Source organism: Balaenoptera borealis (genome assembly GCF_965194805.1).
Source record: "Balaenoptera borealis genome assembly, chromosome: 4".
Lineage (NCBI taxonomy): Eukaryota > Metazoa > Chordata > Mammalia > Artiodactyla > Balaenopteridae > Balaenoptera > Balaenoptera borealis.
In genome coordinates, this window is record NC_138861.1 from 133,874,536 (window position 1) to 133,946,624 (window position 72,089).

The 72,089-nt window shown below is 35.3% G+C and overlaps 1 long non-coding RNA gene across 1 annotated transcript; it reads right to left on the minus strand.

Moving 5' to 3' along the window:
* Window positions 1-43,233: 43,233 nt before the first annotated feature.
* LOC309628395 lies at window positions 43,234-53,782 on the minus strand. Its single transcript, XR_014244473.1, has 2 exons — window positions 45,071-53,782; window positions 43,234-44,844 (listed from the first exon to the last, which is right to left on the minus strand). It is a non-coding gene; the product is annotated as an uncharacterized lncRNA (long non-coding RNA).
* Between the last annotated feature and the right edge of the window lie 18,307 nt (window positions 53,783-72,089).

Sequence of the window (72,089 nt, forward strand, 5' to 3'; positions counted from 1 at the left end):
TTTATCTTCCTGTAAACTCCCAAATTAAGTATCGATATAATTATTTTAAATGAATCTTTAAGAGATTCAATACATACCTCATCTCATAGATTTACTTTGAGAAAGCTAACACCAACTCTTACCAAGTTGATTTGCTTGCATTTTATTTTCCACTCTACCTACAACTAGTGTTCCTTTTTACTTTAGTTGCTAAAGCAGGAAGTTATACTTTGATCTTTGGTCAATCATTTCAAACCCGCAATTAATACTTCCATTATATTTGTTTAATCAAAATGTTTTTTTTAACACACTCCTAGTTTGGAATAAAATAATCTAATTTTATAGTTCAAACTCTGCTTTGAAAAAGATATTCTAAAATTGTATGTGGGAGTAATATGTAAAAATGTATTGCCATTCTACCTGAGACACTAACCAGTCAATCTTAAGTAATCCAGTGTTTTCAGTAGAACATATTAGCAACTTACATGCTATGATCACAGTAAGAAACATGGTAAGAAATACAATGAATAAGCACAGGTCATTTCCTGTAATTGGAGTTATTAAGTACACCTATAATACTGTATCATTTAGTATTCTATAAATTAAAAGTGCACACAACAAAACCCATATTCTTGTATTACTAATTGTTTAAGTAAAAGTAGCAGTAAATAAATGAATAAATGAAATTGCATCAATGAATAAACAAAATAGAATAATAATTTCAAACTCTTTCTTATAAAAACAGAGTTTCCAGAGCTCAAAAACAAGAGACAAGTAACAGAAATAAAGTTTCTTTACCCGTTTGTCTGTCACTTCCAGGATATAGCATCAGGGATATTCTTCCTTAAGGGATAAAGTCATTTAAGGATTTTCCTCCCAAGAATGACTTGAAATAAATCTTCCAAGTCATGTCTAAAAATCCTGAAATAAGAGCTGTGTGGAAATGCTGATTCTGGGGATTGTGAGTTGTGAAGGATTCATTGCAATGATGTCCTAACTGATCTCTAACATGCTTGATGTGAAGTATATGATAATCAAAAGCAAATGTCAAATTTACTATGTTCTTTTTCTAAGCAAAGAGAGAATAAATATTTTAAATGGAACAGAATTCTTTCCATGTAGTTGCATGTAGCACTAGTTTATTTTTTACAGTACAGTATTCTATTGCACAAATATGCAGTTTATTTCTCCTTAGTATTATTGATAGACATTTAGATTTTTCTGGTGTTTGAATACTACAAATAATGTGGCTACAAACATTCCTGTACATATCTATTGGTGCATGTACAGACACATTTCTTTTGGGAAAATATCTGAGGGGTAGAAGTGTTGGTATGCATACGCTAAGTTTTGTAGATGATGTCAAATAGAGTCCAAGTTGTTGTATCAAATTACATCCCCACTAGCACTTTAAGATTTGCTTTGCAATTCACCTATAAAACCTATTTTTTTCGTTTTAATTTTAGCCATTCTGGAGACTGTGTAGTGATATATCATCATTTTATTTTGCATTTCCTGAGGAATGATGAAAATGATCACTTTGTAATTTGCTTCATGGTCACTATCCTGTCCCTTCTCCCTTCCCTCTACCCACTGGTAACAGCTTATTTGTTCTCTATACCTGTGAGTCTGCTTATGGTTTTGTTATTTTCACTAGTTTGTTTTATTTTTTAGATTGCACATATAAGTGATTATAACATAGAGTTTTTGTCTTTCTCTGACTTATTTCACTAAGCATAATACCCTCCAGGTCCATCCATGTTGTTGCAAATGGTAAAATTTCATTCTTTTTAAATGGCTGAGTAGTATTCCATTGTGTGTGTGTGTGTGTGTGTGTGTGTGTGTGTGTGTGTGTGTGTGTGTGTATGCCAGGTCTTTTTATCCATTCATCTGTTGATGGACACTTGGGTTGCTTCCATATCTTGGCTATTGTAAATAATGCTGCAATGAACATTGGGGTGCATGTATCTTTTCAAATTAGTGTTTTCATTTTCTTCAGATATATATCCAGGAGTGGAATTATTGGGTCATATGGTAGTTCTAATTTTAGTTTTTTGAGAAAGCTCCAGTATACCCATATTGATTTGCAACAGTATAATAAAGATAACATCTCCTTTCAGGGAAAAGTTTCAACAAGTTTGCTTTCAGCATATTATAAAATATTGGTTCTCTAAACTTGTAATTCTTTGGTTAGGTTGCTTTCTGGGGATCCAATCACATTTCTTAGACTTTTTACATTGTGACTCATGGATCTCTTACCTTATTTTCTTATTTTGCTTCTTAATATATCTTTTAGTCTGTATGTATTCTGATCCAACATGAAACTCACTTATACTCTTACTCGTTGAGTCTAATCTGCTTTAATCTATTTGTTGCATTCTTCATTCGTTGTTGAATCTGCTCTATTTCTGTGCATTTCTGTTTTAGATTTCATTTTGTCATATATTTTCTTGAATATATTATTCCCAGCTATTTCAATGTCTGGAAATTTTAATATCCAGATAACCTGTGGGTCTTTTAAAAAGATCTGGTTTTTCTCTTGGCTATTCTTTTTTATGGAATAGAATTTTTACTGAATGCTGAAAATTATGTATGAAATAATTTGTCCCCAACCTTCTATTCTATAATATCTTGTTTTCTGATTAAGGCTTTGAAGTTCCATTTCAATAATTAAATCACAACTGCCTAATATTACACAATTATGACTCCATCTTCCTTTAAGGATTCTTCATGTCAAATAATATATGTTTCAAGTGCTAGCATAGAATTAGAATTCTATATTCAGAGAAATTATCCTTCAAGGGTAAAGGTGAAATTAAGGCATTTTCATGAAGAAAAACTGAGATAATTTCTTGGTATTTGATTTTCTCTAAAAGAACTACTAAAGGAAGTTTTTCAGACAGAGGGAAATGATAGCAGAAGCAAATTTGGAGTATCAGGAATGATAATACCAAGTGATGGTTAGGATTTGTAGCAGCAGCTAGAACTCTTGGACATTGCTGGTGGGAGTGCAAAATCGTCCAGGTATTCTGGAAAAAAGGTTGGCAATTTCTTACACCGTTAAACATATACTTTCCATATGGCCCAGCAATCCCAAAAAGACCTGTCCATGAATATTTATTGTAGATCTATTTATAACTTCCAAGAACTGGAAACAACCCAAATATCTTTTGTTGGGTGAATGGATCAACAAACTCTGGTATATCTATATCTGCACAAGGGAATATCAATTAGAAATACAAAGGAGCGAACTTTTTCTTTTGACCTTGATCGTGGTAGATATTAAACACATTTATAGACATATTAAGATATTAAAACAGTTTTAAACTCATATTCTTTGTGAGTGACTGTAGAGGAAACTCAGGGAAATATTGTGGAGATGTTGAAGCTCTATAATGAAAATCTATCAAGATCAAATAGCATGGCTTCTGCTATTTGAACCTCATTTGTTGATGTCTAATTAAAAGAATCATTTGCATTTGCTAATGAATGTGTTTAGCTTCTAGTCAAATAATTATTGAACAGGCATGTGATTTAATTTTAATCTCAACTTTCCAGTGGTTCACTTTTCATGCTTATTTAAGTATTACCCTTCAAAATGAGTGTTATTAATGTGTATGGCACTTGTGCCTTGTCTTTTCATCATTATTTTATTGGCTTTTTCTCCCCTTTCTCTTTTACCCTGTTTCCAGCATTTATTTAGCACACTAACTCTGGATGAGCTTATACCCTGGAAAGGAATGCATCAAATTCCACAGAATCAAGCCTTATTTTTCCAAAAATTGGGTGAGCTCCCAGAAGACATTTAATGCTTCATAGTTTTATAGTTTAAGCAATAAAAGAGAGGAAACTAATTCTCCATTCTCATACCCTCACTCAAAATATAATTGAAAGAGAGCCTTCTGTACTCTTGATGATTTGTTTTGACATCCATGAACAATCTTGCTGGGATGCATTTTTTATTCTTTCCTCTGCTATATACATTATAGATTTTAATTAATCTGCCATTCCATATTATATAGCATAAATAGGAAGTTATGCAATCATCAGGCCAAATCAACAAATATTCAAATGAGAAGCAAGGTAATTTATAACCAAGAGTGTAAAGTATTCCTGTGAATAAGAAGCTTTTATAAGAATACAGTGCTTCTTATTTTTAAATTATTTTATCTTCCTGTGGATGTGGACATTTTGTCTGAACAAGATGTAAGGCTGTAATTTTCCATACCAGAAAAATCCACTTTACTGACCAAAAATAACCAGAAACATAGCAATATATTTTACCTAGATTATTTCTGAAATCTCCGTTTCTCAAATTGCTGTTAAGCATGGAAAATGACTCACTTTTTTGATATTTATGGCCTTTAGGGACTCAGTTTGTGTTTCTATGAAATTAATGGTTCATTATATAGAACAATCTTAATAATATTACACATTTGGATAAGGAATATGGCATGTGTCAATAATGAGAACACCAATAATGATTTTTACAGACTTTAGCTTGGGCTCTGCTATTACAACTTTTTCCCATTAATTTTATTTCTCTTCATGAAAGTTGGAAAATATGCCGTGTAAAGCAAAATGCACAATTCCCAGATCCAAGAAAAGAAGAAAAGAAAAAGTGTTTTAATTTCATTTTAATAATACTTTTGTATTATTAGCACTACTTTATTTTTCCTGTAAAATCAATTTGTGATTATTTGAAGCAAACAAATGGAAATGCTCAAATGATTTGTTTTTTTCCCTTAATTCATAAGAACAAGAATTAAGAGAGAAATCACAGCAACCACATTTATAATAGGAACTTTTAAAAGACAAATTCAGATTATATGATTTTTGCAGATTAATTTTGCCTTTTTCACCTTCTAGATTTACCACCTCGCATAGAGTTTGACCATAGTATCTGGAAAATGTCTTAGAAGTCATCAAGTACATCAAATTGCTATTTTCTTTTGTTGAGACACTACAAAGTACTGACAAAGCAAGAGAAATTAAATTAAATTTAGTATACAGGATTTTAAGGTAGGAGAATAAATTATGGCATTTTAAAGGTTTTAAATTACTCACTTTTTATAGTTTATATAAACATGACACATCATTATAGGGGAAATCTTGAAGATTCAGGAGAGGATAAAGGGAAATTATTTATTCTTTCACTATCCACACATGGTTCTGAAAATATACTGTTGTTCAATACTTCTGCTTTTTATATATTCATTTAATCAGCAGCTATTTACTGAGCACCTGATGTGTGCAAAAACTCTTCTAGACAGTCAAGCCTCCGCTTTTGAAGCCTACATTGTGGTAGGAAGGAAACTAAAAATAAAATAAGAACAACAAGAAGTCTGATAATTATAATGTACTGGCAAGAAAAAACACAATAGGGTAACATGAAGTGTGGCAGGGGAAGGCTGATGGATGTGTAATTCAGTTGAATGGTCAGGAGAGGAGGATCTGATTGAAATAGAGACTGATTAATGAGATGGAGCCATCCATGGGAGAAAGTTTCTAGGCAGCATTAAAAAAATGCAAACCACCTAATGGGGGGAATAATCTTCAATATAATGGAAAAGAAAAAGAAAAGACATGTCAGAAGTTGTGGGAAATATTGAGCAAAGGGGAGTTTGATAATGAGGTGAAAACGGAAAAGCAGTTGTGCTAGATTGTGTAAGTCATGGTTAGAAGCTTGGATTTCATTTTATTAATTTTTTTAATTGTGGAAAGAGTGCTTAACATGGGCCCTATCCACTTAAAATTTCAAGTGTACAATACAGTACAATGTTGTACAGTAGATCTCTAGAACGTATTCATTTTGCATCACTAAAACTTTATACCCATTGAACAGCCAGCAATTCTCCATTTCCTTCTGTGCCTAACACCTGGCAAGCACCATTCTATTCTGTTTCTATGAATTTGACTATTTTAGATACATTATATAAGTGGAATCATGCAGTACTTGTTTTCTGTGTCTGGCTTATTTCACTCAGCATAATGTCCGCCAGGTTTACCCATGTCGGTGTATGTGGCAGGATTTCCTTCTTTTTATGGATAAATAATATTCCATTGTATGTATATACCAAATTTTATTTAGCCATTCTTCTGTTGATGGACATTTAGGTTGTTTTCATATCTTGGCTACTGTGATAGTGCTACAATGAACATGGGAGTTCTCTTGGAGAACTGGAGATCCTGATTTCAATTGTTTTGGATATATACCCAGAAGTGGGATTGCTGGATCATATGGTTTACTTTTCATTCAAGTTAAAATAAAATCCAACCTCAACAATTTTTTAACTTAAATAAAAGCTAATTAAATAACTATTAAGCAGAAGAGTGCTATGTATGATTTTCTTTGAAAACAAGTAACTTCTGGGTGGAGAATGGAATGTGGTGGGCTGGGAGAGGAGCAGAGGCTGAGTTGAAGTGTGGGCTACTCTTTAGTCCAGATGAAAGAAGGTGGCTTGGACTGGGAGAATATTGGTTAAAATGAAGAAAAGGAGGTAAAAATATATTTTTAGAGATAGGATGGATGACGTGAGGAGGTTAAGAAAAGAGTACGGAATCTAGAACACCACCAAGGGTAAGTAGATGGTGGTGCTATTTTCAGATAAAGGGTAAAATGAAGAAAATGTTAGGAGGGGAAGAACTCTGTCCAAAAGTTTCTTTGTTTAAAGCACCACATTCAAAAGGTGTTTGTTAGATATTCAAATGGAGATATCAAGTAGATCTATAAGTTTGGGGAGAGGTACATATATATGTATGTATATACACATATACACACCATATATGTATATATCATGTTTTATAACATTTTTGTATTTAATCATTATTATTTATATAAGTTAATACTTTTTCAAAATATCACTTTAATGACTACAGAGATGTACATTATGTAAAAGTAACATAATTTATATGTAAGCATTTGTGAAATGCTGGACACGTAATTGTTTCTATGTTCCTGGATTTTGTTTTTATTATTTATACTCTATGTGGTCATTATTCAAGGTAAATAATTATGCACGTCTATTTTATTCCCCTGAATAAAATTTTTTTTAATGGAATTGCCAGATCAAAGAATTTCCACACTTTTAAAGATTTTGACACAATTCCAACACTGTTCCATCACAATTTCCATCAATGGTTCACAAAAGTGCCATTTCTCAGAATGACCAGCTAATCTAATTATTTTTTTTTGTTAACCTGTGCCATTTGCCAGAGGAAAAATATCATATCTTATTTGTAGTCTTTAAAAAATATTTCTTTGATGCTTTGAAGATGTTTATTTTTCATAAGTGTTTAGCCATTTGCCTTTCTTCTTCTGTAAATTAGCTGTATATGGTCTTTGACTATTTTTCCTTAGTAATTTTCATCTTTATCATATTCATTTTTCAGAAGTTTTGTAGTTATTAACATTTCTATAAACAATGAAAATATGCCTATACTTTAATACCATTCATTTTAATTATGGAGGGTTTTGATGGTTGTTGAATATTATAAAATTACGTATCAATGATTTCCTCCCTGTGACATCTATGTTTGAATGAACACTTAATGTAATAAAAATTCTCCACTTTTTGGTGTTTGACTTCTGACAACTTTCAAGTTTCAGATCTCACTTCTCTCCATCTGCTCCACATCTAAGCAAGCTGATAAGAAAGCCTGGGTTCTCCCTCTTTTGGTGTCAGGCAGGGGAGACTCAAACCAAGCAAACTCCTCCTTGCACATGGGAAACCTCAACTAAAGGCCACTCCTAACCACAATCAAAACCCCAAGTCAGTCTCCTTTCCTTACTCTCTTGAGTAATTTTCAGACCAGCTTGGGAAGCTTGCCCCACCCTTCCCCAAAGCCTCATTATGTAAGTAATAAGCATTTTCATATCCTCTTGGTATGTGTGTGGCATCATCTGTCCTGACATCTGAACTAAATCATGGTGGAGGGTCCATTCTATTTCTGCAGAGTAGCCACAGCGCTAAGAAAGGACTGTCGCAACCATAAGTCATATAATTATTTGCCAATATTTTCTTCTATTTCTTAAATATGTTAAAAAATTAATTCCTTTGAGGATTAAATTATTTTAGATTTTGATGTGAAGTAGGGATGTTTATTTTTTTCAAACATTAATCCTGTTGTTTCAACACTTTTTGGAAGCTCTTAGGAGAAGGACAAGAGAAGTAGAAGGAAAAATAATACTTCTTTTAATATCCTTTTAGATTTCCTTTTAGACATGACCATTATTTTATTTTTAGAACTTTATGAAATTCTAGAAAAATCCTAGATACAATTCTGATGGTCACTTCAATGTTGAAAACTTAGTTTAATAGAAATTCAATTTGATCAGTTATTATTTTGCCATTATATGTAGTTAAAAGGACAATTATTTGGATTAAAAGGAATCTTCTGTTACTGAAATATAATTGGCAACATTAAATGTGGTGAACGCACTCCTAACTTATAGCACTGCCAATACACTGAAGCTGAAAAGAATTTCCAAGATTAAAAACGTGAAAAACAAACGACAGTTTTCAAAGGCAGTCGAGAAGGCATTCATCTACTTTGCCACTTCCGAGCTAATGTAATTGGGTAGAAGTCTTTGATTATTTGCTATTGGCCTGAAACCACACTACATACTTTCATTCAATTATCTCATTTAATACCTAGATCTTCATGGAAAATAATATATGTAATGTATGTATGTATGAAAAAGAGTATATTCTCCCTCTTTACAGATGAGGAAACCAAAGCTTAGAAAGGTTACAAAAATTGTAAGTCATAGGATGTAGCTTAGAATTCAGTTTATTTAAGTGGAGACATTCCAAAAATATATTTCCTTGAAGTTATTTCCATGCATTCTCTCTGAAAAACCTATTATTTACTTAAGGCAGTTAAAGGAAATGCCAATTAATGTTGTTATCATTGCAGGTTATATTATTTCAATCTCCAAATTTGAAGTAATTTTAACCAATAAGTAAGTTTTTATAGAAATCAAGATTATATAACACTACCTTTCCTTTCTATCCTCAGGAGTCTTTATTTGGTAGAAACTTGTTAAAGGTATTTTTCTACAGGCACATATTGACTTCTCTTACTGACATAAAGAAGGAACAAATTCAAGGAAAAATGAAAGGCATTATCAAATATCAGCTGTGCATCTGTTAATTGAGGAACAGAAGCAAGCGTTGGCAGACCTGAAATGGCAAGACTCTATGAAGCTCAAAATAAACACGGAACAGGTCAGTCAAAAATAGAGATAAACCCACATTTTAAGTGCCACATTTGTCATTGAATGTAATTACGCTTATTGTCACATATCACAGTGGTTACTTTAGACTAGTTTCCAAGCTTTGATTTTCTACTTCATGTTTTAATGAATGAATAAATTTCCTAGACATCAATGTGATCCTTTAAGTAGTATCCAGTGATAAGTATATCATCCACAAATGCAATATATAGCATTTTATTGCTTGAAAAATGTCTCATATATATATTTAATCAACTTCAAATAGGAATCACAATGATTTCTTTATTGTCTTATCAGAGAAAAGTACTTACTAGAAGGAAATCTGTATGCATTTAAAACCTTATTTCAAGTACACTATAGATAAGAATTATTTTTTCAGATAAGTGTTCACAGTAATACATTTTCTGAACTGGAAAAGAGAAATGTATATCACCCTATTAAGAGGTTCTATTTATTTTTGTTCTTTTGTAGCATTGTATTCTTTCCTGAGATCTTTCTTCTTCTATCAGTATACTCCCTGTTTTAATCTAAAATAAATAACTGAATATTTAGGGTTTTATTACTTTTACCTGGAAATTTTTGATCGTGCCATCATTATGTTGTCAAGGTAGCTAATGGCATATCTTTTTCCTTTAAGGAAAATATATGTCCATTTTATGGAATAGTATATACATTATCAAGATATGAGCTAGGGAGTTGAATAAAAATGTGTTGATTGACCTGTTTAAAATAATAATGAGTCATAAAATGACATTTATACATATATACATACATTCATGCATAGACACATACATATATATGTATATACACACATGCACACACGTATATTTCCATTTAGGGATACAAATGAGATGTGGAATAAATAAGATACTTTCTGTGATAAAAACTTTCCACTATAATTGCTACATTATAACTATATATAAATATATATGTGTATATAAGTATAAATATATATTAATATAAACTAGATCTATATAAAATATCTATATATTTATATTATATAATAGCTATAACTTTATCCCTTTCCTGAAATGCAATTTTTCTCTCTGATTCTCTCTAGTAGAAGAATGTCATGACTACCTCTTTTTTTTTCTTTTGGTTCTACAAATCATATATAACTCAGGTTAAGAAATCAGCATTGCATGACTTAGAACCACTCAACATGGCCTGTTCTACAGCATTTTCCTACCTACTGCCACTATTGTGACTTTTTAGATGAATATTCTTATTCTTTTTGCTTATAGTTTTTAAACCTATGTATGAATCCATCAAGTACATTAAATTTTCATACTTTAAAATTTTATTTAAATTGACACACACTTTTAAAATTCTTCTGTGACTGCTTTTGCACTCAACATTTTCTTTGTGAAATTTAACTGTGATGACTCATATTTCTGTAGATTGGTCATTTTCACTGTTGTATAGTATTCTGATAAATAGATAAACTACAAGGTATTAATCTAATATATTATCAACAGGTCTTTTGTTGGATTCCAGTGTTTGTTATTATGAACAACGCTACTATGAACATTCTTCTATATGTTTCCTTCTGTATTTATACAAGAGTTTCTCTAGGGCATATACTTAGAAATGAAATTGATTAAATATTAGGTCTATGGATTTTCAACTTTATTAGGTAATAAAAGATAATTCTTTATCAAAGTTGTTGTAATTTACATATTCACCAATAGTAAAGAAAGTTCTAATTGCTTGGAACTTTCTTGCTAATACACAATAGTGTCAGACTTTTAAATTTTTGCCAACCTGGTAGATGCATAACGGTATCTCTTTGTAATTTTAATTTGCATTCCCCTGATTGCTAATAATATTACACATCCTTTTTGGTTTACTGGCCATTAGACTGACTTCTTTTGGGTTGTTATACTTTTTTCTTTGTAATAGATATATAAAACTTCTCCAAAATCTCTGATTACTAATTTTGTCAGTTATATGTGTTATCAGTAATTCTTGCCACGATAATGCTGCATAAAAAACAAAAATCATTCCTTAGTGGCATACAAAATAAACATGTATTTACCCCCTCAGTTTAAGAGTTGTCAACCTAGGCTAGGCTTGCTGGCAGACTTTCCTGGTCTCAGCGGGTCTCATCCAAACATTCAGCAGTCTGATGGGATTGGCTAATCTATTAGTTACAAAATAGTCCATGTACAATTGTATTATCTAATTAACCCCTCCTCTTTATTGAATACCTAGTTTCTAATTGTTTGCTATTATTAGCAGAGCTGTAATGAATATTCTTATAGAGAAATTTCTTTGCATGTGTCTGAATCATAAAATCTTTAGGACAGATTCTTAACATGGAGTCATTGTGGCAACATGAAGACAGATTTTCACAATTTATATGTTCTGCCAAATTGCCCTCAAAAGGGGTTATAACAATCATTCTTCCACAAATATTAAATGAAAAAAATCGACTTTTCCCATTGTTAAGACTCAGTATTGTCAATTTTGCATATTTTGGCCTAACTAATTAGTTCAAAATTGATCCCAGTTTTGTTTTATCATTTTTTATTGCCAACATATTTAAGAATCTTTTTTCTATTTTCAGCGTCCTTTGTAATTACTTTTTCATTCCTTTGCAAATTTATCTCTTAAGTCGTTTGTCTTTTTCAAATTGATTTGTGGGAGTTTCAAATGTTCTTTCATTCTATGGCTTTATTTGGACATTGATTATGATGAATTTTGACATGCACAAGACTGTTTTTATTCAGCTAAGTTTTTCTTAAGAGGTCTTTTTTCCCCTTTATGGAAGGCCCTCCACATACAAAGTATATTTTTTAAAGACACAGATTTATTTTTTCTTTTGAAAAATTTTTACCAAAGTATGAAGTCATCTTTTTTATTGTATTGCTATTTATGTCATTAGGATATTTTTCATTGAAATCTTAGATTTACCCAGAATTTGTTGTTATGCATGGGTATGAATTAGAAATGTACATTAATTTTGTTCCAAGTACCAAAACAAATTTTATGGCAAGTTTTCATTTATACATAAGAACGGCTCTGAACTTTCTAGTCCACATAATTCCATATAATTAAAAATGATACTCTCAATCCAATCTTGCAAGTATCTTAGTTCCATTAGAATTGATTGTCAATCTAACCTACTCTCATTATTATTTACATTCTCAGAAATTCTTCTTCTTTTTCATCAGCTAATGGCTTCCTTCTAATTTTCCAATATTGGTAAAGATTTATTTAATTCTTATGTTTCTTCTCTCATGCAGTATGATTTTGAAAAAAGGAGATTAAAAAAACCTTGCATTTGTTTACTCATTGTGAAACAAAAATGGATATTTAATTTATATTTTACATTTGGACTTTATGAATATATTAAGTGTTATATGAAAAATTTTAAATTATTTTGAAAAGCAAATAATCATGCCATAATCTACTTTTATAAAAGGAGTTGTACACTCATTAAATATCTATTAAGTAGCTGGAATTATTAAATACACATCTAATAATCAAAATGATCTTACAAGGTATTTATTAGACTTACAGAAAATTATCTGAGTTTATGTGTGTGTTCTTGTTGTTATTCATCCAATAGCCATCTCCAAATACTACTTCCTTACAAATAGAATTGTAATTTCCTTTGCCCTACTCTAAGTGAACATGAGTGGTTTAAAATCTTCCCAGATTCAGGGCATAAATCTTTATATATTTGAGCCTTGCATTCCCTTTGCCTCAAATTATGAGGCTCTGAGATTTTACCCTACTCCTTAGCTAACAAGTTAGCCAGCCACAGCTTCATAGTTTCTGGAAGAAGCAACATTCTTCAGATGTGTCAGATGAAGCGCAGTTTAATATTCACTACAGATAAAATTACTATTAAAGATAAGAAATCTAGAATTTATATATAATATTTGTATTGATTATATTTAATTATGTTTATATTTTTATTATTGATAAATAATAAAATATGTGATTTTCTGCAATTTAACAAAGTTTACACTTTCGTATGTCTGCATTCTGCGATGATCCTTGAGATTTTAGGGGTTGTATTCTCCCACGAGTTCATTAAGTAGTTTCATATATTGGTTTAAAACCTTTCTGTGACCCTTCATTTCCTGTGTCACAAGTGCAAATGCCCAGGGCTCTAAACAATCACCTGCCAAACTTTTGGTGAACATTTCACCAAATGTGCTTAGCTTTTCTCATGCTCCTGCCTTTATTCATGCCAATTCTCAGACATAGAATGTCTCGAATTTCATGTGTCAAAACCCATGCTATCATTCTGGAAGCTATATTTTTGCATTACATGTTGTATGTATTCAATGTTAAACTCTTTGTACTTTGATAATGTTTACATTTGAATAAAATGTCTTTAGAAATATTTAATTGCCTTCCTATGAAAAGTAACATCCAAGGAGCCCAGTACCCCACAATTGTTAATAATAGTAGCAATGTATTTTTCTGCACTTAAAATATTCCATACACAGTTTATAGTAGATGCTGTCTATGCCCTACTCATTACCCCTCTTTCAAATGCATTAAGTGCCAACATGTTTATCTTTGTGCCTGAGAGGTTTGTTTTGTTTTGTTTTATTTTTTGTTTTCCCTTGAAACTGCTGAAAGATGTAATACCATGCTTGGGACCCACCATCATCACCATTACTAGCAGCTCTCAATGAGTGACTCTCAGGAATTGGTACATGAACTGTCTAATTCCTTTATTCCTTGGGTAGGACAATTTTTAGATATATGGTCTTCATCTTTCTGCAGGATTGTATGATGCTCTAGACCAACACTTAAGAGCTCTGATGCACATTTGATACTTCACCACTATTGACAAGTTTCCCTTTCTTGTATTAAGTCCCCCACTTCCAAGTATTAAGTTCTCTGCACTTCCAAGTAATTATTTGACCTCAAATTATTGTCTTTGAATCTGCCATTGAAAGAACCCATACTAGGACAGTTTATCGGAAGTGGTTCCCAAATGCAGTTCCTGAATCACTGTAGTCAAATGACAAGAAGCCCACTCCAGGGAATATAACCCCTGGAATGCTATAGTATCACGATTTTTAAGCCTCATCTGTAGTGAACTGGGATAAGATAGAGATAAAGGAGGATGCATAGATTATGTAATTTTTCAAGACTTTTGACCATATGCTAATAATGAGAATTTCCAGCATTATGGAGTCAGTTGGCTCTCACTAAGTGCCAATGATACAGTAAAGAAAGGAAAGGATGGATTTAGTTTAGCCAACCACCAATTCAGGTCACAATTTAAGAGCCAGAAGTTCTTTATGTCAGAGCCAAAGACCCTCATTATCTGTAGCTGGTGGGCTACAGGGCTGAAAACAAGGCCCAGGATCAGATTGTGAGTGATGCAAAATTGCAGTGTTTGTTTTGCTTTTTTTTTTCTTTCCTAGTCCCAGGAGCCTTTGTTGCTAAAGTAAGGACTATGACACAGAAGTCCTGGGACCTTGCAATATAGACAAGGACATCTGTGTGAATGTGCTTAACAACCTTGAACCTCCAGACTCCATGAATGTCCTGAGATGGTAGAAGTGTCTCACTGTCCCACAAGGATGGAAAATTAGCCTTGTCTGGAGACCATGCAGAGACCTCACAGGAGGCAGATGCTTCAAACAACTATAACTGACTTCTTTGAGATTTGACCCCATCTCCCCTTGTATATTCTAGGCAAATAACTAGGATCATGTTTCAGCATGGCCCAGGGGAAGTATTTTTTCTCCTTCAGGAGGAAAACAGGGCAATGGCTAACTTCTTTCCACCACAGGGAAACATTAGAAGCTTCCTGGGAATGGATCATAAGAGTGCTTGACTAGGATGCCTTGATAGAGTACTGAGGAGGGCACAAAAGGGGAAGAGTGAAAGGGTTTATTCCCAAAGACCCTATGACATACCAGCTAACTCTATTCCCTAATAGTGACCAGAAACACCTACTTTACTATAACAATAACAATGGTGAGGAGGATGATAGCATTATTAAAAAGCTCACAGTTGGCTATTTTTTTTGTAAGTCAGGAATGACAGTAGGGTAAACCTCTATGGTATTGGACTCTCTAGGGTCAATGGAGATAATACAATTCTGGAATCGTATGGGTCATGTAGCAGCATTTAACTGTCAGAAGCAAAGTGGATGTCATCTGAGGGAACCCAAATTGCAATAATCCATGGTAATAGCTAATATACCATGATGTCCCAAGAGGTGAGATAGAGTAAAAGGTGACAAGTTTTTTCCTTGACTTATACAACCAGCAAAGATCAAGAATGAGAGAATTGAAGGCTAACATCAGTGGCCACAATGGAAAACCAGCTTCCACATATAGAGCAGCCCTATGACCCTTAGCTCATTGTTTAAAGTGGAGGACAGTTCATCTTGCAAAAGAACCCAAAACGCCACAGCAAGTATATTGAGTAGTATTTTACCCCAATAATCCCCCGAGGAAACTTTAGTCATTTATCAGAATATTTGTGCACGGGAAAATGAGCATACTAAACTTTTTAGGATATTTGAATACACAATCTAAGATGACAATCATACTTGGAGACTCAAAACACCATTATGGCCCAACTGTAAGAGTGGGGACATATAGAAGCCAGGTGATAAATGGGATCCTGGCCAAAGCCTATCTCACAGCGTGTCGATTGGTTCTCCAGGTCTACCAAGTGCTTCCCCAGTATGTATATACTGCATAGCTGGCTTGATTCATGCACTGTTTTCTTGTCCTCTGGAGTTAAAGTCATAATGGTAAGAATGGCCAAGAGGAAGCCATACTACTCTCTTTTCTCTGGCCAATGTAGTAAATTGGAAGTAATGCTATGCTCTGGGTAGAATGGTAAAGATTAGTGCCACTCTTAATAACTACAAGGATTTAGGGGTCATAGTTCCACTTAATGTCTCTGTTTATTTTACTAGTCTAGTCCCTAAAAAAGGTCACATAGATTACAACAATGACATACTACCATAAATTATTCAAGTGATGGTCCTAATCACAACTATTGTGTTGTATGTGGTATCTTTACTAGAAGATTTTATATAAACTCTGGGAGTTGGTACCTGGCTATTGATGTAGCAAATATATTCTTTCAGTCCCTGTCATGGAGAATCAGAATCATTTACATTCACCTGGAATAAAGAGCAGCATAGATTGTTTTGTCACAGGATAATGTTAACTCTCACTCTTGGTCACAAAGTCAGAAGGGACCTTGATCATCTGGACGTTTCACATTATATCACACTGATCTACTATATTGAGGGCACCATGTTCATCTGGCCTAGAAAAAAGTAAGTAGCAAGTGCCCTGGGTCCCCTGGTAAAACCATGTGTATCATAGGGTATAAGAAGAGTCATAAAAAGGTCCAGAATATGTCACACAAGTATAGTTTATAAGTGTCCAGACATTAGAGGTATGTCAAGATATCTCCTCCAACATAAAGGACAAGCTATGGCAGCTTGCACCCCCTGCCACTAAGAAAAAGGCACAGAGTTGGTAGGCTTCTTCATATTTGGAAGACAGCACATATTACACTTGAAAATACAGCTCCATCCCCATTTATTAGATGATTTGGAAAGCTGCCAATTTAAAGTTATCCGGCACATTAAAATGCTGTGCTAAAATATCTGGCAAGCCCAAATAAAAGTGTCGTAGCAAAGACCCTGGGCATGGAGGGTTAGTGCAAGGACATGCCAACTGCAGCAAAGATGTATTCACTGTTTTAAAAGCAGCTCCTGACTTGCTATTCAGCCCTACTACATGCTGGGCAACTAAGCATGAGGCATTAAGTGACTTTGTAACCAGAGCTGCCCATCCTGAGCCAGGTTTTATAAAAACCCACCAAGTCACAGAGGTAAGCAGATGCAAAGCAATCCATCACACATTTGAAATGACATGTTATGAATCAGACCCAATTAGATTAGAGGATACAAGTAACTTACAATGCAGGTGACAGTACCGCATATTCCAGTCTCACGGATGCCTCTCCCACAGCTTCTAACCAAGGTCTCGTAGGGGCTCCCCATGGCCAGCTATTGGAAAAGAGAAAACCTAAGGTTTGATTTATAATGGCTGGGTAGATATATTGGCACAAGCTTACGATGCACTGCTGCTGCATGAGAGTCCCACTGAAATGTATCTCTGAATGTCAGTGAGCAGAGAAATGCATCTCAATGGGCAGAGCATCAGATAAATTTGTGCAGACAGAGAGTTGACCTCAGATGAATATGTTCACTAAATCCTGAGCAGCAGCAAATAGTTTAGCTGGTTGGCCAAGGACCTGAAATAACATTTAAATATGAAACAATCTGTTCTTAGAGAAAAACATGTGGATGTACCTACAGGATTAGGTTTAGGCACAGAGATGGTGAATCTCTGTGTCTCTTGCTGGTATTCACTAAAGAGCATCCATAGCAGAGGAGGCATTATAGAACAAAAGAGAGAAGGTGAATTGTCTAGTAGAGATCGCAGCACCACTAAATTTAGCACACTGAAGTGAAAGCTATGGCTACACCTGATTGGTCAGTATACCAGCAGGCAAAGAAGGAGTTCTTATGTCAGACCAGGAAATTGACCCTGATTATTAGGAGGAGGTAAGATTGCTGCTGTATAATGTGGGAAAGGAGATTCATTTGGACAACACTTCTGTGCTTCTATGTCTAGTAATAATCGTAAATGGGCACCTGTAGCAACTTCAGCTTAACAAGGACATGATAGCAATGTCCTTGCTTAATTGGAATGATCCAATTAAGATTGTTAAACCATGCACTAACCAAATGCAAATCAAGACTCTGTAAAGAGAGATAATGAGGGAAAAGTATTTATGCCTTACTTTCTATTATAAAAGAAGCAATTCTGGAAGACAAAAAGAATCATGGTTTCTCATAATTGAGTAGTTCCAGGAACCTATATAATCACATGATAGCATGACTCCTCAGGCATGAGGTCTGCTTTATACCACCAGGCAAGCATACTAGAACATACGTGCCTGCTGAGAGTAAGGGGAATCTGGAATGGGTGGTAAAGGAGGAAGATGAGTATCAGCTGCAGTAATGGAAACCATAATTTGTCCAGCTAACACTCTTTCTCTTATATCTCTCCCTCCCCTGAAATTGTGACTGGCAACTATATTGAAGAAGCAGTAATAGGAAAGAGTGAATTTAACATGAAGCATTAATGGATGTGAACAGCACAAAATTCAGACTCTTAACATCCATTATGTATTTCATATCCTTTGAATCTTTTTGTGTGTTCCGGTAGGCTTCCAAGTGCCTCTATCTGAAGATATGTGCCTGAGGGCTCTTTTCCTTTAAAAATCAAAAACTGTGGTGCCCACAATTGCGAGGCAGCCGTCTGGAAATGCCAAGGGACTAGCAATCCTGTACCAGTTCCTCTCAGTTGGTGTTCAGTTACCCAACTTCCTCCCTCCTCAGGAAAGAGAATTCTGAGGGACAGGGTTTGGACCATTTTCTCAAGTTTCCCCCAACATTTAACATATAGTGGTACATTTAATAGTTCTCCACTTAATAATTTACCCTATTCTGTGTCGCTTGCCCCATTTTTTTTTAAAACCAGAGTACTCTGTGCTTCCCAAATAAACTACTTGCACTTGAATCCTGACTCTGAGTCGACTTTTGGGAAAATCCCAAATAATACACTAGATATGGAGATAAATGAATAGAAGATAGTACACATGCCTGGAGAAATTTATATTGTGGAATTCAATATGAAGACATAAGAAAATGAATATAGTATGGTAGAGAATTATAATAGAATTAAGAACAAGATGCTGGGAGAGAAACAAGGGTAATGTACCTAAGTTCCTACAAGAAGCTGGATGAATCAGGACCAATAGTGTGGAGGAATTGACATCCCACTGGAGTCCTGAAGAAATGAATAGTAAATAAGAAAGTATATAGCCTAATGAGAAACTCATTTTAGTATACAATAGAATAAAACCACATACTGATTATTCATAATATTCAGTCATTTAAGGTAAGCCAACTCAAACTTCAGAATTTCCAATGTGAGTCATTTCCTGTAGAAAGTTTGCTCTTGTGGAAAACATTGTAAAAAGCAAAACTTCTACTCCCTTAGATAGCTGATTAGGCAAAGAAACCCTTGCATTTGTTCTTCTTGAGCCTATGCAACTGCCATTCAGACAGAAGTTAGTATCTTTCTGTTACTTCTAAAGAGAAGTTAATGGATTTCTTTTGTGTGCTTTTTATGAGCAGGTTGCTGGAAAATGAAATTTCCCAATTCCGCAGTCCATCACCCTATACCTGATTGCAGAAATTAGTGATTAGAAATGAGGATATAAACTGAAAAAAAATGTAATTTCTTTCTGTCTTTGAAACTGCTTTGAGATGGGAAACATTTTGCTGTTTCACGATATAATGTCTTCTCATATAATATGCTGTCAGCAGTAATGAGTTGAATGAAAGTAATTTCTTTTCCTCTCATATAAAAAAGTGATGTGAAATATTCAAAGGGTAAAAATTATCCTTAAAGCAAAAAATATATATTTCAGTATTTTCTTGAAGATTAATGTACCAGATACCTAAAATTCTTTTTTCTCTCCTTTCTAGACTTATAAAAAGAAAAAAGTATAGTTTTCTCTAGAGACCTGTGATTCAAAACTAGTCATTTTTTCCCTAGTATATGCTGGACTACATGACATTGCTTATAGAAGGATTTGTTCTTTTGCAAACGACTTGCCTGGTCTGGTACAACATGATTGTGCATAATGTTTCAATAGCTATTTTTAGGTTAATAAAAGAATGATCCAATTAAGATTGTTAAATAGTGCACTAGCCAAATGCAAATCAAGACTCTGTAAAGAGAGATAATGAGGTAAAATTATTTATGCCTTACTTTCTACTCCAGAAGAAGCGATTCTGGAAGACAAAAATAATCATGGTTTCTCTCATAACTGAGTAGTTCCAGGAACCTATAAAGTCACTGGGAAAAGTTATTTGTATATTAAGGCTCAGGGACTGTCTAGCTCTGACAAGAATAATGTTCTTTTCTACTTTTGAACTATAAGACTTCTATTACTGAATTCGCATGGTGTAGCAATGTGATGTATTAAATATTTATGAAAAAATGAAGTCTTCAGGATTTGGATCTGTGCATAATCTAGCTTCAGATGTTTATATGTTTCTTCAAAACATTTTCTGAAGCATTTGTCATTTCAATTTTTTGTAATCTTTTTCATAAAATACTTCCTGTGTGCGCTAAGTTGAAAGAATGAACATGAAGAATATATAAGTATAAATATCTTTACAGATATAAGAAAGATATTCAATTACATAAAAGTTTAAAAGTGAGGAGAGTATATGGAGTGAACATACAGTTTTTGATGCATGCAAAAATGCTCAAAGCAAACAATGCTCAGTAAGTCATCTACATTCAATGTCCCTAAATGTATGTTAGTTTTAAGCAAAAACAACTCTAAGGAAACAATTACCTGTCAAATGAAAGTACAAAGTACACAGTAGCCAAAGAGTAATATAAAAACAAAACAATTTTACATAGTTCAATTTCAAAATCATAAAACATTTAACACAAAAACCCTTACCTTATGTTGCTAAGAATTAGAGTTTTTTCAGTATGTAGGATTAAATAACATTAATAACGATAAATAATGTTAAAAAAATAATTTTCAGTTGAACACAATCTGTGATCTTTATATGTACTTCACAGAATCTGCTGCATTAGCGTCAGGACACTCTAAATGTGAGGTAGACAGAAGCAAGAGGTGGCAGAGTTCCAGCTGGCTTCGGAACGTCACTGACACATTGAGATGGCTGAGACCTGGCATCTTCTATCCTTGACCATGTCTTGTCTATAGTACAGTATGTTAATGTTTTAAATATAATAGAAAAAAAGGATACCAGTTTGAACATTCAGACACATGGAGTTAACAACTGTTCTACAAGAATATGGCAAGCCACCAACAGTAATGGGACAGAGAATCTAAACCCTAAAAAAGGCTCGTGCTCCAGGAGAGCAAGAACTGTGTCTCTCAGTGAAGGGCACAGTGCCATAGTAAGTGCTCAATAAATACCACTGAAATAGTGAGGAGAAGTAAAAGAGTGATCACAATGACCAATGGTTCATAAACACTGTTTCTAAAGTATTTTACTTATTTCTAAATGAGCCTAGATGCATTCTTTCAGGGCAATAATAAACACAAATATAGTATATAATACACATGCATATATAGAATGGGATGATTTGCTCAATAGTTATCAAAAGGGCCTATGTTTGTGTTTACAAAATTGTAGTTTATTACCTATGAGTATTGTGTAGAGTTATGATTTCTAAAGTCAGACTACCACTGTTCAAAACTGGTAACCTTACCAAATACTAGTTGTGACATTGGGCAAATCTATTAACTTCTATATGCCTTAATTTCCTTACCTGTAAAATGGGGACAAAAATAATAGCTACTCATTAATTGTGAGAATTAAATGAATTATCTCATGTAAGTGCTTAGAAAAGTGCTTGGCAGATCATCAGTGCTATATTCATGTTAGCTATTATTACTTCTTATACCATAAGAAATGGAAATAACATCATACCCTTATGTTATCTTGCCAGAACTACTATAGTATCTCCCCCTCTCCAACCTTTTCCTTTCTAAATCATCCTACATACATTCCATTCAGAAAAATCTTTCTAAATCATGGTCTTGTTCATGTCAGACCTACACACTAAAAATGTCTACTGTCCCCAAATATGTATATAGTTCTTAGCCTGGCATTTAGGGCCTCTCCCAACCTAATTTTACCATCTTGTTTTCAACTGCTCCCTTTCTCTCATCTTTCACATAAATTAAGTTGAATTGCCCATTTTCTGAAATGACCCTGAAATTTTCCTTCAATGATTGGCTGTCCTGACCTTTCTCTTTGCTTACAATGTTGATACTTCATCTCCCCCATGAATATTTAACCAAGTCCTATAGCTTGAATTAGCGTGTTATACAGATAAGGTTATTATAAGGATGTGCACATGAGTGTGAATAGACCCTTCAATGGTACTGAAACTACTCATCCATTAATTTTGTGCATCACAGCAGGACTAGAGCTTACAATATGCGTTTTTAAAACTATATAATATTTCTTGGCTTACTCATTAAGACGCTCCATCTCTTCCTGGATTTATGGATGAAAAATCCTATTTCACCACCTCAGAAACCTTGTGCCACTGCTATGCATTGTTTGCGCTACCTGCGATGTGACATTTTACCTTATTGAAGACTCTTGCTGAGGGATATCTTGTCTTTGAAAATAACCCAAGACCAGAATATAAGATTTATCTTACGTGGTGGCTGTTCAGTCTTAACTCAGTTTTGTTAAATCATAATTAGCTGTGTGATCAAGGGAGGTTAATTCTTTTGATAAATGCTTCCTATGTGCTGTAAATTGTGAGAATAACCAGGAAGATATAAGTCAAATATATCAGAGTGAGATAAAGGAAGTGGATTTTTAATCAGATTATGCGGAGAGGAGTAGCTTTTAATGAGAGGCTGTGGATTTGGGTTCTTGTTTGCAGTATAAGGTGGTTAACTGACATTTTATTTCATAGCTTCTTTATCTGTTAAGGGGGGATACCAGTGCCTGGGTAGCCTACTAAAAAGTTATTGTGAGGAGCAAATGAGACCCTGTACTTCTAAACACTTTGAAATGTTGTGCTACACAAATGAGATTATTAAGAAAAAAATTGAGATAATTTCTAAGCATTTTTGTATGTTTATATGCAATGAAATTGTGACTGGTTAAAACCTAAAGTGCAGTAATATTAATGCTTATCCAGTTACTAATTATAATATGAATATAGATAATATATGATAGATTATCTATCTTCTGCCCACCACTGAGCTGGGTTTATTATAAATATGGAAGAAGAAAAGACTCTGTCTTCTCAGAGCCTAGGAGGTGGAAGGACCACTTGTGAGGAAGGAGGTATGAACACATGGCCACTGAACCCTAATTTCTAGGGTTTAGAAGTAGTAGGTACCAAAGAAATAGGTATTGGTTTTCTACTGCTGCTGTAACGAATTACCACAAACTATGTGTCTCAAAACAATTCAAATTTATTCCCTTATAGTTCCTGAAATGTGTGTCATGGGGCTAAAGTCATGGTGTTAGCATCAGCAGGGCTAGTTCATTTTGAAGGCTGTAGAGGAGAATCCATTTCCTTACCTTTTTCAGCTCCTAGAGGCTGCCTACATCCCTTAGTTTGTGGCCCAGGATCACATCACATCTTCCCCTCCAGCTTTTGTTATCGCATCACTATTACCTCCTTCCTTTGACTATCTTGCCTCCCTCTTATAAGGACTCGTGATTACATTGGGCTCACATGGATAATCCAGGCTACTCATGCAGGAGCCTTAATTTAATCACACCTGCACCACCCCTCTCCTACGTAGAGTAACAACCACAGGTTCCAGAAATTAGGATATGGCTAGCTTTGAGGTGGAAGAGTGGGGCCTTATTCAGCCTCTCCCACAGAAGGGGAGAATCCCACCTTCAAGTGGCCCATATATTACTGACTACTACAGCTAAATTAAATTACTTAATTTTATTGCCTCAGGACACTCACTACTAATTAAAACAGGGACAAAAAATATGAATTGAATATAGAAATTACTTCTCTAATTTCAATGCTTTTTCCCTATGTTTTGCAATTAGAGAATTCCTAATTAGCACAATACTTAAGTAGGATGACCAGATTTTCCCTACCTAGAATATTCTGATACACTTTGTTACAGGCTCAGTCTTCACTTGGAGTGAAACTTCTTTTGATGATCTTACCATCTTTAGTCCTAATACCTACTTGGATGAAATTAGTTTTGAATCAGAGTGTCAATGATTGAAGGCTTTCAGCTGGGAACACTGAAATGGGATCAAGTGATAGCTGTAAGTCTCTATTACAATGTTGCCTTGCAACATAGTTGCAGGTTTCCATTATAAGAAATGATACTATTATATAAAGGCATCTTAGAAAAAAATATGAGTGATAGGAAGTTCTAAGTTTACAAAGAAGCTATCATTTCAGACTTAGGAGAGCAAAGTCATTGAGCCATCCAGAGAATTAAAAGGATAAATTACGAGTTAAAGCTTTTAAAATTCTAAAGTTGGTGTCTCATTTCCTATTATTTGTGTTCCATTGCTTTTCAGTTCTTTACAGCCTAATATCTTGAAAAGGAAAAAGAAAAAATCATTAAACAATTTAAGAGTAAACACGCAAGTATCGTGACATGCTATTACCAAATGCTACAGTAATGCTGAAGTCTTTTGTAAACATTTGACATTTATTTATGTGAACTTCATAATATTACAATTTTTGCATCATTAAATAGAATTTAAGTACTACTAAATACTCATTTTAAATAGGATGAAATGGAGACATAAAGTTATAATACGGGGTGTTTTGGTCTAAGAAAGGCTATGCAACCTAAAATCACAACATTTAATGTCTGAATATCTGAGAATATAAAAGTATTATGGGAAAAATTATATTTTAGAAAGATGTCTTATCATAAAAATAACAAGTAGAACTTAAAGAAAATTGATAAATATTAAAAATGTAAAAGGGGGACTTCCCTGGTGGTGCAGTGGTTAAGAATCCACCTGCCAATGCAGGGGGACACGGGTTTGATCCCTGGTCTGGGAAGATCCCACATGCTGCGGAGCAACTAAGCCCGTGCGCCACGACTACTGAGCCTGCGCTCTAGAGCCCGCGAGCCACAACTACTGAGCCCGCATACCACAATTACTGAAGCCCACGCGCCTAGAGCCCGTGCTCTGCAACAAGACAAGCCACTGCAACGAGAAGCCCACGCACCGCAACAAAGAGTAGCCCCCGTTCGCTGCAACTAGAGAAAGCCTGCATGCAGCAACAGAGACCCAACGCAGCCAAAAATAAATAAAATAAATTAAAAAAAAATTTTTTTTAATGTAAAAGGAGTAAATAAAATCCCTGTAACAACTTCTGCCAGAGAAAGCCACTGTTAATATTTTTGGTTGTGAGAATTTTGTTCTGTGTTTTATTTAACTTATGTGCATGTTACTCAATATTACAGAAACAATCTAACAGAGCAAACAAAATAATATTTATTACTTATGTTGTTGGAAAAGCTTAAAGCAAAACTTATGACAGAGACAAATCTAAATTTCCTACAATTATTTTTATTTGTTTTTAATCGCATTTGTCTTTTTCAAGACCTTGAAAACATTAACTCAAACACTGGGGTTAATGTCTCTATTTCAAAATCTGCAGAAGTACTATTAAGATGGATGAATATTTTATAGCCCTTTAGAGTTCACAAAGCACTTTCAAAAATGTATTTCTCATGTATAATCTCAATGACACCTGTGACATTTAAATGTTATCTACAGGGTCCTTACCAAGCCCGAGCCTAGCATAAGGTCTTGCAGCTTTTGTGTTGTGACAGCTCTTTACCAAGAAAATAGAGCAGCTTCTAGTAATGCTAACTGCCCATGATTTCAACAGTCCAATCTTATTTGCCATAATATGTGGATCACATAGGGAATTTCACCTTAATACGAACACTACGGCATACCACTAGTTTCATACCGCTGGCTTGTGGCCAGTGGTTTTTATAATTTTTATCCCACCAAGGTTGTTGGAGGATGTATGTTTCACAGGGCATTCTTATACACATTCAAGGATGGTAGGATTTCTTCTCACTAAACTAAATGACTAGTAGTAGAGAACAAGGAAACTAAGACAGAGACCTCAAGAGGACAAAATTGCCACCCATTCTATTGTGGAGACTAGTAGCTCTGTCTGGCGGATCACCCTGGAGACTGTCTATGGGTTGTCTAAGCACCCCTGGCAGGAGGGGCTGCACCTAAACTCAACACCTCATGAGGCTGGAGCACCACACGTTCTCCAGGTGCTAGGCAGCTGGCATTTATTTCCCAGCATTCTCCTGGAGTGTTGGCACCAAAATTCAGTCTACTTGGTTCTTCTCCCCCGAACATTTACCATCTCCTTTACACATCCATTCTTGTGCTTGTGCATAAAAGGGAAATCCACAGAAAACTGGAATCCCTCTCCTAGAGAGAGCCCAAGGGAACCCCTTTTGGTCCTGCCAAGAGTGCCTCTCTGTGGGATGGTGAGACACCAGGGACCCCTCACTGCTGTCGCTTCTGTCTGTGATTTCTGATGTCCCAAGACTCTACAAGCACTTAGATAAATGCAAGGCTTTGCATGGGGTTGGAGCCAAGAAAAAGCCAATGTTTGAATGAATTATAATGAGTGAGGAGAAGGCAAAGTAAGAATAGGAAAATAGAAGAAACTGACACCAACGACACTGTACTCAACTGCCGTGTTTTTCAGCATTAAATGAATAGATAGGTGGCAATCTTCAAATATTTTTTTCCTCTTCTTTGGAAAATATTTGAAAATAATATTGTTGCCATTTAATGGGTGATGACTAAGCAGTAGACACTGTGTGTGTTAAGAACATAAACCGTCTCCAACCATATGATAACCTTGTTCGGTAGACTATTATACACATCTTCATTTCATAGAAAACTGAGGCTGGAGAGGTGAATAACATAACAATTTAAGTGGCTGAGTCAGGATTGAAACTCACTCTGACTTTAGCTGGTGTCTGTTTTCCAGAGGGAAAAGTATTTTAACATTATATCTGCTCATGGGAAATTAAGAAATTTATATTCAATGGTACTGTTTGTATAGGAAATCTATGCAAATTTGAGGGAATGACTAGATGTCAGAACATATCTGAGTAGAAGGGACATATTTACTTTTAAACGCTATCTTAGCCTGTTAAGGGGAGCTACATATTGAAATAATCATAACCATAGCAGATAATTCCAGTTGATACATACTTCTTATAAAATACAGATTGCCATTTTAAAAGATGGATCATCTTATAAAATCACTAGGAAATTGCTACTAATGCAGTGTGAAGCGCTCTTTAGTACCAAATAATGATGGCTGATAAGTTTATTTTCACTGTTATGTCAAAACCCAGTGTTCAGGAAAATTAAAAGAAAAATAAAACTAATCTGTGAGAAACAGACTTTTTTTTTACAATTAATTTTGTATTTGCTAGTGGGAAAAAACTGCAGAGATACAGTTTACAACTTATTAATTTTTCCAAAAAATTATTCCTACTGAAATATTGTCAAGCAGAGGTCAAATTTCCATATCCTTTCTGATTTGAGTTACAAAGAATTAGGTCTAGAGGTTGCCATGAATTCTCAAATGAGGTACCCTGGTTTAGAAATAATCCCTCTTCTTAGTTAGGCATCATTCCTCTGAAATATCTTTTTACCTGCCAGCCTTGGAGTTTATTATATTAATATAACATATTATACATGTGAAAATTATATTGATATTACATATTATATTGATAGTCCATATTATATGTGGAAATATAGGTAATTTTGCTTAATACTAGGTCAACAATAATGAAGAGTTTTTTGATAAACAGTTTAAAATCATCATGGTAACAATATGTCTTTTACTATATGCTCTTTTTTCTTCCTCTGGCCCTATAATTTTTTCAAAATACTTTCATTGTTTCCTTTGTTTGCTTGTGATAAGGAAAGGTTCTTTAAGAGATGCAGAGCAACTTCATAATTGAAATTTGCTCACTTCTAATCATGCCAAGTGATCAGTGTCTCTAGAACTAGATGCAATTATAATGCTCTGCAGCATTTACTGCTTCAGTGGATTATGGACTCTGAGAGGAATTAAAATGAAGGGGTAAGTTTAATACAAATTACCCTTACCACCAAAATACATATACTAGCTGTGAAGACAAAGAGGTGCAAAGATTTACATGTGAAGGATGCTATGTTTCCCCAAATGTTCTTAATGTGTCTTCTGGTTTTATGTTATGTGGCAGTTCACATACAGAAAGAAATATAATGAAACCATAAAAGGAAAAAAACAATCCTCCAAGTCTGGCCATAAATGCACTCATATTTTATACTTGCCTTAGTGAGGAGGTTACCAGTCAGAATTTGTTTCTCTCTAGTTCTTTAAATATTCTGGATCGTTTAAATAATTTGATGATAATTCTTAACATATTCTGGAGGATTGTTTTTATTTCCCTTTTCCACGGCTTAGACCATACAATTCAAGTAGTGTGACTAAACTCCTATGAGTTCTGCTAAAAGACTTGCTGTAAATATTTACTTAGAAGAGTTCTGAATCATCCTTTGTGATGACTGTTTTAAACCCAGTCTCAGTATGGTGCCTTAACTTTTAACGCTGACGACTGGAAAAACATAACAAGCAAAGCTGGAGGATTTGGTAATAACAAATTTGGTGAATGTATAGGAAAATGAATACAGGGAAGCCAATATTTTCCCATCTTATGTAAAATCCATCATCAATATTTCGAATGTACTTCTATCATTTATATTATAACACAGATGGGCCCCATATTCTTTATTATAACTTAATAGTTCTGTTCCTGGTTACGTTTAGTTTTAACTCCACTGAATTGTTGCTGTGTTTCTAATTATGCAAGTGTTTTATTCGAGACATGTGGTTTAAAACTAAGACACTTTTTCATAGATTTTTATTTGTTATTTTATAAAAGAAACATTGACACATGCATAAAATATAGTATTAAAGTTTTTAAATTACAAACAGGTTTTATGATGTTAGCTTTTTGATCTATATTTATTGCCATTCTGTTTTGAACTAAACATTTAATATATAAATTTAAAAACAGATATAAGATTCAAGATAAGGTGAGAGAGAGAAGTGAGACATAGAAAACTTGTCTAAGCAAATTAAATACTGACTTTAAATTTATCAAGTCTTTTCTTTTTACCTAAATACCCTTGTATTTAAAATAATTAATACATTCTGAACAAAATAATCTTGATTTTAGCTGAATAACTAGAAATAAAACACTTTTTGACTTCATGCCAAAATTTAAGGACCAATATTCAATGTGAGCTATTTAAAATTTCTGAGATGATAGAAATCAGGTCATCATTTTATAATCTTATATTTCTTATTTGAAATAACACATATCTGAAATTTTGTATAATTATTTTTGCGAATCAAAGAAAATCTACTAAAAGTTAACGATATCACCTTATCTAAAAATTTTAGTTGTTTAGCTAGCAGATCAATAGTTTTCACAGTATGGCTAATTATAAAATAAGTTTTTAATTTGACATTTCAGATTGCTAAGCCTATTGACCTTTTAGAAGACCTCCCTCTCAATGGTCTATATTAAAAAAAAAAAAAACAACTGCTTACGTCTCCCTTTCTAAATGAGTTAAGAATGCAGACATTTTGCTTTTTTAATAAGTTTCACACAATGAAGTTATTTGTAAATATTCAGAATGTCATTGGAATCTTTTGTTGGTATCATTATCCATAATTTTCAGTTTTCTTTACTCACCGGCTTTTTGCTCTACATTTATGATGCTTTGTTCATCTCTTTGTATGTTTTCACAGACCTGGGAGACTTTTTGTTGAAAATATGTTGTTCATCATCTTCAAAATTTTTCCTAGATAAGTGAAGATTTGCCTAAGATTCACCAGGTGGTCATAAATTCTAGTGTTATTGTTCCTTTTTAAGTCCCACATATATGACCTCTTTTTACTCCCAGACTTAGAAACCAGTAGAGTGAATGAGATCCTCCCTAGGTCAAGGCAGCTTATACATGAAAAAAGTTGCAAAATTTTACAAATGTGTTACAGTAGAAATCTAGAAAATATAAATATGAATGGATTCTAAAGGTTTGAGATCAGGGAGGAAGGAATATAACATCAGATCAAGCCACGCTTAGCAACATAGGAACAACACTCACCATAAAGTCAGAATTCCATATTAATTCAAGCATCTAGGAGTGGCAGTAGTAGCTCACTCAGTTGTTAGCTAAAACCTGGACACCATAGTCACCTACATTAGAAAAAGGTGAGATGCCAGAAATCCTTTGGTATGATTTAAAGCAAGGAATACAAAGACTAGAGAGATAGGTGTGTTAATGTGGATTAATGATGGTGAATTGCTTACCCAATTATTTCCCTGGGAGGGCCTGAAGAACTGTAATATAGCATTAAGAACATTGGTGATAGAACATCCGTTAAAACTTCTGAGAATGAACTCAGCAAGCAGGAACAAAGGTGAGAACTGTCACCATGGATATAGCCTTACTGATATTTATGTTAAAGTTAAGATTCTAAAGTGGCAGAGGCCCTGTGCCAGAGCTTAATTGCAAATGACACAATAAGCATGATAGCTGTAATGGAAAGCAGGGCCTGAGGTATAATCAGTAAATTGGGCAAGCTGCAATTTGCCCATGGCTAATTGATCATGAGGTTCGTGGAAATGAAATAGATGGACACGCTATTAAATTCTTCCTTAATTCGGTAATAGAAAAAAAAAAAAAAACAACTCTTGGTTGGTGAATATAACTCACTGAGTCACTATAAGGGACAATCATGAATTTTCACCCAGTTCCAGACTTGAGACAAATTACGGTCCCATGTGCCTTGAAAGAAGAGGATGATGGGTCTGCTTAAAGAAAGAGCGGAGATACTGCCATGCACACGTACTCTAAATCTTCCTTCTATTTCTCCTAAAATATCCCTGTGGCTATTTAAGAGGGTGGTTGTGGTCTGAGAAAAAGAAAATTTCCAAGATTTTGAAGAATTAATAAACACTGGGTTTGAAGTGAAAATAATCTTTAAAGATCAAAAAAAAAAAAAAAATCACTCTCTGGGCCATAAATCAGAGAGGGTATTGTGGCAGTCTGGTGATAAATGGCGTTTTGGATGGAGTGTATGTTAAAATGAGCTCAGTGTGTTTGTGGATTTATCCACAAGTTTTTCTCCTTATTTGGAAACTCACAGAATTCTTCCTTTGGCTAGTTGTCCCTTGAATCAACATTTATAATATTAGAAAGAACCAAGTGTAAGTTCCTGGAACTGGTCTCCCCTCTACCATTAATTTGTATTTTAGTAAATTGAAAAACAGAAACCAGTAATACATCCCTGGAGGAATGACACAATTTAGTGCCACCATGAAAGACTTGAAAGGTGAATGAACATTGATTCGTGGTAGGTCTTCTTTTAAGTCATCTATTTGGTATGTTTAAATATGATGAAGAATGATGGGGATTATCATAAATACAATTAATTGATGACCCCAATATCAGCTGTTGTACCAGATGTGGTTCCGTTACTGAAGCAACCCACAGAATGCTTTTACCCTGATATGTGACACTTGATCCAAAGTCAATGTTGTTCAGGCAGAGAAATAAAGATCATGGACTTCAGCAGGCAACAGAAGTGAGATTTTCTTGGAGACAGTGTGTGAATAGCTTCCTCTGAATCACTCATTTTTGTGCTCCAGGAAATTGAGATCATTGGTAGCAATTTCGTCTGATTTCTGCACTCTCTGATATCTTGAAGCTGGTAGCACCTTTCTGTGATCTTTGTTCCCTGGGCCCTTCCAGCAGTTTTATCTTCTAATTCTCTGTATTAAATCCCAACCTGATGCTTTCTTATGAGTTGTAAAATGGTTTCTGGTTTTTTTTGGCTGAACTCTGACTAATTTAACCCAGAGCTTTACTCTCTACATGTTTTCTTAGGCTCTGTAATAAAACCTTCATTTATCCAATAGTTCAAGTCAAACGTCTTACAGACATTCTTGACCCCAGCGGTATTTCCCACCATTCCTCCCACACAGCCTTCTTGCTGTCCCCTGAGTTCAGTGTTTTCTTACCAAAGGGCATTGGTAAGGCACTCTCATTTCTATCTCTAGCACTTTCTCCTCAATGTTCTCATAACTCACTCCATCACTTCATTTAGGTCTTTGCTCAGATCTCACCAGCTCGGAAAAGACTTGCCTGACTACTGCTACGTACTTCTTTGACTATTGGCTTTACAACATATATTGATTTTGATTTTGACTGATGTATTAATTTACTCTCCTCTCAACTAGAAGGAAAACTCCAAGAAAGCAAAATCTTCATCTCTTTTAATTATTAATATATCCACATCACCAAAAATAGGTTATACAATTAGTAGGATTTCAATACATTTTTATTAATATAAAAAATAAATTTTTATATATAAATTGTGTAGTTGTAATCATTCTTTTAAATTTAGTATAAATATATTCATAAAATTTTAAACTTATATAAATTATGATAAAATAGCATTAAGGGAGGCAGTATTGAATTCAATGAATATTCTTACTGGTGTCCTCAAGCACACAGAAGAGAACTTCCAGATAAAAGTCAACCGATTAACACAGCAGCCTGTGGATTTTGTTGCTTGCCTGGCCTAACTTTGTCTGCTCTGTGTATGTGAAACTTTATTGCATTACTAAGAAAATGTCTTACATAGTACGTATCTCAGTCCTTGAAGTGATCATTTAATTCATCTTTTATGAAACCAATAAAAGATTCTCTTTTAATATTTGACCCAAATTCTGAAGTAGAAAATATATACTCTCTAGAATCTTAGTCACAACAATTGAAAACTATATACAGTATTTTTTTCTTAACTGAACATCCAGTAAAGCTTATAATCAGAGGCTGATGTAATATCTCTGTCTGTTGAAGTCCAAATTCCTTCTCTTCTCTCTTTATACAAGTTCTGCTCCTCCTTTTTTGATGACACATAATGTTCTCATTTCAGTTTGGTCTGCCCTGGGTGTCACTTTCTTGTATCAGGACAGTGATTGCTCAGGCTATGCTACTTCACTTACTCTGCTGTCAGATTTTAAATAAAGGAGTAACAATTGTATTGTTCAAAAAACTGCATCTCTCCAATATGCTGTGAAAAATGCCTATCCTTAATTTCAGGCACCAGGAAATGATGTTTCTTTCAGACTTTTGATGTTCTAATATAATTGGTACCTTTTACATTCTTTGTCACACTGCAGTGATAGAGAATGTTACTGTATTTCATTTTTTATGGTAGAGGAAGTAACTTCCTAATGGGGTCTGAGTTAAAAATCAGATCCTTCACTGGACAGAAAAAATATAATTCAACACTTTATGTTCAATATCATTAAAAAATGTCCTTCTGGCTTCCGGAGATCTTTCTGTTTTATTATTTTATCCTAACTATCAGTTTTCTTATGCTGACAAATCCCGACCATCAAAGGTACATACTTATTTCACGGTAAGACATTAAAGCAGGAGAGTCATTTACAAAGAACTTAGATTGCCCATTACCAGACATTTCTCTTTTCATATTTCTCAACTTCCTGACCCTCTTCTACTGAAGACTTTCACAGCATTTCTTCAATCATTGTGCACATCACCTTTAGACTCTCAACTCTGTGTCTCTGAGTATAAAACCTGGACCTATCTCAGGTATCCCAAAATAACCATACATACAAAAGCTTTCAAGCAAGTACATGTGTACTATGTCTAGAATATATGACGAAGCTCAGGCAAAGGTCCGGACTCAAGATGTCAATTTGGGAAACATCGGTGTGTTGGTAATTAAAACTAATTACTAATTACTAATAACTAATTACTAATTACTAATTAGGAGAATGGCTAAGGAGTGTGTGTTTTTTGGTGAATCACAAGGGACACCAAAAATGCAAGCATAAACAACGGAACAGGTGCTCACAAGAGATGCAAAGATGTGAAAATAACTGGGAAATTTTGTGATAATGGAAACTAAAGGAATACGGAGTTTTAAGGAAGATGAAGTGTGCAGTGTTGTCCCGAGGAACAGTGAGTTTACAGTGTGATAAGGACTCAAATTATCCTTGGAATCTGGCACTGGGAGATTTTTGGTGACTCTGATAAGAATGATCTTAGTAGAGTGAAGTTACAGGACATGTTACAGTGGTGAGTTAAGGAAGTGAAGACAAAGTGTGCAGATCACACATTTAAGAAATTTGAGTGGCGAGATTATGAAGCAAATGATATCAAATGGCCTAAATTATTTCAAAATACTAGAATAAGCATGCAGATAATACTCTGAAATAGTCATTTCAGGGAACAGAAGAGGGTTTCGACCAAGGACCAGTGAAATCTGGTAATAAAGATTCAAGTGAGTTCTCATCTGATACAGTAACAAGTCTTCATTAGACCTTCATGAGCTTGGTCTTCACGAAACTTTCTTATCGAAGTTAAATGGGGTACTGGACTAGAGAAGGTATTTTGTAATGTAGATTTACAGTTGGGTTTTCCTGGATGACTATATTAGAAACATATAGTAAAGAAACACAATAAATAAATATTAAAATGAAGGCATAATAAAGTTAAAGTTCCTGATGAGAAAGTAGGTTATATGCTCAACCAAATGCTATTACTAATTGTAATAACAGCAAATATTCACATAGCATCTACAGTGTGCCCAGCAGTCCTCACAGTATCCTCTACAGGTAGCTACTAGCTCTTATCCTCACGTATCAAGTGAGGAAGCCAAGGCACAAGGAAGGGAAATAACTTGCCCAAGGTCAAATGGCTACTAAGTACTACAGCCAGGATTTGAACCAAAGAGTCCAAATCTAGACTCTGTACTCTTAAAAACCAGCAGATGAATGCCTTCATAGTGGGTATAATTAGTTGCAATAGATTTTGGCTAGTTTAGTCAGAAACAGAATTTGTTAAGAATGGGGGCTTCCCTGGTGGCGCAGTGGTTGAGAATCTGCCTGCTAATGCAGGGGACGCGGGTTCGAACCCTGGTCTGGGAAGATCCCACATGCCGCGGAGCAGCTGGGCCCGTGAGCCACAACTACTGAGCCTGCGCGTCTGGAGCCTCTGCTCCGCAACAAGAGAGGCCGCGACGGTGAGAGGCCCGCGCACCGCGATGAAGAGTGGACCCCGCTCGCCGCAACTAGAGAAAGCCCTCGCACAGAAACGAAGACCCAACACAGCCATAAATAAATAAATAAAAACAAATACTTAAAAAAAAAAAAGGGCCAAAATGCAGGACTTAGAAGCTGTGCAAAACAGAAAAGCAACCAGAGCCACCCTGTGAAGTGGCAGAGGAAGGTACACAGCTTTCCAGGGTACAAACACTCCAGCACAGATAACACACAGAGAAAATCACGGGTAACATCTGTGATAACACAGAACTACACAGATGACATCACAGTGAGAACCAACACTGGATATCAGTTTCTATCAGGCTCTATCAGTTTCTATCACTCACAGGCTCCATTGAAACTGGGTGCAGTTCAGGCTACCATTGCCAGCATAGTTTCTATGTGGTGCCAGTTTTTCTCACCAATTTTTAAATCACTAATTTCCAATTTGGAAATTAGAAATTTCTAAACCAGGCTAGGAAACAACCCTATCTGTACAATAGTGTCTGGGAAAGCAAGTGTCTAGCTTCTAGGCAAGTGGCCATAGGAACATGTCCAAGGGTCTTAGCAGCCAAAGAGAAACAAAATGAAACAAAAAGGCAAGTGTCAGCTGCATAGGTAATTCCAGCTGGCTAGGATGGCAAAGAAGTGAGGGGAGGAGCAAATGGGGAGCTCAAAGGACTATCCATGAGGTTAAAGAGACGTTAGAGAGGGAGAGAGGTTGTGAGAGAACGAGGAAAAAAGTGTGCTGTCAACAGAGTGAATTATTCGAGTTTAAGGTATATAAGGTAGCTCTAGTCCAGATGATGACCAGATCTCAGGTTTGGCCCTGGAGGTTGTTTGCCAAAATTAATGGAGGTAAAGTCATCACACTAAATAGCGTTGCACACTTTAATACTAGCTTGTTAGATGAATTTTCCCTGTGGACTTCGAAATCTCTCAACTTTGTGATAAGATGTCAGAATGCAAAAGGGAAGACACTGCCAGTTCTCAAAGGCTTCAGTGAATGAGGGGTACAGATTTCAGGTGGATGAGTGACAACAGGGAAAAGTAGGGACTGCTAAAGTCCCAGGGCAGGAACCTCAGACAAGAATGAGTGCGTCCAGAAGCGGCACATATATACAATGGAATATTACTCAGCCATAAAAAGGAATGAAATTGGGTCATTTGTAGAGATGTGAATGGATCTAGAGACTGTCATACAGAATGAAGTAAGTCAGAAAGAGAAGAACAAATATCATATATTAATGCATATATGTGGAACCTAGAAAAATGGTACAGATGAACCGGTTTGCAGTGCAGAAATAAAGACACAGATTAGAGAACAAACATATGGACACCCAGGTGGGAAAGTGGCAGGGGGGTGGGGTGGTGGTGGGATGAATTGGGAGATTGGGATTGACATATATACACTAATATGTATAAAATGAATAACTAATAAGGACCTGCTGTATGAAAAAATAAATAAAATAAAATTCAAAAAAAAAAAAAAAAAAAAGAATGAGTGCTTCCACAACAATGGAAGCACCTTTGTTTGGAGAGGAAGGATTGCAGCTATGGGAGTTGTGTGCATGGTTGTCTGCCCTTACTTATCCCATCATTCTGCCCCCAAATGATCTCAGCATTTCAGGCTGTATACGAGCTGGTCTCAAGGAAAAGTTGAAAACCACTATATGGCTGTACTTCAGGAATTCCCACCATTCTTCAGTTTTTCTTTCTTTATCTTTTTCATTCATTAATTGATTCACATATTCACTCTAGGCAATAGATAGATGGAGAGATAGAGGATATTTATGATGAGCTATAATGCTGTGCGAGACACTGGGTACACCACCATGATCAGATACGTTGATGTACTTTATATAAAGAAAACTTACAGAACTAAGAGAGGAGGTAAAAGAGAGATGTAATTTAGACTGAAAGGTCAGAGACGACCCCCCTGAGAATTAACAGTTCAGCTGAAACCGGAGGAAGAGCAAATGTAAGAGACTTTCAGGTGGAGAAATTATCATGTGCAAAGGCCATTAAGTGGGGAAAAAAATGACTTCTTCGAGAAATTAAAAGAAGTCCAGTGTCTGAAGTATTTACGTTTCTGTTTTCCCGAAGTCATTGATTATGTTTAAGCATCTTATGACCTCAGACCACATATTATATATAATTGGAGGATTTAGAATCATAGTCTGCCCTGAAGAAACCCTGTAATTTCCTAAATCAGAAAAAAAGGGTATATTCTATATACCTTTCATATGTAATATAAATATATTACTCATGTATAATTATATAATATGTAATATTTAGTAATATGTATTATAAAGGTTAAATCGATTACCGTATATATGTGTGTGCATATTTTGTGTCTATATCTGTATCTATGATGTGGTTTGATGGGCCAGTGTATTCCCCTCAACTTACAAGACCGTATACTCCCTTTATCAGTCATGTAGGAGGTCTATAAGCTGATATGAAGAAAGGCGATCTCTCTATATATAAATTGATGATTAGGCCCCCCCCAAAGCCAGCATTTATGTACCATCATTTTGTTGTGTGTGTGAAAGGCAGGCAGATATGAAAACATGATATGCAAGCACTCAGATGAGAAAGGCAAAAAAATCAATAAGAGAGAACACAAGGGCAAGGGAACAACAATTCAATCTAGGTGAGAGGGCGCTGAAAACGTAAGGGAGGCACGGTCTGCATAGTTGAAAGCTCGTGCGGAAATCTCTTAAGACATCAAAGCTCAGCGTTAATGTTCTCTGAGCAGTGGAGTTCTGAAGAGTTTCACATCAGAAGTAGATTTTAAAGACAATGAATCTTAGTTGTTCGGAAGAAATGTAATCTACAACTTTTATTTGCTATTTTAAAATATGTCTAGCATTGTTTTCTCCCAAGCCCATTTTCTATGAGACTAATCTTACTGCCACACTTTCAGAAATAGCAGTACTTTTTGAAAGGCAGCAAGGGATTTGTGTCCTTTTTTCTTATCTCAAATGAAATAATCCTTTGGGCTTTAACATTTCAAAGCATTAATATTTTATATTGCATTATAAAGTAAATAAACAGATTTGTTTGGTGCATTGATCTCGATGGAGAGAATTGATAGATAAGACAAGACACCTGGTGAAGGTAAAGAGAGTTGCTACTCATTAAAGAAATGTTCCTTGATACCCACATCCAGGACTGCAAGGACATATTTTACAATTTCTGAAGTGTCTGATCAGTGAAATGATAAAATATTTGTATGATAGCTACTAAATGGATGATTATTATGTTCTTCACCTGCTTATGGAATACATATTTATAGACTGCCTCTGTAATTCTCTTTGTAGAAGTTGAAAGTTGAACACCATGAAAACCATGACTCATTATTTTGGGTCACATACTGCCAGCTCATATTTTTAAGGTAAACACAGTGTATCGGCCAAAGCCATCAGCAATTGATTATTTGATTAAGGTGTATTGTTACAAAGACCATAATTACACTGTCTTCTAAAGAGGCCATAATCTCATTTGTTTTGGTTAGAATGTTTTGTTTGTAAAACAGAAACCTAGTGACAAGCAAAACAGGAACTTATATAAAAAAGAAAGATAGGGCCTGAAAACAGGAATGCATCTGGATTGTAAGAAATATCTGAAAGCAGAGAATTAAATGTCTTCTAGGTCCTTCTATATCTTTCATTTCTGCTTCTGCCTGGGTATCCATTTACATGTCATCACAACCAGCAATCTTTTTGGTTCTAGGCCCAGGTACTAGGGAAGGAAACCCTTGATGTCCTTATATCAGAAGTCACCCTGGACCCATAACATGGCCATTACATGTAATGGCCATTACATGGCCAGGGGAGCAATGTAATAAATGCTGGAGGTAGCTCCACTCACATAAACAGAAAATCCCACAGAAGTGTTAAGGCAAAACCACCCAATAAGTTTCCACTATACCATTCGGTGGAAGCATAATGTGAACTAACATTTGTCAGCACTTAATATTCACCAAGCACTACATGGATAGTCTCTTTTAATACTCAATACAACTCACTAAGTATATGCAGTTATCACTGTATAGATGAAGAAGCCAAGCTAAAGGAAATGTGAAAAAAAGTCCAAGATCACACATGTACACATTTAGTTGAAGTAAATTTAAATACAATTATTGTGTTTCCATTTTGCTAAGCAGTGTTCTAAGGTTTGAGGATTCAAAGTTCTCAGATATGATCAATTCATGACCTTGGAGAGCTCATGGCCAATTGGAAAAGAGAAGAGAAAAAAAAGATAATTATAACAAAAGTGGTTAAGCTTTCTATTTTAAAGAACCAATGATGTTTCAGAGGTTTATGTGTGGGGCATCAGACCCATTGTGACCCAGCCAGCAGAAAAAAAAAATATTTGGGGAAAGGAATATTCGAATTTAAAAGAGGAACTGATATTAACTGGGTGAAGAAGAAAGATAAGTGAATCCAGGCAGAAAGAGCAGGCATGTAAAAATGTGGTCATTTTAAAACAACACAGTATGTTGTTGGTGAAACATAGGCAATTTGGCAGAGATGGAATATAGGAAAAAACAGGCAGAGAACGTCAAGCAGCGAGAATCAAGAGAGAAGTGGAGGTTAGATTTTGCTTAGCATTGAATATGTTTAGGACTTAGTTGTTATGAGGAAGCAATGAGAAGTTGTGGAAAGATTTTTTTAATACATTCATTTATTTATTTATTTATTTATTTATTTATTTATTTATTTATTTATTTATGGCTGCATTGGGTCTTTGTTGCTGTGCCTGGGCTTTCTCTAGTTGCAGCGAGTGGGGGCTACTCTTCATTGCAGTGGCTTCTCTCGTTGCAGAGCATGGGCTCTAGGCACACAGGCTTCAGTAGTTGTGGCACATGGGCTCAGTAGTTGTGGCTTGTGGGCTCTAGAGTGCAGGCTCAGTAGTTGTGGTGCATGGGCTTAGTTGCTCTGTGGCATGTGGGATCTTTCCCAGACCAGGGTTCAGATCCATGTCCCCTGCATTGGCAGGAGGATTCTTAACAATTGCACCACCAGGGAAGTCTGAAAGATTTTTAAAAGGGTATTGCTCTTACAGGAATTGACATTTAAAAACAAATTATTCTGGCAAATATTAATAATTAATGGGCTGGAAGAAGGAAAGACTACAGGCTAGAAACTAAATAAGATTCAGTGGTGGAAAACTATACAAAAGATAATGAAGTTCTGTCTGAAAGAAGTTGAGACAGTTGGTGAAGCTAAAATTCTAGTCACGGTGTGGGTTGTTAATGACACCACACCCCCCCTCCATTATTGAAACAAATGCAATGGAGATTGAATTCAATTTGGAAAATTCGGAAATTTCACCCCCCAACCACCAAAGCAAAATATATATATATATATATATATATATATATATATATATATATATATATATTACAATGTCTGTCATTTATTTTAAAATAATTCAGCATAGACAGTAATTGAAATGTGAATATTCATTAGTTAAGCAACATGCAGGCAACAGTCATCTGACCTAGTGAGGAATTCCCTCTCAAGAGGTAGAGCTACACATCATAAGTAATTATACTCTGTGATAACTTCACTAGACAACGTTTTCCATCCTAAACATTTGGGTCAAAATATGGTTTGAAGCAAAACAGTAGCTTTCCATTAGAATTCTTTAAATTTCTTACCCAGTTCAGCAGTATGATCTGAAAGTTATCAAATGTTTTCCAAATAATTTAACATACCAAATAATCCTAGTTACTTCAATATTTCTTCTGAGATGCCTAGGGGCCCTTTGGAATACTCAAGTTAGCTAGAGAAAGAAACTTACAATCTGTTATCAAAAGCAGTTCAATATTCCAGGAAAATTTTTTTTCTCTTAACAGGGAGAAAGAAAACCAAATTCCAGTCTTGTACCAGCTTACTATTAATAACAAAATTCATTTACCTAATTAAATCCAATCTGATCTTAATCACTCCTAACAACATACAAAATTCTTTTTTCAAAGTTCCCTTTTCTCACAAACCTTTTATTACTTTTTGTATCCATATGATTTGTCCCATATTTTTCCCCATCCAGAAAAAAACAGCTCTAGGACAAAATTATTATCATCATTTTCCTCAACAAAAATATCTTCATTTTTTCATACCTCTGTCACCAACAACACATATCCTACTTGCTTTACACACTGAAATGCTTCCCTTATCATTTTTAGTAGCTTTAATTACATATTACAGTTTTTAATCCTTAAAAGCCTTAACAAAACCAAGAAACAAGTAATTGAACTGTTATACCAACATTTACTGATTGGCAAATTTAAGAATATATTCCATAACCTCTAAAAACATACATTTTTCTCATAGCATAATTTCTCTTCAATGTGGTACAAGATGCATTAATAAACCCAAACATCTTTAGTGTTTTTTCTCTCAAAAGAAGGCAAAAGTATGTAAACCTAGATTTGTTCAGCAGTGTTCCAGTATTTTATCTTAAAAATGATTTAGACATTCAATTAATTTTCTTCATTGAACTTAATGCAGCAAAACTCTAAAGTTTCAAGTTACCAAAAATCTGGAATAACTGTTTTTAGATAGACATCCCTGAAACATAATTATTTTCAAAGAGTTTATCCAAAAGCTTTTGATCCATTTATGACAATATCACATATAGACATATGATATTCAGACAGAGATCTCAAACCAGATATTTCAATACAGAACTTATCAGCTTATAAATAACAGTTGGAATAAGTTCAATTTATTCACTTGATTTTAAAAGGCTTCTCCCACCCCCCCCCCTTTTTTTTTTACCTTGGCTTGAAGTTCTACTAGTTAACCCAAGACTGAAGTCTCAGGCAAAGTGGGCTGTGTTTGTATTTCATGGACAGGATAAGAGTTAACTTCAAGCTTTCTCCTAGGCATATTTTTGTTCTCTCAGGGTCAGAATTCCAAAAACAGTATTTATCAAGCTAGCTTTCTCTAACTGCATATGCAAAAAGAAGCAGTTTTGGAATTTCAAAAGAATTTCATCTTAACCAATTTTCTCTGGAGTCTGAAGAATACTGTTGACAACACAGTGATAAAAAAAAAAATCATCTTTCTGTTTTTTTAGTCATAGTTTCATAGCTTAAATTTTCTAATGAATTGAACCTGAATTTCCCATTTTACAAAAGGCAACAAGAATACCAGTCATACAAATGGAATACACACTCATGCACCAGAAGACAGAACTGTCACATAACCTCTGATAGGATGACCAATGACCAATACAGAGTCCCAAACAAATACTTCCCCAAAAAGTCAGACTTAAGCCAGAACTAATTGGAAAAATGTCCAAATAGCACTTCGTGCTCAAAAAAGAAGTTTGTCCAGGTGCACAACTGGGGGACTTACTCGGTTTTGGAGCTCATCAGCTTATCCAGATGCATGTTTCCGTTCCACCAAGGAAAAGTGTTAAGTTGGCAGACAGTGGCAAGAAGGGGAGTAAGAGGGAGGATCCCTGAAACAAATGGTTTTGGCAGCTGCTAGGAACACCCCCCCCAAATGTCCCTCTCGGGGCCAGCTAGCCCCCAGCAGCGGGCCCCTCGCAGCCTTGAGGGCGAGTTGTCATGGCTGCAGCTCTACTCGGGAAACCCCGGGGAGCCAGATGTCATGAGAGCGCAGCAGCCCCACGTTGGGTGGCAAAAAACTGTTACCGAAAGCGGAGCCCGGCTGCTTGCTACTCTGAAGCCAATAAAGAGGCAAGGTTGGTGGAAAGGAAAGTTTGTTTTGTTTTGGAGGCTGGCAACCATGGGATTCCTGTCCAACTGCTGACTCTCCCCACTGACAATCAGTGGGCAAGAGCTTTTATAGATGGAGGGAGGGGGCTCTACCTTCAGGAACAACACGGTCAGCTCTGACAGTCTTCTTGAAACGGGTCATGCAGTTGTCTGATCAGTGTCACCTTGATTGTTTTAAGTACGGTTAGCCTTTAGTTCCAGGGTCAGTTTGTTCCCATTTCTTTAGGCCAGTTCTTGGAATTGTGGCAGCTTATGTCATGGCTACAGTCTGGTCATCATGTAGTTAACTTCTTCCACCTGGTGGGGCTTTCAGTATCTATAAGACAGCTCACAGGATATGTCTCGGAATATTATCTATAGCCCTTGAAGAGGAACTAAAGGTCCTTGACTATGTTTAATGACTAAACTGTTATTATTTAGTCTTGTTGGACTGTTTTCCTTTGTTTTTGCTTTTTTTTTTTTCACTCCTCTCATTAAACTTTTTCTTTAGCTGAAGTTTTTCGACAGACAAAAAGTAGGCTGAGGACATGGGGGGCAAGGACCACAGGGTCCTGCTGCATTTCAAGAGGACATTTCTTTATTATCTATTTCTTCTCATGGGTGTTTCTCATAAAAGATAAAATCTAGCGATAATCTTAATAATGTGTGTAGAATTAATATTAGGTGCACCAAAGCCAGTTTTAGAAGAGAACAACATAAACATTTAAAATTCTTTTGTAAAGATTGCCTAAATCCTATCCAAAAAAATTAAACAAAAATCAAATGCATCTATTGGTTAGCTATGTGAACAGAACTGTAGAATGGTTTTATTTGATCCTGCCCTCATTTTTGCAGAGTCGGACCACCTTGTCAGATCCTTTTTACCGACCTTAGACTGTTTTCCTCCGAGACTTTTATCTTGCATTCTAGCACTTAATAGTTTGTTAGAATTTTTATAACTCCTTAAAAAGGACTCTGAGAATATTTCACAGTAATGAATACTGAGCCAGTTTTGACAACCTTGAATAGATGAGGCAAATTATTAAAGTGTATTTGCCACTTTTATAAACTTACTCAAATGCTGAAAAATGGTTAGAGCACAAAACACTGATTCAGTCTAATAACTTCATTCTGTCATTGATATATTTACATGTATATCTTATTGTTAACTTTCTTCTTAACTCATATTTCAGTATATCATGTGATGTAAGATAATTCTCGTTTTTATAAATATCACAGAGTTGCTGAAAATAGTAATTTGCACTGATTGTATATAAAATACTCATAAGAAGTCTAGCTTATTATATGCTTGTGTGAATGTTATTTCTATCATCATTTTTAACATGGATATCTCATAAATTTAACACATGCCTCAAACAGTATGGATACAGGTTATTTGATGTTCATCAAACATTTAATCTGTGACTCTTATATGTTTCATTCTAACAGTTATTAAAGGAAAAATTATTCATCATTAATGACAGGCAAGTTCTTCTGCCAGTTTCTTATTACCAAAATAACACATATTAGTTGTGAAGAATTTGAAAAACATTACAGAAACTCTTACTGACTTCTACTTAACTGATTACCAAGTGTAACTTTTCGTGTCTGAGACCAATCTCCCAATGTGAGTGGGGAGAGGGTTCCCCACACCACCAAGCAACTCTCCTACACCAAGAGACAGCATCAGATTCCACAGGTTAAGGGTTCAGTCCTACAAGACTGTCCCCCGCCCCTTCAGATGCCTATCGCAAGCCCAGGTTGTTACCTATGCTTCTGACCAACTGGCTATAAACCAGAGGTTCCCAAGACCCCCTCCTTGGGTTCAATTAATTTGCCAGAGCAGGTCAAAGAACTCAGAGAAATAATTTACTTACTAGATTGCTGGTTTATTATGAAAGGATGTAGCTCAGGAAGAGCCAGATCAAGGAGTATATAGGATAAGGTCTGTGGGAAAGATCTCAGAGCCTCCACGTCATCTTCAGGCATATCACTATCCCCAGGTTCCCACATGATCACCAACCCAGAAGCTCTCCAAACTCAGTGCTTTGGGGGTTTTATGGAGGCTTTACTACACAGGCACAATCGGTTAAATCATTGGTTAAATTAATTCAACCTCCAGCCCCTCTCCCCTCCCTAGAAATCAGGAGGTGGGATTGAAAATTCCAAGCCTCTGTTCTCGGTGGTTTTCCCTAACAACCAGCCCCCATCCTTAGTGCTGGCCAAAAGTCCCTCATTATCATAAACCCAGTTGTGGTAGAAAGGGGTTTGTTTTGAATAACAAGACAACATTTTACCTTTATGACTCTGAAGCTTTTCAGAAACTGAAGACAAGAGACCAAATATTATGACGGAAGATGCTGCCACTGCTTCCAATTTTGGACTGTGATTCAGGAACTGTGGACATAAATTAAAATAAATTTTAATAAAAATAAATTTTTTATTTTTTAATAAATAAATGTTTTTCTTATAAACCATAATATCACAATAACCAAGTCTCCACTGCCTCTATAAAGTGCTGAACACTCAAGGTTAGTAGGCTGCAAGCCATTGGAAATGTTTGCTTACTAGAGTTTGCTAAATATGGGTTCATTCTCCAAACTGTGTGCGCCAGAGTTGCTTAATATTGCAATTATGCAATGTAATTCAATAAAGCTGTGATATATGATTGTTAGAAGAGAATTACTTTCACAAAAATTAAATTTAAACTAAGAAAATAATAACTAATAGGAATTTTCTTGAAAATAAATTGCAGATGAAATAGGCATGGGTGAGACAACCATAAAATATTGGCAGGAAAATTATAAAAATGTCCAAGGAGTCTCAATTTGGATTTCTATACAGATGTCTATAGTTCTTGGTACACATAAGAGAAAGCAAAACTTGGAATCATAAACATAACACAAATTTGGCAATGTCAGATCAGTTGTTGGTGGTTGCTTCTGCAATATTTTGTTTGATTTTCTTTTTTGTTTTCCCTGGTAATAACCGATCTGAATAAAAACAACAGACTTAGTCATAATAAGAAGAACAGAAAACTTTTTTAATGTTGAAACACTAATCTTACTTAAATGTTTACCAAAACAGTTACAAAGAATTTTTGACACATAAAATATATTACTTTCATGTTGTAATAATAGTTATTTAGATGATGAAAGCTGATGTTACTGAATAGTTGCAAAATTGTCTGTCTTATTTTCATTCTGTTCATTTCTCTATCTGACTATGAGAAATTATACTTCTATTAAGATGGCCAGCCTCCTTAACATACATGTTGCTTGTGCTTAATTATAGCTTATAAAGTATAGAACTCCAAATATGGAGTTTTCCAAAAATACATTATCAAAAGGATAGAATCAGGATGCTTCTGCCAAAGTATAGAGGTCTTTCCATGTCATATTAATGAAGTAAATTAGAATTTAAAAAATTCTCTGGTCAGCAATGTATGAGTACCAAAATATACACCATTCCAGAAGATATAAGCTCTACTTAAGCTACCTCTGCACTAAACCATTTATTTAACAAACATTCATTGACTGCAGTGTGTCCCCCAGGCTCTGCTTAAAGAACTAGTAACAAAAGCATTGATGACATGGTAAACTGATGCCCTTGAGAAGTCATTGGCATTGTATGCCAATGAAAAAAATTCCACTGATGCTTACAGGTATACATGAGAGTGCTGTAATAACAGTGCCAAAGAGAAAGCAGGAAAAAGCAAGCAACATGACAAAAATAGAGTTCAGCTCTCAAATCTAACCATTTATCATCACATCCATTATTATCCGTTATTATTATATCATCTAACCATTTTCAGCACACTGAAAAAACCATCCGCAAGATATATTCATGTATTACCACTAAAGAATATACCATTCTCAATTACTACCTTTAGCTGTTTTTCCTTTGAAATCTTTGTAATTATTTCACTCTTGAAACCTTGCTCAAAGCCTAGTTTTGTTTTATTTTGTTTTTAATACATAGGAAATAACCAAATATCTAATACTTTTTTCATTACATTCTATTGAAAGCTATGAGATATACTTGAAAGTGTATCATATTCTTTATTCTGTCACTGCCAAAGCAGGATGTTCTCTTTTCAAAATATGTACTCTTTATTTAGGTTACTTCATACTCTTAAAAAAATTATTTATTTATCATTCAAAGTATTTATATGCAGCCAGGAAAATATTTTTCTGTAATTATTTTTAATCATTCTGTAATTTTCTGTAATCATTTGCCAGTAATTCTGGCAAATAAACCAGAGTGAGGGGCACATGTTCCTAAGTTATCATATAAAAATCACCTTTCCAAACTACATCTATAGTTTGAAATCATGGAAAAAATTAAGAAAATCAGAATGTGTTTTAGAGGAAGGGCATCCCATATTTCAGGACACTAATCACCAGAAAGGACAATTTAGATTTACCTCTACATTTAAAAATATCATTAAATACTAAAATGTTTCATTATTTTTAAAATGATAACATTAAATGTAAAACCCAACACATAAAGTTTATGAGACTTAGGGATATATAGACCCAAATTTATTATTTAAATGGCTAAAATAAAGAGCCGAAAGATACTTTGTAAACATGGCTTATATTGTCATGTTATTAATCATATAGATTCACTTAACATTTTATTAGCAACATCATTATTAAAAATTATGCTATAATACAATGAACATAGAACTGTTTTTATATCAGAGATTCCAGTTGCTAAGGCCTGGATGAAGATTCCTCCCCCTTTGTGGAAATTGAATTATTAAATCTATTCTACCCTACTAATGTCAGAAATAGCCTCAAAAAACCAATATCACATAATCAGGATTGGCATGGAAAATAAAACCTATTTGAAAATAAAACCTATTGTTAATCCAGTATAAAGTACATCTTTCAGAATTAGGGTTACTTAGGGTCTACATTTCTGGCCCTTATGATTAAGGAAGGATGCCAAGTCCTTTCCTTTCTATATCAAAGTCATCCCCATTCTTCCTCTGATATATAGGGAAAGTACAATCATGTTGGAGTTCAGTCACTCTTACCCTTAGGCCTGCTATCCAGAAATTACCTAGAATGGAACTGTAACCCCGAAACTCACTGTGCAGAAGAGGCTGGTGTGAATGTGGAAGAAACTAGTGCATGAGTTAGGAGAGGAATAATAATATTGCATTAACTGATTCATCACAGAGAAAATGGTGGAGGCAACATCTAAGATCTCTCGGGACACAGCTTTCACCTCGCTCTTCTGCTGTGAACTGAATTGGCTGCATGACCCACCTGGGTTTCTGTATTTATGTTTCATGCTCCAAGTGCAGACCGAAAGAATCAGGTGAACATATCATAGTTATCTGGTAAAATGTCAGAATAGTTTTCTGTACTTAGATAACTAGCTCAGGGCTTCCTGTTGGAGCCTTGGAGAGCAATGGTAAGTAGGTCTTATGGGAAAGGCCACAGAAAAATGCCGCTCTCACATGGGAGAAAAGGGGTTTCCAGGAGGTGTTTTGAAATTCACGAATGCTTCAAACTATGTAGCTTTTCTATTTTTTCAGGTACGATAAAATTGCAATACATTGAGAGTGTTTTAATATGCCAAGGTCAGTTTTCTCACATCAAAAAAATTTCATGTGGTAATTTTGAGAAAATGATTTAGACTTCCCTAAAAGTAATTAAAATTTTATTTTATTTTACAAACAACTTAATTGTTAATGAAATACAACATATTGTTTAAGATACTATTTGAAGCTTTTACTCTGTGAAGAAATATCTCTTTAGTAATAAGTGTATTTTAAAATTATGATATAGATATCTTATAATAAATTTAAAACTCTATTTTCATTTATAAGCCAGTAGTACAGCTTACTATTAAGAAATGCTAATATTAAACTTTCATTAGTTATATCTCTCAATCTTAGGCAATAGTCAAATAATTTTTAATATAATTATTGAACGATTTTTATTAGCAAGATCCTTAATTTTATAAATGACAAAACTCATCACTTAGAATAAAGTTATTTATTATACATAAACAGCTACAGAAAGGAAGGATCAAAAGATAAAGTAGCATAATTACTATATTAAAGCTAAATATAGACAAAATTAGAAAATGATATTAAATAAAAATAAATAAAATCTGTTTTAATATTTTATTCTCTTTGGCGGATGTTTAAAAAACCTTGTTTGGTACATGAAATTTATGATATGACAGTCTGTGTGTGGGTGTGATATGAGTGTGTGTTGTGTGTGGGTGTGTGGGTGTGTGTGTTTTGAAAATTCATCGTGCACTTGGAAGGTTTAAATTTTTCATTATGCTATGATGTTATTTTTTCCTTTGGATTTCTTGTATTCAATATCTGGTATTGATAAATTATTTATTATCATATTCTCTCCATATCCCAAATGTAGAATCGGTCCTATATATTGCTACCATGAAAAAATATGATACTCTGATTTTCTGTTTCTTTCTTAGAGCTCAGCCTTTTTTTTTCTCATCATTTAATGATCACTCTTCCAAACTAAGCTCATTTCCTTTTCTGAATTCATGCTCTCAACTCTTTCCAACCTCCCTGTACACCTGCCTAGACTTATTTTCGTGCTGCAGTTGCCATTGCCACTACATTTCAGAGGTTCTTAATATAAAAGACTGAAAATGTAGAAAATAAGGTCAGTTTCCCATGTGCATGTTTGGATTATGGTGTGTTCTTAATGTGAGGTTTAATCCCTTAAAAATAGGTAATTTTTTTCAGGAGAGGCAATGGTTACAGAAGCTCAATGATATAAAATCATTAAAAAATAATATAAATAGGAATCTAAAGGGATGAGGGTTGATGTGAAGAGTCAACAGGAAAATCTGCAGAAGAGTCTACAATAAGAACAAAACCAGTAAAAACCAAGCAGTAGTAGGGGACAGGGTAAATGGCTGAAGTTAAATAAACAGATTGGGCTATACTTAATAATGGTGGGTGAAAAATAAAATAGTTTATAGTATTTTCCTAAATAAATATTTATTAAGTAGTTTTACAATAGTTCAATTTTATATATTTTCTAATCCTTTTATTTTATAATTAGTTTATAAATTAATAGTGATGATATTTGACCTCACTTTTGTAACTGTATTATTTTTTCTGCCTTTAATGCTTTGTCTTATATCTTTTGCCACATAGATTTTTTTCTGGTTTGGGGCATGTGTAAGGCCAGTAAGTGTGTGTGTGCATAGGGGAGTGTGTGTGTGTGTTCATGCACACATACGTGCATATGGTTTCTTTTCACTTATAATTATTTTTTCCCTAGCAGTAGTCATTATGTCACTTATGTACTTTATTTATTCCCGTCAGCCAAAAAAGAGAAACAGGAAGGAAAGAAGCATGGTCCTTCTTTTTAGAATACTTCCCCTAAATTTCACTCACTTCTTTCATCTATACCCCATTGTCCAAAATTTGGTTATTTTCTCTCACTTAGATGTAAAGAGGATGGGGGTGGGGTGCAGCTTTTCATTTGGCAGTCATATTCCCAGCTATAATTTTGAGTGCAGTTACTGAGGACAAAAGAGGAAGAGATTAAGAAATAATGAGCAAACAGCCTGTCACACATGACTACATGTATGTTATAACAATCTGGAAATTAGATAATGTGCTTTTAATTTAATAATCAAAGTTTTCACAAACATTCCTAAGTTTGTATTCATTTAATCATCTCAATGTAAAAGACAACAATAATTTTTAATCCTTCTGACAAAAGACATTGTATTTCTGCTTTTGCTCTTTCCATCCTCAACTCTTTCAACTTTGCAAATTGTTTTACAATCATCTAAGGTCATAAATCCAATTTTTTAAAATTTCTCTCTTTTTCATGTTATTTTTAATAACAATATATTCTTCCTTCAGTTGTGGACACCCAATGTCTTAGGTAGACATAAATCTAAGCCAAGGGAGATCATTGGAAATCAAACCCTGCGAATAAAGATGGGAATAAACAACCCCAAATAAGTATTTGTGTTTCTCAAAAATGTGTGCAGGTGACTCGTCCTCAGTGGATTCCTACCAGAGCAAGAGTAGCATCTCTGAGTTTGACTTAGGGCCCCCTCAATCAAATAAAAATAAAAATTAAATAAAACCTTCACTTGCAAACCCATCTGTGTGGTCTTTTCAGTTTCAGAATCTTTTCCCTGACTGCTTTATACTTTAAACTATTTCTGTTTCTATGGTTTAAAAACATGAAGATTTACCACCACTGACCTTTAATTCTTATAATTATTAGTTACATAAAAAGTTTGTTATATATTTCTGTATCTTTTCATCCTATTTTAACACCAGCTATCTCAGAGAGAACTATATTTTCTGATTTCTCTTACAGTGATCTCAAGTGTGTCACTGAACATTCACCAGAGGCTTTCATTCCTGAACACCTGTATTTTCAAATGCTTGGTAGTATTTGAAATGATCATTACTCAACTCTTTCAGTGAAAATTTTATGGATATTATATGTTTTTCTTCAAAAATTTATTTTACCCAAGGAAAGATCTGAATCTAACTTGATTTTAGTGATCTGTAGGCAATCATTTCTAAAAAACTTTTAAAGTATTTATTATTATCTCTCTTACTCATTTTTGACAACTGATTTGTTTTCTTGCATGTTCCCATGCCTTTCACAATTCCAAGTAATGGCTGTCCACCTCAAACTCGATGTTAATGGCACTCTTCAGAGTTGTACAGTGTATAGTTTTCAGGCCATGAGAGCTGGCCCAAGTTCCAATCTGATCATAAAAGGCTTCTTCACTTATATCTTTGATTATTAGTTCTGATAATTAACTTATATTTAAGTTTTCTTGTTCTTCAATCATATCTTAGATTGCTATGGTTAATTTTCTATGTACACTCACTTCACTCAAAATTTTCATTTCTATTTTTTTCTTTTTTAGATTCTGGAAATGCTTTAAAAGTCTACTTTATTATTGTTAATTTGAATTTCTTCAGTGTAAATCTGCCTTTTAGTCTTCCAGCGAATGTTCTATTGGGCAATTATTTCTCATTGAATTTTGTACTTTTCTTATCCAGACCTGTCCTTGTTTAACAGAACTAAAGCTTTCTTTTATATTACTAAGAATAAGGAACAAATGTGTTCTGCATTTCCTTTTGTGTCATGAATTCATTTCAGGGAAGGATTTTCCTCTGAGTCATTACCATTTTACTTTTCTTTCTCTATATCTCATAATGCCTTCTTATATACCAGTTGACATTTTCTATTAACTCCTGTTAGAACTTGATTTGGTAATATTTGTTCATGTCATGAGGAAGGCTGATGCATCTTATTTTCATGTCTTTCCCCTGGATCTTATTGCAAAAGAAGGAAATGATTCATGCCCGGTGCTGGGGGAAAGTAAGGATGTGGGTTTTCAATACTCATTCCACAGTAGTTTCCTGGATGCTGGCAGAAGCCCCCAGTTGACTTGAAACCAGAGAACAGAGCATCATGTAATGCAGGTAGCACACTGGTGCCCACATCGTGGCATTTAGTGAATGTTAATTTCCTTAGTAACTCTGTGTGCCTTTTCAAATTGTTCAATAAATACAACAACCTACTCAAAAATAGGTGAAAAATAAATTTCTATAGATCTATAGTCATGGTTCAGAGAACAACGAGAAGTACGCCAGAGGTTATTGATGCTGCTCCCAGGTATATACCTTACAGGGCTTGTAGCTGTGACTAAAAGGCTTAAAGGCAAAAAAGCATAAAGTACTGGAGATTTTTCACTATGTGACTTCCTATGTCAGTGTTAGCCAGAGGCAGTTAAGGTCACAAGCCTGGAGAATTAGTTGTGCAGACTTTCATGGGCAGAGGCCAATGCACAGACGGTCAGTGGAAGCTGGTAATGATTATTCCTAGTATATTTTGGTCAAGAAAAATGTCAAAGAAGTAATAGAGGGATGATTTTTAATTCTAACTTATCTGCATAAATATGCAGATAAATCTGAAATATGCTCACTTCTTACTTCTCATTGCAAAGATATTAATCTGTCTTTCATTTCCAGATAGAATAATGACTGTTTTATTTACAAATAAAATGAAATGAAAAGCCAGGAGCAAGTGTTCCTGCCAGGTCCACTCACTCTTCCATCTTTCTTTCCAGAGGTAAAGTATGCAGAAAATGTGTATCTCCTAGTTAATACTTTGGATCCCTTCCTCCAGAAACTACATCAAAAAACCAAGAGTGTAGATCCCAGAAAAACAAAGATTACATTTGAAGATCTAGCTGGAAGGAAGGAACAAAAGCTGCCTTTGGGAGAAGATGAGGAAGCACATATTGAATAATTTAAAAGCCATGGTACCTGCAGGAGATGAAAGGACATTGTCAAACCTGAAGTAAATCACACAGGACACACTTCCGTGAGCCTGGGGTGACCAATAGAGGGGAGGCTGGCAGCATAAGGGCTTCATCAGTTAGACACTGAGCTCTTCCACACAAAGACAGACAAAAATGTGTCCCAGTTTTCCAGAGAATTCCTCTACAGTACTCGTAGAGGTGAGATTACACAGAAGACTGACCTACTTAGAAACCCTTAGATCCCAGCAAGGAACATGCAGGTTGGATGTGCGCTAGGTAGGTGTCAGGTTCCACTCCAAGCCAAAGGCAAATCATGAGGCAGAGTCAAGAGGAATATTAAGGATTTGGAGGGAGAGCCTAGAAACTGAGTGGAGAAAAATGTCAAATACAGGTCTGAAGATGTAGCTAAGAACCAAGGAAAATTTAACCAGAGAGAGAAAAACATTGGGATAAAACCTATATAATTCTGTTAATTTTCTCTCTCACCCAGAGCTAATTTTCATAGTCTACTTATGCATGCAATGGTTTTGGCTTAATGACATCTTAGCAATGATGCACAACATTTGACATTTATCACTTTGTCTTGATTTTTTTTTTTTATCGTTGATGGGATCATCAAGAGGATATGAAGATGTCCAGATTAAAATATTGTGAAAAATTTTTAGAGACAGGAAGAAAATTCCCCTGAGCATTTAAACGACCTTTCTGACAAGGGGTGTATACACACATGTGTGTATATAGAATTCAACTTACTTAAGGGGCTGGGCTAGAGGCACATCCTACACATAAATGTTTTGTGGTAGAACTAAAATGTCACAACTTGCACACTGAGGATAGGCCTGAAAATAATTCCTGAGTAAAAAATAGTAATGTAATATCAATGCGATTAATAATAATACTTAACATATTGCATGCATTCAGTATACCAAGCTTTGTAATAGGCATTATATAAGCATTTTTATATCAGGTTTCTAATTTTTTTTTTTTAAATAGTTATTATTACTCCAGCTTTATCCATGAGGAGAAAGAGGTTCGTGAAGGAGATGTAACTGCTCCAGATATTGGACACAGTAGGTAAAAGAGCTGGGATTTTACATAGGTGTTTCTGAATCTAAAGCCCATGATTTCTCTACTACATTATAGCAGCATATCTGAGGAGTCACCTTAAGTCTTCCAGACCTGAGGTAAGCCATAAAATTTGTCCAAAGTTTTTTGTATCTCAAGTATCAAGGATATCCAAGAACACAATGGAAACTTGGAGAGAATAATCAGCCAGCATCTTAGTGAAGCTGGGAGAATCATACACACCCCTCACATCACACATCAAAAAAAAAAAAAAAAAATGCCAATTCAACCATCTGGAGAACAGTTTAGCAATTCCTTCAGAATTGCTAAAGTTCCCTTCAGCAAAGTTCCCTTTAGAAGATCTTTCCCATACCATATTCTCTTGGGAGAAATGGATAATCGTGGTGATGACAGCTTTTCTGAGCTGGATCTGAGCTGGCCACACAGGTAATAGAGAAAATATGGAAAAATTTTGTGTAATTAGTGCAGGAAGAGTCATCATATCTGCACTGGAGGCCACTTGTCAGTTTGTTCCTGACACTGCAGTAAAAGAAGAAACAGGCTTTATTTCTTAAGGAAGAAATCCTCTAACATATAGAGCTGAACCAAAAGCAAGCACATGGAAACAAGAAAGACAAATAAAAGAAAAAACCGGAAGGAGACAGACAAAAATCCCCCTCATGTATACGGAAGGGAAAGTTCTCATATATATTAGCAGCCCCTCGTAGTCTATCTATAGGCAAAGCTGCCTCGGAGGAGGGATGTGGAATCAGATGTGAGCCATACAGTAGCCTTGCAAGTCCATTGTTACCACCAGTGTCACCTTCTGTTGCCATGGCACTACTTTGACTCCGACTCAGCTTCACTCCCTCCAAGAAGCTAATCAAAGCAGAGATGCCAATAGCTCCATTTTCTGACTGGGCTTTTTTTTTCTTTTCAATTTAATTCTTTGAATATTTTCTATTGAACCATTGTTAATACACCAATTTTACACTTTAATGAACACTCCCTGGGTAAATATATTAGTGAACCAGAATCTTATCAGATTCTTCCCTCACCTTCAAAGTACTGAGTGAATAAATGAAATTTATTAAATTATGGCATGGATTAACGAATATACCTATTCAATAAATAAGAGTAACTTGAGGGATACAACAATAAAGCACCTTTTTTTTTTTTGTCTCCAACTGTTCATTTGATTTTTTTAGTGGGGTTAGGTTTTTTGTCTGTGGATGAAAACTCAAGGATGACCTATGACATATCTGATCATTCATAGGCAATATAATTCCTTTTTCTCAGCTATGCTTATAAAATATGTATAAATTCAGTACTTAAAAGACTCAGACTTGAGAATTCCAGTTTCAGGGCAGTGATATAGACCTTGAAGGAACATCACTTCTACCCTTGCATAAAGAAAAAACCTGAAAAAAACCTGCAAATGTTAAGAATTTTTCTTGCACCTATTAGAGAAATGAAGTTTCAGGGAACCAGTTAATCTGCAGTCTGGAGAAAGACAAATGCTTGCAGTGAGAAACAGAACCTGATATTAAATATAGTGAAGCTTGTCCTAACATAACATTTGTCAGTAAAATATCTGCAAGTTCCTTTTTAAAATTCTCTTATTGATAAATTGATGCATCTATTAAAATTGAACAAATTTAATCAAAATTTAATAAATTTCATTGCTTCTTTTCAGGTTCATTACAAATATAATAAATTTAGACAAATAAAAGTTACTTTCTGCTACTTGCAACTTTGTATATATATTAAAGTTTTGATTTTAACTATTTTCCCTCTCATGCAGCCAGACCATTTACTAATTTACTAGACTCAGTCATATTTAATAAATAAAATACATACTATTGTCTTGCATCCACATCCAAACATTTCTGCTACTATACTTCCAGTAGAATCTTAATCACCCATATTAACTATAATTTGTATTCCAAAGAACTACATCTACTTTACAGAGAAAACTGGGAGGTAGGTGTTCAGTAATTGTCATACAAAGCATCTTAGCAAACCAGTAGGACTCATAAGCATGCACAATATGTTGACCTAAGTCCACTCACGTTCCTCCTACATATTTTTAAGTGGTAAAACATGAACATATCCATTAACATGAACCATAAGAATAAGCACTCTGTAACATCACAAAGTATTGATAAAAAGCAAATACACACACACACACACACACACACAAACACACACACATGGAACATGATCAACTAATTACTTGGTGACCAAAGCTTCAGTATTCTATCTAACTTGGAAAGTATCTGGTTATCAAAACAACGCCCAAGAATTACCTTCATTTAATATTAGTTTGGGATCTTAAATTAAAGGTCTTGGAAATTACATTTAAGTCCATATGCTTCTGAACCACCCTTCATATAAAATGTTTTTATAATTACAAATAAATTTACTTCAAAAATGTAACACTTTTCAAAATCATAAGCATTATGTAGAAATTGTCTTACATTAACTGATAATAAACAAATATACTAAATGTAAGGACTCAACAAGTTAACTAGTCTCTTAGTGAAAATACAAATCTTATTTTCAAAAAATTCTGTATTGTATACAGAGAAAATCAAAGAAAAAAGAGATAGTTATTCTCTTGAAAGAAAAAAACATTAAATCAGTCTGAATTGTTCAAACTTTTAGTCTTTCTTACATGTATTTGGATTCTTACATAAAACTTCTGAGCTAGCAGATTCTATAAAAAATAATCTCTTTTTAAAAGACTACCACATTTAAAGAATTAGAAGTTGATTTTCTAGGTATTTGGTGGGGATTGTTAGATTTATTTATTTATTATTTTTTTTTAATATTTCATTTTACATTTTTAATGTCTTTCATTCTTGTTAGTGCTAATTGTTTTTTTAACATCTTTATTGGAGTATAATTGCTTTACAATGCTGTGTTAGTTTCTGCTTTACAGAAAAGTGAATCAGTTATACATATACATATGTTCCCATATCTCTTCCCTCTTGCATCTCTCTCTCTCCCACCCTCCCTATCCCACCTCTCTAGGTGGTCACAAAGCACCCAGCTGATCTCCATGTGCTATGCGGCTGCTTCCCAATAGCTATCTATTTTACGTTTGGTAGTGTATATATGTCCATGCCACTCTCTCACTTTGTGCCAGCTTACCCTTCCCCCTCCCCGTATCCTCAAGTCCATTCTCTAGTAGGTCTGTGTCTTTATTCCCATCTTGCCCCTAGGTTCTTCATGACCATTTTTTTTTTTTTTTAGATTCCTTATATATGTGTTAGAATACGGTATTTGTTTTTTTTTCTTTCTGACTTACTTCACTCTGTATGACAGACTCTAGGTCCATCCACCTCACTACAAATAACTAAATTTCGTTTCTTCTTACGGCTGAGTAAAATTCCATTGTATATATGTGCCACATCTTCTTTATCCATTCATCTGTCGATGGACACTTAGGTTGCTTCCATGTCCTGGCTATTGTAAATAGAGCTGCAATGAACATTGTGGTACATGACTCTTTTTGAATTATGGTTTTCTCAAGGTATATGCCCAGTAGTGGGATTGCTGGCTCGTATGGCAGTTCTATTTTTAGTTTTCTAAGGAACCTCCATACTGTTCTCCATAGTGGCTGTATCAATTTACATTCCCACCAACAGTGCAAGAGTGTTCCCTTATCTCCAGACCCTCTCTAGCATTTATTGCTTGTAGATTTTTTAATGATGGCCATCTGACCAGTGTGAGATGATATCTCATTGTAGTTTTGATTTGCATTTCTCTAATGATTAATGATGTTGAGCATTCTTTCATGTGTCTGTTGGCAATCTGTATATCTTCTTTGGAGAAATGTCTATTTAGGTCTTCTGCCCATTTTTGGATTGGGTTGTTTGTTTTTTTAATATTGAGCTGCATGAGCTGTTTATATATTTTGGAGGTTAATCCTTTGTGCGTTGATTCATTTGCAAATATTTTCTCCCATTCTGAGGGTTGTCTTTTCGTCTTGTTTGTAGTTTCCTTTACTTTGCAAAAGCTTTTAAGTTTCATTAGGTCCCATTTGTTTATTTTTGTTTTTATTTCCATTACTCTAGGAGGTGGATCAAAAAAAATCTTGCTGTGATTTATGTCAAAGAGTGTTCTTCCTATGTTTTCCTCCAAGAGTTTTATAGTGTTCAGGCTTACATTTAGGTCTTTAATCCATTTTGAGTTTATTTTTGTGTATGGTGTTAGGGAGTGTTCTCATTTCATTCTTTTACAGGTAGCTGTCCAGTTTTCCCAGCACCACTTATTGAAGAGGCTCTCTTTTCTCCATTGTATGTCCTTGCCTACTTTGTCATAGATTAGTTGACCATAGGTGCATGGGTTTATCTCTGGGCTTTCTATCCGGTTCCATTGATCTATATTTCTGTTTTTGTGCCAGTACCATACTGTCTTGATTACTCTAGCTTTGTAGTATAGTCTGAAGTCAGGGAGCCTGATTCCTCCAGCTCCGTTTTTCTTTCTCAAGATTGCTTTGGCTATTCAGGGTCTTTTGTGTTTCCATACAAATTGTGAAATTTTTTGTTCTACTTCTGTGAAAAATGTCAGTGGTAGTTTGATAAGGATTGCATTGAATCTGTAGATTGCTTTGGGTAGTAGAGTCATTTTCACAATGTTGATTCTTCCAATCCAAGAACATGGTATATCTCTCCATCTATTTGTATCATCTTTAATTTCTTTCATCAGTGTCTTATAATTTTCTGCATACAGGTCTTTTGTCTCCTTAGGTAGGTTTATTCCTAGATATTTTATTCTTTTTGTTGCAGTGGTAAATGGGAGTGTTTTCTTAATTTCACTTTCAGATTTTTCATCATTAGTGTATAGGAATGCAAGAGATTTCTGTGCATTAATTTTGGATCCTGCTACTTTACCGAATTCATTGATTAGCTCTAGTAGTATTCTGGTAGCATCTTTAGGATTCTCTATGTATAGTATCATGTCATCTGCAAACAGTGACAGCTTTACATCTTTTCTGATTTGGATTCCTTTTATTTCTTTTTCTTCTCTGATTGCTGTGGCTAAAACTTCCAAAACTATGTTGAATAATAGTGGTGAGCGTGGGCAACCTTGTCTTGTTCCTGATCTTAGTGGAAATGGTTTCAGTTTTTCTCCATTGAGGACAATGTTGGCTGTGGGTTTGTCATATATGGCCTTATTATGTTGAGGTAAGTTCCCTCTATGCCTACGTTCTGGAGGGTTTTTATCATCAATGGGTGTTAAATTTTGTCGAAAGCTTTCTCTGCATCTATTGAGATGATCATATGGTTTGTCTCCTTCAATTTATTAATATGGTGTATCACATTGATTGATTTGCATATATTGAAGAATCCTTGCATTCCTGGGATGAACCCCACTTGATCATGGTGTATGATCCTTTTAATGTGCTGTTGGATTCTGTTTCCTAGTATTTTGTTGAGGATTTTTGCATCTATGTTCATCAGTGATATTGGCCTGTAGTTTTCTTTCTTTGTGACATCTTTGTCTGGTTTTGGTATCAGGGTGATGGTGGCCTCATAGAATGAGTTTGGGAGTGTTCCTCCCTCTGGTATATTTTGGAAGAGCTTTAGAAGGATACGTGTTAGCTCTTCTCTAAATGTTTGATAGAATTTGCCTGTGAAGCCATCTGGTCCTGGGTTTCTGTTTGTTGGAAGATTTTTAATCACAGTTTCAATTTCAGTGCTTGTGACTGGTCTGTTCATATTTTCTACTTCTTCCTGGTTCAGTCTCAGAAGGTTGCGCATTTCTAAGAATTTGTCCATTTCTTCCAGGTTGTCCAATTTATTGGCATATAGTTGCTTTTAGTAATCTCTCATGATCCTTTGTATTTCTGCAGTGTCAGTTGTTACTTCTCCTTTTTCATTTCTAATTCTATTGATTTGAGTCTTCTCCCTTTTTCTCTTGATGAGTCTGGCTAATGGTTTGTCAACTCAAAGAACCAGCTTTTAGTTTTATTGATCTTTGCTATATTTTCCTTCATTTCGTTTTCATTTATTTCTGATCTGACCTTTATGATTTCTTTCCTTCTGCTAAGTTTGGGTTTTTTTTGTTCTTCTTTCTCTAATTGCTTTAGGTGTAAGTTTAGGTTGTTTATTTGAGATGTTTCTTTTTTTTGAGGTAGGATTGTATTGCTATAAACTTTCCTCTTAGAACTGCTTTTGCTGCATCCCATAGGTTTTGGGTCGTCATGTTTTCACTGTCATTTGTTTCTAGGTACTTTTTGATTTCCTCTTTGATTTCTTCAGTGATCTCTTGGTTATTAAGTAGTGTATTGTTTAGCCTCCATGTGTTTGTATTTTTTACAGATCTTTTCCTGTAATTGATATCTAGTCTCATAGCATTGTGGTCGGAAAAGATACTTGATATGATTTCAATTTTCTTAAATTTACCAAGGCTTGATTTGTGACCCAAGATATGATCTATCCTGGAGAATGTTCCATGAGCACTTGAGAAGAAAGTGTATTCTGTTGTTTTTGGATGAAATGTCCTATAAATATCAATTAAGTCCATCTTGTTTAATGTATCATTTAAAGCTTGTGTTTCCTTATTTATTTTCATTTTGGATGATCTGTCCATTGGTGAAAGTGGGGTGTTAAATTCCCTACTATGATTGTGTTACTGCCGATTTCTCCTTTTATGGCTGTTAGTATTTTCCTTATGTATTGAGGTGCTCCTATGTTGGGTTCATAATTGTTTACAATTGTTACATCTTCTTCTTGGATTGATCCCTTGATCATTATGCAGTGTCCTTCTTTGTCTCTTCTAAAAGTCTTTGTTTTAAAGTCTATTTTGTCTGATATGAGAATTGCTACTCCAGCTTTCTTTTGATTTCCATTCACATGGAATATCTTTTTCCACCTCCTCACTTTCAGTCTGTATGTGTCCCTAGGTCTCAAGTGGGTCTCTTGTAGACAGCATATATACAGGTCTTGTTTTTGTATCCATTCAGCCAGTCTATGTCTTTTGGTTGGAGCATTTAATCCATTCACATTTAAGGTAATTATCGATATGTATGTTCTTATTCCCATTTTCTTAATTGTTTTGGGTTTGTTATTGTAGGTCTTTTCCTTCTCTTGTGTTTCCTGCCTAGAGAAGTTCCTTTAGCATTTCTTGTAAAGCTGGTTTGGTGGTGTTTAATTCTCTTAGTTTTTGCTTGTCTGTAAAGGTTTTAATTTCTCTGCCATATCTGAATGAGATCCTTGCTGGGTAGAGTAATCTTGGTTGTAGGTTTTTCCCCTTCATCACTTTAAATATGTCCTGCCCCTCCCTTCTGGCTTGCAGAGTTTCTGTTGAAAGATCAGCTGTTAACTTTATGGGGATTCCCTTGTATGTTATTTGTTGCTCTTCCCTTGTGGCTTTTAATATTTTTTTTGGATTTAATTTTTGATAGTTTGATTAATATGTGTCTTGTGTTTCTCCTTGGATTTATCCTGTCTCTCTGTGCTTCCTGGACGTGATTAACTATTTCCTTTCCCATATTATGGAAGTTTTCAACTATAACCTCTTCAAATATTTTCTCAGTCCCTTTCTTTTTCTCTTCTTCTTCTGGCACCCCTATAATTCGAATGTTGGTGCATTTAATGTTGTCCCAGAAGTCTCTGAGACTGTCCTCAATTCTTGTCATTCTTTTTTCTTTATTCTGCTCTGTGGCAGTTATTTCCACTATTTTATCTTCCAGGTCACTTCTCCATTCTTCTGCCTCAGTTATTCTGCTATTGATTCTTTCTAGAGAATTTTAAATTTCATTTATTGTGTTGTTCATCACTGTTTGCTCTTTAGTTCTTTTAGGTCCTGTTAAACGTTTCTTGTATTTTCTCCATTCTATTTCCAAGATTTTGGATCATCTTTACTATCATTATTCTGAATTCTTTTTCAGGTAGACTGCATATTTCCTCTTCATTTGTTAGGTCTGGTGGGTTTTTACCTTACTCCTTCATCTGCTGTGTGTTTCTCTGTCTTCTAATTTTCCTTAACTTACTGTGTTTGGGGTCTCCTTTTCACAGGCTGCAGGTTCGCAGTTCCAGTTGTTTTAGGTGTCTGCCCACAGTGGCTAAGGTTGGTGCACTGGGTTGTGTAGGCTTCCTAGTGGAAGGGAATAGTGCCTGTGTTCCGGTGGATGAAGCTGGGTTTTGTCTTTCTGGTGGGCAGGCCCACGTCTGGTGGTGTGTTTTGGGGTGTCTGTGGCCTTATTATGATTTTAGGCAGCCTCTCTGCTAACGGGTGGGGTTGTGTTCCTGTCTTGCTAGTTGTTTGGCATATGGTGTCCCGCACTGGAGCTTGCTGGTCATTGAGTGGAACTGGGTCTTGGCATTGAGATGGAGATCTCTGGGAGATTTTCGCTGCTTGATATTATGTGGAGCTGAGAGGTCTCTGGTTGACCAATGTCTTGAACTTGGCTCTCCCACCTCAGAGGCACAGCACTGACTCCTGGCTGGAGCACCAAGAGCCTTTCATCCACACGGCTCAGAATAAAAGGGAGAAGAAATAGAAAGAAAGAAAGAAAGAAGACAAAATAAAATAAAATAAAGTTATTAAAATAAAAAATAATTATTTAAAAAAATTTTTTGAAGTAATAAAATAAAAAGAAGGAAAGAAAGAAGAGAGCAATCAAACCAAAACACATATCCACCAATGATAACAAGCTTTTAAAAGTATAAAAAAAAAAAAAAAGAAAAAGAAAACCAAAAATGGACAGACAGAACCCTAGGACAAATGGTAAAAGCAAAGTTATACAGACAAAATCACACACAGATGCATATACATACACACTCACAAAAAGAGAAAAAGGGAAAAAATATATATATATATCATTGCTCCCAAAGTCCATCTCCTCAATTCGGGATGATTCGTTGTCTATTCAGGTATTCCACAGATGCAGGTACATCAAGTTGATTGTGGAGATTTAATCCGCTGCTCCTGAGGCTGCTGGGAGAGATTTCCCTTTCTCTTTGTCCGCACAGCTCCCGGGGTTCAGCTTTGGATTTGGACCCACCTCTGCTTGTAGGTCACCTGAGGGCATCAGTTCCTACCCAGACAGGACGGGGTTAAAGGAGCAGCTGATTCAGGGCCTCTGGCTCACTCAGGCCTGCGGGGGAGGGAGGGGTAGGAGGCGGGGCGAGCCTGCAGCAGCAGAGGCTGGCGTGACGTTGCAGCAGCCCGAGGCGCGCCATGCGTTCTCCCGGGGAAGTTGTCCCCGGATCACAGGACCCTGGCAGTGGCGGGCTGCACAGGCTCCCGGGAGGGGCGGTGTGGAGAGTGACCTGTGCTCGCACACAGGCTTCTTGGTGGCGGCAGCAGCAGCCTTAGCGTCTCCTGCCTGTCTCTGGGGTCCGCGCTGATAGCCATGGCTCGCGCCCGTCTCTGGGGTCCGCGCTGATAGCCGTGGCTCGCGCCCTTCTCTGGGCCTCCTTTAAGCGGCGCTCTGAATCCCCTCTCCTTGCGCACCGCGAAACAAAGAGGTGAGAAAAAGTCTCTTGCCTCTTCGGCAGCTGCAGACTTTTTCCCGGACTCCCTCCCGGCTAGCCGTGGTGCACTAGCCCCTTCAGGCTGTGTTCACGCAGCCAACCCCAGTCCTCTCCCTGCGATCCAACCAAAGCCCGAGCCTCAGCTCCCAGCCCCGCCCGCCCCGGCGGGGGAGCAGACAAGCCTCTCGGGCTGGTGAGTGCTGCTCGGCGCCGAGCCTCCGTGCGGGAATCTCTCCGCTTTGCCCTCCGCACCCCTGTGGCTGCGCTCTCCTCCGTGCCTCCGAAGCTTCCCCCCCGCCACCCGCAGTCTCCACCCGCGAAGGGGCTTCCTAGTGCGTAGAAATCTTTCCTCCTTAACGGCTCCCTCCCACTGGTGCAGGTCCCGTCCCTATTCTTTTGTCTCTGTTTTTTCTTTTGCTCTACCCAGGTACGTGGGGAGTTTCTTGCCTTTTGGGAGGTCTGAGGTCTTCTGCCAGCGTTCAGTGGGTGTTCTGTAGGAGTTGTTCCACATGTAGATGTATTTCTGATGTATCTGTGGGGAGGAAGGTGATCTCCACGTCTTACTCTTCTGCCATCTTGAAGCTTTATATCGGATTATTAGATTTATGTAGGTAGATAACAAACTCTCTATACTAGTAAGAACATAGCTTTTTTTTTTAGTAATAATAACAATGTCTAATAATAGGTATGGAAGTGGAAAAATATTTCACAGAAACACACAAAAGAAGTCAAGCCTTTTCTGACTTATATAGACAAAGAATGCTTAGAGTTCCATTTGTCCAACCTCCAACATGGGTCAAAAGTAAACACTAAATGCAAAACTAACTGGATCAGTGTGCAAAACTCTGTTCTCATTTCCAGGTGACACGAAATATTTTCTTAATCAATTTGAGCTTACAAATAAGGAAAATAGACAAAATAACCAAAAATAGATTAACAAATGATATTCTCTCTTGTCCCTCATCCAACAGAAAATAGGCATCTATTTTCCTAATAGAAATCACCAAATTGTCAGATGATAAATCCAGATTTTCAACCCTTGTTGCCACTCATGGGGAATAACTTCCTCGTCTTGCACAGATCAGATATATACAGAGAAAGCTTTCTCTGTATATAGTTGAGACCAACTCAGTGTTCTGAGACAAGACAGATTCACTAAGTCTCTGTTGTAGAAAGAGACACAGCAATTACCTTGACTTAGACAAGAGAGGGAAGGAATAATAGACTTAACCAGAAACAAAAACAAAAAGAAAACATTAGAATATAACAACAACAACAACTAAACAACAACAACTAAAGAAATGGAATGTCAAAAAAAGTAAAGTGCTAGTCCTACTTGGGAATCACACTGAAAGCCAAGAAAACAAACCTGAGCATCAATTGCCCATGAGGTGCACTCAGTCAATGCACTTTAACTGTCTCCATCAGGTAAATCCACTTGGAGAATTTTAGCATCTTGAGGGACTGAGCATTTACAAGTATTGTTTTTAAATAAAAAGATTAGACTTAACAATCTTATTAAGTTAAAAATAAAACAAATCAATGGCATACAGAACAATAAAACTATAACCTTTGGAATTCTCTTTCCAACTGGACAGAAGTGTACAAGTTGACACATAACTTCTCTGTGTGGGGGCTCTGAGTATTAGAACACAGGTGTATTCACCTAGACAATTAAATAATCTTCCAATCTTCCTTTCAAAAAAATGCCTCAGTATGGTACATACTCTGTTGTCTTATTTCCAAATTTTTGGTAACTTTTCTAAACACTAGAAAATTCAGTCTTTCTAGTTAGTGGTCATTTGCATATTTTATTTTTTAAATAATATGTAATAGAGATTCTTTTTAAACCTGACTAAAATTGGAATATGTTTCTCAATATGTTCATTTTTATGTTCTGAAATTATTACTTTCATTGTCTCATTGTTCAAGATTTCATCTTATACACTAATCATTAAAAAGCTCAAGAATTTGGGACAAAAATTGATTGAAATTTAATTCAATTTGAATTATCACACTTTTCTAATTCAAAGGACATCAATGTGTCCTTCTTGGGGAATGAAAAGTAATTACTGTAAAACCCATAAAGACAAAATTTAGTGATCACACAATTTGATATACACACACAGTCTGCCAGAATTTTTGATATATATGTAGATATATATCAATGTTATCTACATATATGCATATATATCAAAAATTCTGGTATGGACATCATACACACACTTTACATAGATATATAAGTAGATATATACATATGTCATGTATACATGTAAAGTAGTATTTTAATATATAAATTTAGGTGTTTAGTATAGTTATATATATTTATATATTATACATTTTGTGTATTTACATAAATTTAGTATATAGATTTAGTATATTTATATATACATAAACTTAGGGGGCTCATACCATTATTTAATACTCTTATTAGATGTTTAACACTAACCTTCACTTTTGTCGTTTTCTTTCATTCAAAATATTGTAAATCGAAAGTAGCCAAGAATTTTCAACTATTAAAACACAGTATGTTCACAAAAATTACTTTGCAAAGGTAACGTCCCTCCTCTCATTGACAACATATGGAGTTGGGTATCTGTTTCTGTCATTTATGTCTAGTGTGTTTAAGAAACAGAGAAAGAGATAATCCTTGGAAGTACCATCCGTAATGAACACTTGACATGTTTCATATAACAGTTTCATTACTTTGTCAAGAGCATTATTCTAAAACAATGGAAACCTGAAGAAAATCTCCCACCTCTTTGAAGGGAATAGATTCTGAGACTAAAAGAGCATACAGAGAAGGAATACTAATCTTTATTTCTATTTTAAAAAGCAATTGTTTTAATAAATGCTGGAGAGTGTGTGGAGAAAAGTGAACCCTCTTGCACTGTTGGTGGGAATGTAAATTGATACAGCCACTATGGAGAACAGTATGGAGGCTCCTTAAAAAACTAAAAATGGAACTACCATATGACCCAGCAATCCCACTACTGGGCATATACCCTGAGAAAACCATAATTCAAAAAGAGTCATGTACCACAATGTTCACTGCAGCACTATTTACAATAGCCAGGACATGGAAGCAACCTAAGTGTCCATCAACATATGAATGGATAAAGAAGATGTGGCACATATATACAATGGAATATTACTCAACCATGAAAGGAAACGAAATTGAGTTATTTGTAGTGAGGTGGATGGACCTAGAGTCTGTCATACAGAGTGAAGTAAGTCAGAAAGAGAAAAACAAATACCATATGCTAACACATATATATATAGAATCAAAAAAAAAAAAAAAAAAGGTTCTGAAGAACCTAGGGGCAGGACAGGAATAAAGACGCAGACGTAGAAAATGGACTTGAGGACATGGGGAGGGGGAAGGGTAAGCTGGGACGAAGTGAGACAGTGGCATGGACATATATATATACTACCAAATGTAAAATAGATAGCTAGTGGGAAGCAGCCGCATAGCACAGGGAGATCAGCTCGGTGCTTTGTGACCACCTAGAGGGGTGGGATAAGGAGGGTGGGAGGGAGACACAAGAGGGAGGAGATATGGGGACATATGTATACGTATAGCTGATTCACTTTGTTATACAGCAGCAACTAACACAATGTAAAGCAATTATACTCCAATAAAGATGTTAAAAAAAAAAAAGCAATTGTTTTTTCTTATCTCAAACTTACACACATAGAGGAATGTGCTTCCATAAATAATTAACCATTTTTTGAAGGTGATTTCTATATTTGCACTATTATCCTTTTATTCTTCTTATTCTTTTTTCTTATTCTTTTTATGAGAATTGAATAAACTGTAAGTCAAGTAAAAGTAAGGGAATTTTGCCTATCAATTTCCTAATTATTTTTATATACTTGCTTGCATTTCAGGTTAGACCCTCCCATGCTTACTTCTTGAGAATAATGGGAAATTTGCTTTAGGCTGTATATTGGCCAGTATTCACCAATTTAGATGAGGGAGGAGATAGGAGAAGGGAAGGTATTAGTCAGGCTCTTCTGCCCTGGTGGAATGCCAAGAAAGATGGAGAGGGGGTGGGCTGGGCTGGAAAGAACACTCTATGTTTGATTCATAACAAATTGCTCTTTGAAGGTTTTATAAAAATGAAGAATAAGAAGAAGTGAAATAAACTAGGTTAAATAAATTAGACTTAGAGGTTTACATGTTCTCCTATGGTTGCTGGAAAATTGCTTTTTCTAAGCAATGCTGAGACTTTATTATAAGGTTGCAGAAAGCTCATTAGGCAAGAAATTCTTGGAATCTCTTTTTTGGTTTATAGCAATTAGCTGTTTGAATTCAGCCTTATTTTTTGTAGCAGTTAACTTTGTGGAAAAATCCCCTGTTAAATTATCTTTGGACAATACTCACAAAACTATCAGTGATTGTTTTCTTATAACTAAATCTTTGTTATTTCTTTGGTCCTTGTGTTGCTGTTGTTACAAAATAATTTTTCCACATAAGAGGGCCAATTTCCCACTGTTGTTGAACTAAGTCAGAGACTAGAAGGATGGGATTATAAATGCATTATATATACATTTCTCTCGCTCTGCTGGGTTAGCTATGAAAAACAATGTGGTATTCTGACTGTCACAATCTTGTGACTTGTCATTTAAATACCATTCCCTATGAATGCTGTTTCCTAGAAGAGGAAATCAAAAAATGTTCTTTTGACCACTGAGAATTTAATTCATATTCATGAGTCCTCAAAAACTACTTCTAGGTTATTAAGATTGATTGAGCTTGATTCTTCCAAAGATGAGGGGCATACCTCCTAATTATTGAGACATTCAGTTATAAAAGAATGTCATTTATCTATCCATAGCCATATCTTTATTAGTTTGTATCTATCAATATGCAGCCATCTACTTATGTCTATCAAAGCTGATTCTGAAATATCTATCCATAATATATCTATCATAATATCTATCCATAACTAATCTATAGTTAGCCTGTTTCTTTTGCTTTTACTCCCTTTGCCCATTATGGCTCCCAGACAGGGACAGGGCTAATATATTGGAACAGAGAAATACAGGCTGAAAGGTCACTTCCTTCCAGTGGGGAGCAATGGAAAGTGTACCGGTCCACTTCAAGTGGACTTCGGAAAGGAGAGGAAGACAGAAGCAGAGCTAGGAGATACGATGCTGCAGTCTTTTCTCATGGTCTTGTGAGTCAACCTGGGGTAGCATGTATGGAGCTAGGCAACACCTCGATAAAAATTATGAGGCATCTGTGGACATCAAAGCCACAGGCCTGTTTCTCAAACACACTTTGTGTTACAGACTCCTTGAAGAAGTCCAACAAGCCCAGGTGGAGGTGGACAGATGAATCGGAAGCCATGGTCTTGGTTCCCATAGTCTGTAGTGGGGTGAGGCTTATTGGTGGTTGAGGTTCCTACCTCTTTGGTGGGGAAATAAGGAAATGCTGAAATGATCAGTGGACCAGTGGAGGATCGACGTAACCATGAAGGCCTGGGGTTTCCACAAAGACAATATTAGGGACAAGGACTTCCCCAAAGTCAATATGCTTGTAGGATTATGCAGTGCAGCAGGGTATGTCTAAAGGGGGCCCCAGCATCAAAGAGGATCTTAGATAGAAAACATCATATTGAAAATCAGACTGCATGTGGGTCTCTTTCCTCCATAAAACTATGAAAACTCCATCTACCTGTACACCATCTTACAGAAGAACACGGGGAAGCTGAGACTGTCTATCTTTACTTTTATGTTTAACACAATGCTCTGAAGGTTCAAATGAAATAAAATATGACAAATAATTTAATATATTTTTTCATGTATAAATTTGGATCATTTTTTATCCTGACAATTTCACTCAAGTCCAAGACATTCCAAAAAGGAGATTGTAACTAAAAGAAACATGTAAAGTGAAAGACGCTAAAATACTGACACATTTTAAAAGTCTGTTTCCCTCCTCAATCACCACTCAGTGATGTAGGAATCATGAGAAATGTTAAATAAGTTGTAGGAATGATTGGAGCTAACTTTCTTTTCTCACCTAAATGATAGTGGATATAAATTTGTGATCTCACATATGCATAATATATAGGAAAAGTTTGGAAATCTGTGTAGATGGTGGAAGATAAAGTAAGAGGCTTTTTAAAGTTATTTGAAAAAACTGTTTTGAAAAAAGTCTCTGAAAGCCAAATTAATATATTCCCATTGTAAAAAATTTAGAAATACACAACTTCACATAGAAGAAAATAATCCATGAATACATTGTGTTGTAATCTTATTGGGAAGAGTGTGAATAAGGGACAGTACTGTATTTCAGAGAATTCAATCATTACAGCCACAAAGCTACTTCATTTTTGTAGCTTTTCTTTGTTCACATTTCAGGTAAATTCAGGCTCCTTTTACACAAACCAATAATCTGTTTTGAGCTATTTTAAGACTTCCTTTGTGTCTTGGAAAGTGCTTTTGCTGAGTATGAAAATGTACCCTCATCCCCGTTCAGATTCTCTGTGATGAGTTAGTGCTGGATTTGCGGTATTTTTTTTTAAAGTGAAGTCATAAGAGGAGGAGGCTGGTTCTGTAGGCCACTCAACTACTTAGCTATCGGAAGAGTTAGAGCCACATCTGGTGTCTCCTGACCACCTGTCTGTGTCCTTTCCAGCACACTGTCCATCCAACAAGTTCATGAAACATAATTTCCAAGTCCAACCCAAGTTAGAACTTTCTGTTTAGAAGGATGAGCCTTTCTCACCTCTGGCGATGCCTCGGAAACTCTATCATCACTACTGGTGGCTTCTGATGACCGGAGAAATCTGCTCTGAAATAGCCCAAATACACTGGTAGGCATGGTTCTTTGAATAGTTAAGCTGATCTCTGCAAAGCTCCCGGTAGAGATGAAGCAGAGGAAGGCACTTTATATCCCTCGTTTCCTTAAACTGCGTGGGGCAGGCAGTATAATGGGCTTTGTTAGTATTGATAACTGGGAGAGTGTCCCATAGGGAAGTTTCCTCCCCCAAACATTCTCTTTCCACTATTGTCTCCACTTCCTTCCTCCTCTACTCTCCTCCTAGCCCTTCCACACCTCTTCTATCTAGTATCTTACTTTCATTAGGAATTATTACCCTTCCCTGGACTAAAAGAAGAAGCTCTTTTAAATTCCAAGATAGTTCCCCTAATAGAATGATGGGGATTGCAGATGTCTTAATTCAACCCTCCACAAAGAAATAAATAGTTTTCAAGCACAGTCTTAAATATGGACCACGTTAGACAGATTTTTTTTTACTGTTATGTATTAAATTGTGTACTTTCCTGCTTATGCATGTGATATAGGTATGAACATTCTCACATAATTTCTTAGATAGTTAATGAAACAAGTACCTAGTGTATTGTTCTAATTAGAGGTTGAAAAATGGTTAAAGATGTGTGTGTCCTTATTAGAAAGACCATATTATCCATGTAAAAGTGACTAAGAGAAGTCAACAACAGACACTGTCTCAGTGTTTTTATTGTCTTTACGAATAATGGCACTAAATGATGTGCCTTGAAGTTTCACTGCCTTCACAGCCCCAGGACAAGGTAGCAACAGTACCACCAGCTGTAATTTGGATTCTGAATACCATCACACATGTTGTTCAATAAGCATACAAAGGATAATTTTCTGGTTCTCAAATACAATATTTTTCTTAAAATCCCAAAATACTCTCAAGGTTCATATGAAAGAAAATATAACAGTACTTTAAGGTAATTTCCATGTATAAATTTGCTCCAGTTTTTACCTTGAGAAATTTTAAGTTAATATGGGTTTAACCTTAGTAATTATGCATGGAAGCAACCTAAATGTCCATCAACAGAGGAATGGATTCAGAAGATGTGGTACATATATACAATGGAATATTACTCAGCCATTAAAAAAGAACAAAATAATACCGTTTGCAGCAACGTGGATGAACCCAGAGATTTGTCATACTGAGTGAAGTAAGTCAGACAGAGAAAGACAAATATCATATGATATCGCTTATATGTGGAATCTAAAAAAAAGGGTACAAATGAACTTATCTACAAAAGAGAAATAGAGTTACCAATGTAAAAAACAAACTTATGGTTACCAGGGGGTAAGAGGGGGGATAAATTGGGAGATTGGGATTGACATATACACACTACTATATATGAAATATGTAACTAATATGGACCTACTGTATAACACAGGGAACTAAAAAAGATTGGATATATGTATACGTGTAACTGATTCACTTTGCTGTACACCTGAAACGAACACAGTATTGTAAATCAACTATACTCCAATAAAAATTTTAAAAATAAAATAAAATCTGGGGACTGAGAGTTTTAAAAAATATATATAACGGTACTTTAATGTAACTTCCATATATAAATTTGCTTCAGTTTTCACCTTGAGAAATATTAAGTTAATATGGATTTAACCTTAGTAATTACG